This window comes from Mytilus edulis, chromosome 4 (assembly GCF_963676685.1).
Source record: "Mytilus edulis chromosome 4, xbMytEdul2.2, whole genome shotgun sequence".
Lineage (NCBI taxonomy): Eukaryota > Metazoa > Mollusca > Bivalvia > Mytilida > Mytilidae > Mytilus > Mytilus edulis.
The window spans coordinates 40,828,472-40,900,560 of NC_092347.1; the positions used below are offsets into that span (position 1 = coordinate 40,828,472).

A 72,089-nucleotide genomic window follows, 5' to 3' on the forward strand; every position below is an offset into this window, starting at 1 on the left:
CAAATCTATTTGAAATTATATCTGTTATGATAAATTCATTAAGAAATGAGTCATGCACTAAATCTGTAGAACAAATAATGATAATAGATAATGCTGTACTAAGAGCTTGTGAATACAGTTTGATGGATTGTCCATTGACATCAAAATCTCTATCCGGTATACAAACTATGTAATCCTCTTCCTCTAGACAAGACGATATAAGGTTATTGTATTGTCTTTCGTTTTCAGCTGATATCACAAGACAGTCAATATCTTTGACAAATTCAATATCATCAATAAAATCAGAACAATATTCACCTTCAATTATATCTACCTTCCTGAAAAAGTTCCGCAATGCAGAAGCAACAACAAATACATTTTTATACAGTTTGAGCACAAGAAGCCAACTCCCGAGAATGAAAACAATTATAACAGTTCCTTCTAATCCTTGACGTATGGTCCACATCCTTTCTTCGTAAATTATATCCGAAATAGAAGGAAAGTCGTTTTCGGTAAAGTTATTCGATTCTTTCTTGTATAGCACGTTTAACAAGGTCCGACCAGGGTGAACTAAATATTGATGTCTGAATATAACTTCTTCTTCGCCAATATAACGCCTGCTTGTTGGTGTTTCATTAAACAATTTGCGGACAATACTTATATAATGTAATCCATATAACTTTGAAGAAACGCAAGTACCACCATTGATTATTACCATATGTTCAACCAGATTAAAAGGCAAGGTGTAATTGTTTGTTCTGTAATTCCTGTAAATATTTGTCCGGTATGAGCATTCTGAAGATATTGCATTGGTAGTAAAGTTGATTCTTCCTAATGCTACACTTTTAACATTGTAAACGGCAGTCAAATCCGATACGTTGGCAAATGTATGAAAAATATGATTACCAAGTATCAAAAAGCTTCCAACTGGAACTTGAATATATTCCGTCATAACTTTTGACTTTTTCAACTCAAACTTTCACACTAAATGAGAAGGCATTACATCCTCATATATTTGTGAATACCATACATAATATACACCAAAATCTTCTGATTTTATGAGGTTTATTGAACAACTTTCGGTTTGATATTGTTCTAATGACTCTATGTGTTTGGTTTGATTTAAGTTGTATTCAACATGGTTAAGCACAAGTCGTGTCCATTTTATATATCTCCTTGCCACAACCTTCAAGTCGGAAGTTTTACGTTTAGTCGGTTTCCATGAACATTTGAATTTAATATCTTCACCCTGAAAGCGATGATACTGTATTTCAGAAACTGGAGAATTTTCAAAAAACAATTCTCGATAAGTTCCATGATGTATAATATCCCTCTTTTTGTATTCAGTTTTAAGGTCAGCTAGATTTGATGTGTCAACTATCTTTATGCTTTTCTCCATCTCTTTTACTAGTGATGATGGTGTGTTGTATTCACCACTCTTTATAACAAGTCCGCGTGTAACACTACCGATGCAGCACGTCAAGAGAAAGATAAGAATGAAAAACAGTATCCAAAATATCAAAAACCATACCTCATTTGAATGTACCATCTGCGTATACTACCATTCAAACATTTATTTGTTACATCTAAACCCAAATAATAGAAACCGGTGACAAAGTAATCCTCGAAACGTTCACCCTTTACTATTTCTTTTTCGGTATATTTAAGTCGTCGAAGATAATTGTATAAACAAAGGTAAGGCAAAAATACTCAATAAAAAAATACATTCCGTCTGATTGAAAAATAAGGTCCAAAATTGATCGGTAAAAACTGACTTAGCAAGACCACACATACAAATTGAAAGTACAATACAGATATTTGAAATATGTCGAAATTCTCTTCATATATTAACAGTTTACATATCGTGATGAACATTATCGGTAGACCTATGTTGAAAATCTGGCTTTCCATTACTTTACATGTTATCAAACTGCTACTATATTGTTGTAAACTTATCCTTCCAAACATCGCCATTTTTAAATATTGACTATCTAACAGTTTAGGTATCTTTATAAATACCCGGGATTTTAAATTTTGATTTATAAATAAGTTAATTTCAAATGAAAAAAAATCGCAATTCATATTCAATAAGTTTCTATTGATAGTAATATTGAACCCGTCTGACTGTTGAAATAATATATTATCTACTTAGCATTTTATCAATATTAGATAAGGTTTATCAACAGCAGATATGAAAGGTCTGTCGAGTAAAAGTTGTGTTTTAAACTTTACCTCGATGTATAAATAGTACGACTATTACCGAAATAACAAACAATGTTTGTTTTTCTACATTTAAGGAAAATTAGTCGATGTCGTTGTCTGTCGCACGTTTAAGAAAAGAGAAAGATACCGAAGTGATGCGGAAGATATTAAAGGAATAGTTAAAGTCATAAATCTGAAATAAACACCAAGGTAAAAAAAAAAAGAAGAAAAAACCATTAGACAACTGTACAAAAAAAAAAACAACAACATAAGAACTAAAGACTGAGCTTTATGAAAAAACGGGGATCATCCTATGTGCTCCGTAAGCGTAAGCAGATCCTGCTCTACATGTGGCACCTATCGTGATGTTCCTGTAAGTGCAAACCCGGTGATGTCTTATTCGGTAGGTCACATCCGGAAAATATAGAACGGGTTTGTGGTTACGACAACAGATATTTCATAGCGGTCAATCACAATACCAATGGGATACTTCAACTCATAATTTGAAGACAAACCTACAATGTCATTGCAAAAACAAACGAAAAACGATGAAAAGACAAAGAAAAAAATATACACCAAACTAATTATAGACGATGCAAGACTGAGTAACATATAAACTAAATTCCTTTTCCCCGAAAACTTCGAAGCAGAACACAAGCAAGTAAAACAGATCCTTGGATATTTTTCAACACAATGTAGGACTCTGTACTGAAATATTCAAATCTGATAACACAAAATTTTACTAGGTTTATACAAACTATAAACTTTTTTTGGCCTGAAAAAAAGTTCTTCGATGAACCTTTTTGGAAAAAAAATAATGACCGAAACCCTGCTACAGAATATCACAAGGTTCCGAATATGTGCTTTGTAGGAAACCTTGTGATTTGCATTCAGTATATTTTCATGTACTATTTTACAATCACTATTGAACTTAGTGCCAAACATTACAAAGCTAGCTAGTGTACACCGCGTCACTTACTTCTGTAGACTACATGTTTAAAATTTGCTAAAGTCTATAGTATTGTTACACCAGAGTTATTGTTCTTACTGCTAACACGAATGCTGTGGAGCGTCTGCACGTTCGAGTCTAAGAAGTCTCAGACTTTCGTCTGATGGTTAGTTTGTATCTGTTGCTTGTTTGATTTCAATCTCCTCTACGCTAGCGTATTTTGCTATTTATATGCATGATCTTTCAATAAATCTCGGTGTAATTTCAAGTTTTTGTCGTTACAATTTCCTTTTTAGTTATAAAATTGACCAAACACAACCACTTTTTGCGCATGTAAAGAAAGAATTAAGTCATCCTATTTTTTTGGGAATAATATTTATGTTTTTGGAGATTAACTATAATTTCAAGAAATTGATATACTTCTCGCATTGCAGATATATCAATTTACTATTCTGAAACATAGCCTATAGCTAAACTTTATAAAGACCTTATGAAACACCACTTGAAAAATATTTTCAACTGTTTCTGCAGACATTTAGAATTTTAGATGATATATTCCCTGTAAACAATCTAGATTTTACTGAATAAACCAAAAAAAAAATATCAAACTAAATTCCATTCTAAATCCAATGTTAACAGTGACCATTTTTTTTTTTTTGAAAAATAGATAAGCTTATCTTTTGTTTCCCAGCATGTTCCATTAAGATGAAGAACATTAAAAAAAATTATCTTATGCATCAAGATATTAAACGGTGTAATTTTTTCATATATATCCCAAAGTATTTCTAACATGGGATATACCAGTAATATGGAATTCAAGGGTCTAAATTAATTTACAGTTTACTTCAGTCTAAACTATTTGAAAGTGTACTTCGTTTACAAAAATAACAAGTTTGCCTGTTTGTTAGGTGATCAAGAAATTCTTTATGAACTTTTGTACATATAGATATCATGTTCCTGTAGAAGGACAAATGCATGCATCTTTTGCCTATGCTAGTAAATCATTGATGTATCGTTATTGAGTTCAAACAGATAAAAGGATATTACACGCACCATATCAATAAATTCTTATTATCTAACCATTTTGTCATTTGTAATAGATCTTAATTTGGAAACAACATTGTTAGTAAAGAGGCAGTGAAATATGCATCGGATGTGGTGGAATGTGTACAGTAAATGTGAGAATTAACAGCAGAATAAGTAGAACTACTACATTTTTCAAGTATCGTATGTTAATCGCGTAGGATTTTTATTTAGGGCTGATAAGTCAAAGAAAAGGGCAACTGTTATTGTAACTATTTGAAATTACTCGCAAATCTTAATGTTATCGTCTAAAAAAAAAATCATTGATGAATTATAAAATAGTTGATAAATGATCTAAAAAAAGTTTGTTTAATGTATGCAATACAGTATATGCCTATTAAAGCATGCTTTTTTACTGTTTTTTTTTCTTCATTTCTGCGTTTTTATGTTGTGTATTATTTATTGGGCCTCTCGGCTGACCACATTTATTTTATAGTGAACAATTCTCCTGCACAATCTCATTCTCCGCACTTTCTGTCTTGTGTTTTGAATAACAACTTTGCTTAAAAAGAAAAACCACAAAAATATTGAACTCCGAGGAAAATTCAAAACGGAGAGTCCCTAATCAAATGGCAAAATCAAATGATAAAACACATCAAACGAATGGACAACAACTGTCATATTCCTGACTTGGTACAGGCATTTTTAAATGTATAAAATAGTGGATTGAACCTGGTATTATAGCGCTCAACCTCTCACTTGTATGACAGTCGCATCAAATTCCGTTATATTTACAACGATGCGTGAACAAAACAAAAACAGACATAATAGGTAAAATAATCAAAATATGGAAAAAGAAAAAGGACGAGACGTTCTTTGACCTACCCCTGGTTCATCAACCTTCTGCTCAGACACTGGTGACGTTTTTCAAAGTCTGAGTAGGTGCTGCAAGTCTTGAATATCGAATAAGTTTCGGAAATGTTTATCCCATATGCAGGTGAACTAGGTATATTGCTACTAAGGTGGGGGAAATTTATAATTTGAAAATTAAACTTGTATCGTTTTTCTTAGATGCTGGTTCTGAGATTACTGTGTCTGTCAAATTCGAGATATAAGTCTGAAAACGAGGCAGAAGAATCCGTGTCTGTTTTATTTAATTTCTAGTTTTGGGGGATATATTAATGGAACACAATCAGAAAAGTTCGGATTGTTAATGGAAAGAACATCATCAATATATCTGAAAGTGGAATTAAATAATCTTGTTTCTTTGATCTTCTAGTTTTTGACAAGTGTCTGAAGCAACTTTGATTCATATAAAATAAGAAGAGGTCGGCAAGGAGAGGCGCAGAGATCGTTCCAAAAGGAATGCCGACAATTTGTTGGAAAAGTCTACCCCGAAATTAAACAAATATTTTTATTTAACAATTTTAGTCGTTAATTTACATGATGGTCAATAATCCTTTGCGTACGTTCAGATAAGGCTTTTGCAAATTCGCTTCCAACTTAAGTTCAATGCGGTCTTAAAATTTGTGGTCCGGAAACACTCTTCTATATTTACCATGGTATTAGCATATCTCGTTAAAACTTCTGAACTATTTTTTTGAAGCCGAATTCGTCAAACTTGTCGGTTCACCACGATTCAAAGATACGATTTGCAGGAAACTATCCGGAGACTCTTTATAGTGCCCTAGAAAGTTGATTTAATCTATTTTATGCGGTTTTGCAGTGAAAGACAGGAAACATTCTTATTGCATTGTAGCAATGATATGCAAAAACACCAGGTGAGTCATACAGGCTCCTTGTAGTCTATAGTTCTGATTTTAGTGACAATGTTTGAAGACAGTATTGATAACCAAACAATTACAAGTGACTGTTCCAAATGTTGGTCACCAATCGTCCTTTGCACATTTTTAGCTCACCCATCTTTGCCCTTACTCCTAAATCAGTGTACTTTTGTGTTTTCTGAGAGACTTCTGTTGACCCCTTCGTCCACTTTTTTTGTAGCATTTCAGTAATACGCATTCTGTTGATATAATGAAAAGATATGTACAGATAAAAATAATAAAATGTCGACACAGAGATATGTGTGGCTGTTTAAACTCTGAGTGTATAATGCAAAAGTTAAAATCATAGATGTGCAACACTTTAACATGTTAACAACAACAATTTCCATCTCAGTGAACCATGACTGAGGATACAGGGTCAAACAATCTACGTCGAAACGAGATATGTGAATACAATTACAACTGAATACCGAATATCATATCATTGACTGATTGAAAATGTAAAAAAAATTAATTGAACAGGAGCGTTTCTGATGAATGTAAAATCTTGAAAAGCGCTTCGGACGCACGAAATGTTTCAGTTGAATATTTTATTTGGGAGTTATATGACAAAAAAGAAAATGGAAAGAATAGTTAAATGCTGTTAAATCATTTTAACTTGAAGCAGATGAAACCTTAGTTTTTTACTATTTCTTAATTTACCATGTAGTAATTTGAGACAAGTATGTTTTAAATCATAGATGTACCCCCGAAATACTAACTATTGATCTAATTTTACTCATGGGGAATTGACAGTTCACTAGCAGTTGACTCGACCCAGTGCTAGCAAATACAATCTAAACTTTATACATGTCGCGCGTACGAAGCTTGTTTTAATACAACTTCACCAGGTCCGCGCAACACATCAACAATCGAAATCCAGGGATGTATAAAAAAACGTTGGTGTAAGTGGTTGCATCTAAATTAATCAAATCACTCATGGCATTAAAATTATGCAAAAGTTTCCAAGCCAATATATCATGACTTATGTGGTAATTATAACTTACCTTTAGTTATTTCCCTTAAACTTACCTAAACTGTTGACACCTCCAGCGACGCAAACTCATCTTTTCAGTTTGTACTTACTCAGTTTTGTAATATTGCTGCAGAATTTTACCCGTAATAGTACGTTAGCACTGAACTAAACTATCACCAATCTTCTGTATAAATATGCATTAGCACATAATTTACTGATGATAAATATAATCCTGTGCTGTTGTATGTGACAATGACTGAACTAACTTACAAATGTACAAAATTACAAATGCAGTCTTTGTCTGTAAATTAATTACAACGTATTGGTCAAAATCCGGACTGTGAAAGGACAGAAGAATACGACACGCAATATCCTAATATATTCCAATAAATCATTTGGTAATATATTATCACTTTGTGAACTTATATCATACTATATTGTCATTAATTATGTATTGGGCAATATTTGTCAGATAGGTTATGTAGTTTGCACTAATCGGTTTTTGAATTAGATTATAAGAAATCCAGGTCGTTTGAAATCATTGAGATTTAAAGTATTACGTCTTTTACTATTTGTTATGTAAATGTTCAATCGTTTCCTTGCACAAATTAACTTGAATTTGGCATTTACAGTAGAAATTATGTGCATAGTCATCTTCTTCTGATTATGAGATAAAAGGAACACCGTTTCCATGTACAAAAACTTCCATAGATTGGGCGACTTCGTGGTTATTAACCCAAATGCGAAACCAATATTATATTTCAAATTATATTAAATAGGCAAATGACAGAAATAATTATCACATGTTAACTTTAGTAGATCTGCAATGAAAGTCTCTGGTAGATTTTTTAATTGTAAGTTCGTTTCGGCTTGATTTTGATATTCTTTTTGGTATCCTTTCTCTCTCTTTAATAGTATAATATCGCCACCGCTGGAAAAAGTACACCTTGTTTTAGACTCATCGATTTCGTTGAAGTGAGAAAAGAAGATTATTAAAGAGAAAGCTTAAATATATAATTTATTTGGGATATTTGTACGTCACTTTCCCGAAACAAATTGCCGTTTATGTCGGATGTTTCTATTATCGACCTAGCTATAAGGCAATTTTTGTTGGGGATAGAAAACCCTAGCGTCTCAAATTATTTAACACATTAAATTTACATAAAATGACAGCATCAATGATATTCCATCTAACCACAGAAGTCAATGGGGACTATCTATACTCTCGTTGACATAACTTCACCCAGCAGGGTCATCTACCAAGTAAATCCAAAAACTTATCAGTGATACCAGGTTTATATCTTAGTATCCAAGAGGTTCATTTCTTCTACATAAGACTCTTTCAGTGGCGCTCGATTCAACATAATAGGATGTCATATTATCTACATATGTCAATGTATGTACATATTTTCATTTCGTAGAAAAAATATCTTTATGTTAGTGATGAAGAATTTTACTTTTAAAGTACGTTTACACCTAGACTGAACTTTCTCACCAATCGGCTATGAACGTTTGCTTTAAGCCAAATTGATTCATACATACAAGATTGCTGCTATTGTAGGTGAAAATGATTAAATTAATTTTAATCTACAATAGCGGTCTTTGCCCGTCAATCAATTACAACTGGTCACAATCTGGACTGTGAAAAGGGTAAACGAGTTTAGCACGCAACACCTTAATCTATTCGAAAAAGATCACTAAGTGATGTATTAACATCATATTGAATAACGTATAAATATTAAACCACCAGTATTTGTGAACTTATATTATACTATATTGCTAATGTGAACAGTTATCTACCGGATTGGATATATGGTAAGAAATAATGTTTCTTGTCGATTAGATATCCAAAATCTGACACTTTCAGTTCGTTCAGATTAAATGTATGACATCTTTGACTGTATGTTATGTGAATGTCCAAGGATTTCATTTCATACAAGGGTTTTGAGTGGGAACTCACCTTCGAGATGATGTGCGGAATCATAAACTCTTTCCCTGACTTGGAACTAAAGGTAACAAGATATAGATTTTAAAACTTGTGATATCTAAGCAATGGTTGGACGACTTTATGATTTTGCGTCAACAGTATAAAATTTTCAAAATAATTAAGAAGACACACGACGTGAATATTTTTCACGTGTAAAATTTCAATAGACCGGCAATGAATACCTCTGACAGTGTTATTTCAGATCTTGGATCAAACGAAACTACAAAGATTGTGATGATACTAGATGGTATTTTCCAACTTTTCGCGTTAACGGTAAATGGAGTTTCTTTATTTGTGTTCATCAAGACTCCGACCTTGAGACAAAATGTTCATTTATGTTTCATTTCTTTGTTATGTTTAACTCATTTAATACAGGTGATAGACCAATTGTGTATACTTGTAGTTTACATGGTAACATCTCAAAATATATATGGAACGGTTATTTTTTGTTTTACGTTCGGTATATCTGTTCCGCTTGATTTAATCTCAACGACACAAAACGTTTTCATTTGTGTCGACCGATATATGGCAACGTTTCCTAATTCGACATCTGTAATAGTGGAACGTAGTAGACATCTACGCAAAGTCAACATTTTTAGCATAATGATTACTCTAATTATCAGTTTGATTATTATGTTTGGAGCAAGTTCTCATTCTTGTGCCAATCTGCGTCAAGTCGCCTCTGTACACGGAATAGCTGTTCTTGAAATAACTGTTATAATTTTCCCCGTGTGCATCGCAACCATTATCAAGTTACGGAGGCAGGGACGGAAAGTCATAGGAATGAATCTATCTGAAATTAGCAGTCAAGGCCAAACATCAGGTATTAACCATACTAAAATAACCAAGAAGCGTTATTTGCAAAACATACATGCAATGTTGACAATCACAATTTTAGTTTTTGTTCAGTTAATCTCTGTTTTTCCGACTTTTATTGTCACAGTTGTAACATTGAAACAAAGGGGGAACATTCAAATTACTGAAATCAGACAGTTTGGATTTATGCTAATAGCAGCTGTGTTGCAGCGAATAACGTGGATAATTGATCCGATAGTTTACACGATAAGAATTAGAGAATTTAGACAAAATTTGTTCTGTTGCTAAGATATTGTCATTAATTTGTTGTTTGTCTATATAACTAATTTTGTTTATAACCTTTTGATTATCTTAAAGATCTGTTGACAATATATATGTAAGCGGCAATTAGTGAAATTTGGCATTAAGCTTAAATCCTAGGCAATAAGCTATATAACGCCTAGGCATTAAGTCTATGATTTAAGCTTAAATCCTGAAAATGTGTCCAGGCATTAAGCTTAATGCCTAAAATATAAATGTGAGTAAATAAAAGACATTTATTCAATTAAATGAATTATTCTTGACGATTAGACATCCAAAATCTGAGACTTTCAGTTCGTTCAGATTAAATGTATGACGTCTTTGACTGTATGTAATGTGAATATCCAAGGATTTCAATTTTCATAAAAGTGTTTTGAGTTGGAACTCACCTTCGAGATGATGTACGGAATCATAAACTCTTTCCTCGATTTGGAACTAAAGGTAACATGATATTGGTTCTACAACTTGTGATATCCAAGCAATAGTTGAACGACTTTAAATCAGAACATTTTTTCTGTCCATAAAATACTAGAAAATTTACAGTTTAAAGAGTAAAACTTTTTCTCAATTTGTTGTATGATAAGAATCAAAATGTTTCCTTTAAAAGTAAAACTTTACCTGTTTAATTGCTTACTGTACATCAAATATTTCATGTTTTTATGAAAATACGAAACAGAATGACGTGCTCATCAATAAAATAACAGTATCTTTACCACTGTGAATGCATTTTAGTTGATTGTCAATTAAATGATATATATGCATTCGTTCAGTGTATGTTTACTTGTTTTTGTTATTACGTCTTTTGATTGGGTTAAACTCTCGGGGTTCAGCCATTTCAATCGATATTTCATATTGTGTCTTTCTATGTTGTAATGTTACACTACTATTTCAGGTTAGAGTGCAGGTTCGTGCCTTTTTAAACAGTTATGACCGATTCACTTGTTACCCCTGTTCGTAGCAAGGGCGCTGTAATTAATTGGTTTTCGTTTGATGATGTGGTTTATAAGTGTTTCCTATGGTGGCCGGTTAAGCCATTTCGCGTTTTCGCCTTTCATATTCTATAGGGTGAAAACGCGAAATCGCGAAATCGAAAACGCGAAATCGGTTTCGCGTTTTCGACTTCGCGTTTTCGCCTTTTGACTTCGCGATTTCGCGTTTTCGCCCTATAGAATATGAAAGGCGAAAACGCAAAAATGCGAAAATGCGAAAATGCGAAATGGCCTTAAACGACCACCATAGTTTCCCGTTTCTTTTTTTTATATAGATTTAAACCGTTGGTTTTCCTGATTTAATTGTTTTACCCTAGTCATTTTGTGGGCCTTAAGAGCTCGCTGTTCGGTGTGAGCAAAGACTCCGTGTTAAATTCCGTACTGTGACCTTTAAAATAGTTTACCTTTCACACATTGTGACTTGGGTGGAGAGTTTTTAAATTCGCACCCATTCAACAGCTTCTCTTCTATCTATATTATCAAATATTTCATGTTTATCTTTGTAGATAATAATACAATACGTCAATTCAACATACATATACATAAGACGTAAAACATTCACGATGAGTTATATTATAGCATCTTGGTCGATATTTCATTCCTTACTATCTCGTCATGTCTCAGTGACATAAATAAGCAGCGATAGATTAACTGGATTGCTGAAAAGAACATAACGTCCTTCTTGTATGCGTTATAGCTGAAGATATATGCAATATTGTTGTTGAATGAAAATAAACTGTTATTACAAAGATATGTCTCGCTTTTTTGTAATTTCGATAATGCAAATGTTGAAATTAAATTGGCAACACTTTAACATGTAAGTTTCGCAAATAATTCAAAGTTACTCAATGAACCATGACTGAAGGTATATGGCTAAAAGAGCTCCATGGAAATGAGATGTGCCAATACTGATGCAACCGCATACCAACTACCATTGACTTATCAGAAGTATTTCCATTTAAACAAACTTAAACAGAAACTAACACATGTAAACTAAGCAAAATTTCAAAGGCAATAAACCATAACTGAGGGGACAAGGTCAAATAATCTCCATGGAAATAAGAAGTGCCAATGCTAATACAACTGCATACCAAATATCATTGACTTACCACTAGTGGTTCCCCATAAACCAACCTTATCACAAACTAATGCCTGAAAACTAAACAAAGTCAATAGACCATGACTGAGGGGATGGGACCAAACAATCTTCTTGGATGCTTATGTAGCTGCATACCAATTATTATAAACTTGCCACTAGTAGTTCCCCATAAAATGACCTAACCACATACTAATACAAGAAAACTAAGCAAAAGCTTCAGTCAATAGACCATTACTGAGAGGGCGGGGCTAAATAATCTCCAAGAAAATGAGATATGCCAATGCGTATAACACTGCATAACAATTATCATTAGCTTAACACTAGTGGATCCTCATAAATTGACATAATCACGAACTAATACATGAAAAATAGGCAAAATTTCAAGTCAATAGACCATAACTGAGGTGGGGCCAAAAAATCTCCATGGTAATGAGATGTGTCAATATTAATAAAACTGCATACCAAATATTTTTGACTTACCACTAGTGGTTCACCATCAACTAGACCTAATCACAAACTAATAGATTGTTGATGCCGCCGACGCCGGAAATAGCATACCTATGTCTCTTTTTTTGACTCCGTCAAGCGAGACAAAAACCACAAGCTTGCACAAACCTTTTGAACCAATATAAACTATATATCGTTTCTGTACCGGTCATGTATTTCAATATGTTGGACACACTACTAGCGCATCATGTATGTCTTCTTGTGAACATGTACAAAAGGACGAAGACTTTTTTTTATATTCATGATTCTTCTATCCATTAAAAAATTTCAGAAAACGCTGGATCCTTGTAGGCATGGTAGCTAAAAATTGTAAAACATATCTGGTGTTAAATCATTATACTGGTACTTTCTTTTAATTTGCTCGCAGAAAAGATTATCAAAGTGCGATTCCAAAAAGTTGGTCACCATTTTCGTATTTGGCATGATATTAAAAAGTTCTCAATTTCTTTATTTTATATTTTCAAAACGGTAGCACCTATTTGTTTTGACATTTCAAGTCAAAATTGATATTACCTAGTTAGAGTTTGCAGCAAATATAGAAATAAAAAGATGTGAAACCAAGCAAAGGTAGAACGACAAATTTTATAAGTATATAAGGTCGAGAAATGTTGATTTGATCAAAATATAAATCACGGTGGGTATGGTTGTCCTGCGAGAGAACGTTCTGTGTTGGTGATTTGGTCCTGTCAGGTGCTGGTGGGTCCTGATTCTGTGCTGGTGGGTTTGTTTACATCGTATCAGAACGGCAATAAAACGACTGTTTTGTTGCTTAAGTTTTCTCTGATGCGTCATAAGTACCATGCAAAGTATATTACAACAATATTATATTGCAAAAGTCGTGCAAGTTCGTTAAACGGAATTGTCCTGACGCTGTGCTGGTGATAAGAAAAACGGTCCTGGTTCTGTGCTCCTATGTCCTGGTTCTGTGCCTTTATATTTTAGTTAAAAGTGGCATATATTCAAGATCATTGATGCTGTACTGTTATTGACTAATTAACTGTTGTCTGCTTTCTTGAAATTGACATTGTTGTGAATCTGTTTACCGTTATTATGAGAGAAAAAATACCCCAATTTTTTTATTTATTTTTTTTAATTTAACTGTAATCTTATTTATTGGCCTGTTAATGGAACCCTTCTTGCCCCCTTTTAAGATAAGAAAATATGTTTACGATTTTCGGGATTACGATCATTTTGCAAGATCACCAAAATACGTTGTAATTTATACAATACTTACTAGTATATAAACTAAACTAAACTAAAGATGATGTGGTATGTTTGTTGTCAATGGCCAAATTTCCATAAGAAACCAAAGGAAGTATATGTTAACAACCATACGTCATCGTACGACCTTCAACAATAACCAATAAAATAAAAATGTAAAAGGTTTTGCATAAAAATGGAGAGCAAAAATATAGAACAAAGGACTTTCTGAGCGTTTGAATCATATGTCTTTAGCAGCTTAAAACACATTTGTTTGTGAACAATTTAGTACTGACTATAAGAATGACAATAGTATTGCGGGTTTGCTTGTTTGTTTGGTTTTTTTTTTTGGGGGGGGGGGGGGGGGTGGGGTATAAGTTAGAGCGAGGTCACAGTGAAAGTTTTAAGCTTGGAATAGTTTCCCGTAAGATTTAAAAGTTGTATTTTAAAAGAAAAATGCATCTTATAGCTATAAAAAAATCACTTGCTGTATCTGTAAGATTTTTTCAACATAATTTTTTTGTCTGAACGGTTATCAGGTATTTTTTTTCGAAAGTTCGATAAAAAAAATCACTATTTTATGAAAGGGCAGACTAGAATATGTGAATTTTAAAAATTAAAATATCTCGTAGCTTCATACTACCAATTGAGTATAAAACAAGTACATGGATATAAGTTTAAAAAAGAAATTCTTAGATTAAACACCTACATTTAACTTTAAAAGGTCATAACAGTTTAAAACAATACAAATCTACACACACAAAAAACTGGCTTAATTTCAACTGGTTATCAACCCGAATCGCTATAAGATTATAATAAGCTCACCTGTGTCGAGGGGTCGTGTGAGGTTCATGTATTGTCTTGGCGTCCGCAATTACAAAAAGATCTTTTCTGAAATTACTTGACCAAATGTTACCAAATGATTTTTCAAGAGTGAATCTAGGAAAAACAATATTCATCAACAAACATGACCACTGTCTGTTAAAATGTATTCGAGTTTTTAGTTACAGCCGATTCCATTGAGTATGTAGGCAAAGGTAAAATCTTTGGTTAGCTTGCTTGTTAGTTAAACCGTGAAGTCATTGTTAGGTAAGATATACTACCCTCCTTTCGAAGTAGCCTGGTCCTACAGACAGAAAGATGTGTCATTTGTCGGACTAGTTTACTCTTAATGTAGGGTAGTTTACATAACCTAACAATGACTTTTCAGTTCAGCAAGCAAGATAACCAAAGATATTCCATTTGTCTACACACTCATTGAAATCGGCTTTAATATTGCAAAAGTTCAAGCAATTAGGGCAAAACTTACCGAGTAAAAAAAATCAAAAGGCCAATGTCTATCTACCTTGCACATTTCAGAAAATTCAGATCAGATAACGAAACTGGGTCCAGCAACATTTATAAGCAATTTAGGATTTTGACCCTCACAGTTTCCATTCACCACAAATATTCTCGTTACAACGAATCATTTTAAATATAAAAATACCAGTTGCAGCCTTTTGTTTATCTATTAATATATGTATACGGATAAAGTTATGAAAGGCAGCAGGGTCACCAGGGTGAGGAGTCCAGGTCATCTGAAATAAATGCTAAGCATAGATCTAGAAAGCGACAGATATCATGACATTAAAAAAACTCTCTTTTTTTCGACTTTTTTTCGAACAAATTGACACATAAAATGAATTATATAGTATTGTGGAATTTTTAACTTGTGTTTAATTCATTGGTTACACCTTTTACTAGGATAACAATCCTGTCAAGTATGAGGTGGGTAAAATATTTCAGAAAAGAAGATGGAAATGTGAAAGTTTCCGTGCGTCAGGTGCAACAGCATACGAACAGCTAACATGCCTCGTCAGGGTGGAAGCTAAAAAGTCCACGAAAATTTGATTTAAAACCTTTGTTCGTTCCAACAAAGTTATTGAAATTTTGTTGAGGATTTAACCATCTACGACAACAAGCTTTTTTTTTAGAATTTACAGCTCTTCTATAAATATATGCAAAGTAAACCATTGATCAAATTGCTTGCTATGATTGTTTGGATGTTTGTAAACGACAGGTAAGTAGTCTGTTTACTATAAACTAGAATTTGTTTGGACAATAAACATTAACTTCAATTCCTGTAAGTTTGTATTTGTCCAATCAAATCCCAGTATGTATTGAAACTCCGCCTACCTATTGTTTGAAAACATCCAAGCAAACATAGCAAGCAAGTCAATCAAAGTTTTTTTTTGCATGCTTTTATAGAAGAGCTGTACTATATAATGCAAAGAAGCGTTTAAGTCTTTCGCCAAAAAATACTATAATTCAATTTCTTTTTGTCCTATGTAAACTTCCGTACCATTTCCTTCCATTCATGATCATTAAATTGAACTGTAAAATATTTCTTGGTACCTTCTTAATTCCTTTATAAGTTTTATGTAAACATAATTATGACAATAACTGTTGTGAGCACAAGATTCACTGCACACTTTTAAAGTTCTGCTTCATCAAACATTAAAATGTGAACTTAAGTTTTGAGACTTTTTTAATCGACACGATTGGGATTTTTGTATATGAGAACATGGTTTATCTATTAGTTGAAAATGCGGCTTTGAACTAGCTTTCAGTACCTGTTCAATAATGTGTGTCTTTGTGTTATTATTTTATGTGATAAATTGTTGTGTTGGTACACCACTGTAACAATGAAGGAGGAAATGAGGAGGGTTGGTTGGGTGGAAGTGGGGAGGGTATTCGGAGCGCTAACAAACATGTCTATGCGGCATGGGCTTTGATCATTGTTGAAGCATCAATGTAAGGGGCATTTAATATCTTAATAAAACTATTCTTATTTTAGATACTACCTACCTACCTAAGTCTACCTAAGTGTTTCCAAACGCAGGAGATCAGCTTGCTCCTCTATATTTGGCTCTATTTCACTGTCACTATCACTGTTGATCACTGTGCTACCTCCGATCATGAAGTTGTAATCTACTGTGTAGTCATAAATCATAGGATGTTCTTTAATATTTATCTAGTCTTCGTTCGAATGTTTTAACGTTTTTGGCAGTTACAATTGTCTCAGGAAAACTGTTCCAGACTTCCACTACTCTGTTGGTAAAATAATACTTTCTAACATCCAGCCTGCTCCTGTTCTTGACTAACTTCAATGAATGCCCTCTTGTTGTTGAACCACTACTTAATGTGAAAATACCACTTGATGCCCTTTCATCATAGATGTGATTGAGAATCTTGTACGTCTCGATCATGTCGCCTCGTAGTCTACGATATCTAAGTGTTGGTAATTTCAAGAGTTTTAATCTGTCTTCGTATGATAGATCTTTCAAGTTTGGAAGCATTTTTGTAACCCGTCTTTGTACGTTTTCAACTGATTCAATATCCTTTTTCTTATACGGACTCCAAACACTGCTGGCATACTCTAGATGGGGTCTAGCTAGTGCTTTGAATAGTAAACAGAAACTCTTTTAGTCTAAATACTTAAATGACCTTCGGATTAGTCCTACTAGTTGGTTGGCTTTGTTAACCTGTGTTTGTATATGCTTGTCAAATTTAAGCTTAGAGTCTATGTTTACACCTACATCTTTCTCACATTCCACAGTTTCAAGAGTTGTTTCTGCACCATCATATGTTGGCATCTTGTATCTCTCATCTTGGTTCTTCGTTTGTTTCGTGGATATTGGCAGTACTTTGCATTTATCAGGGTGGAACCGTAACAGCCATTTCTCACTTCATCTGAACAACTTGTACTATATATTGTTATCTGATATTGGACGAAAGATGTTGCCCTTTTATGTAATTATGTAATACAAGTTACGATCATTTGAAAACAAATATTAAACAGCCAAATGGATGCACAAGAGCTAAAGTAGGAGTCATAGATCCTATTGACAACAATTATCTGCCAAATTTTATTGATTTTGTAACATTTGTTTCAAATATGACCAACTTCTTATCCAAAATCACCAGCACCGTATCAGGACCCACCAGCACAATGACAGGACCCACCAGCACAGTATCAGGACATGAATAAATTGAGAAAATGCTAAATTTTAATAAATTGCAATGTTTTTTCACAAAATATTTTTGTCGTGTTGATTGCGGTATAGAAAGCGGCCTCTATGAGCATATTTGTTTTATTCTTTCAGTTCTAGATTTTCTGAAAATGAGCATTTTTGTGTTACGCTTACTGAAACAGTTTTATTAGAGGGTCAACTTTTTAATGGTTTACATATGAACCCATAAGAAACAAAATTGAAAAATCTCAACTGTTTTCTTCCTTTTTTTATGAGTGAAAACGTCAAAAATCATCATTTTCGTCTTTGTTACATTTTTTCATTGATCACCAGCACCCGTCAGGACCGAATCACCAGCACAGAACGTTCTCTCGCAGGACAACCATACCCACCGTGTAAATGAATCCTGTTTTGTATTATATATATATACACAGAACCAGATACATAACTTGTAAATTAAAAGGTAGCAATCATCAGGACAGAGTGAGACTCGAGGACATATAATTCTGACTGTCCTATTCCTTAATGCCGTGATTTAACAGAGAAGGAACAAATACAAATTTTCAAGTTTTTCGTTGGTTGTGGATCGAAACCAACTATCCCCTAATCTTGCACTGGCAGCGAGATCACTATCAAAAGTACACCAAGGCAGTCTTATCATTCAATATAAAGCTCTATATGTAACATATTTTTCGGTATTCTTTGACTTTAATTCAATTAACTGGCTGGCCAATTTAAATTGTCACATTAAACGAATATGTTAGCATGATTAAAGGGTTCCTTATAAGTTTCATTATATATATATATATGTTGCACCTGGTCATCAACAGCTTTATTATCATCGCGCCAAAGTGATCGAGTGGATTAGCACATCATGCTCAGTATAAAGCGATTTGGTGCCATGATATCTTAGTAGCGTGAGTTTGAATCCCAGCAAGGGAAGAACAAACAAGAGGCTCTCAAGAGCCTGAATCGCTCACCTTGATTTTTTGGCATTTATCTTTCATTTAAAAAGTAAATATATGTCATTTAAGAGTTTAAGTGTCAAATTTCATCGTAGTTTTGTTTTTGTTTTTGTTTAATGTATATTAATAAGTGTTTAAAAATGCAGTTTTTTTTGTTGTCATACTTTCTTCAAAAGCAAAAGAAAAAGGTGTTTGGTGTGAGATTTTGAAGTTTGTTAGGTTTTTAAAAGGTGATAAATTGCAGTTGACTTGAAGATGCTTACATCAACATTGATTAATCTGTTGCAAATAACTGTCTCATTGATTATCATACAAGCTATCTTTTTTTCTATATTTGGTTCAAATAGTATGGAGAATGGAAATAGTGAGTTTTAGAGACAATTAATTGAAAATACGGTACAAGATAATTGCAGGTAGAAAACGCAGACATTTAATATGTCTTCAAACTGTGTAAAATTGTCCTTAAAGGGCAATAACTCTTTAAGAGGTCAATTGACAATTTTGGTCATAATGAACTTATTTGTAGATCTTACTTTGCTGAACATATTTGTTGTTTACAGTTTATCTTTATCATTAATCCTATTCAAGATAATAATCAAAAAACTGCAAAATTTCCTTAAAATTACCAATTTAGTGGCAGCAACCCAACAATGGGTTGTTAGATTCATCTAAATATTTCAGGGCTGATAGAACGTTACCTTATGAACACTTTTACCCCATGTCAGATTTGCTCTAACTGCTTTGGTTTTTGAGATATAAGCCAAAGACTGCATTTTACCCCTATGTTCTATTTTTAGCCATGGCGGCCATGTTTTTTTGACGAAACGGAAAGTAAAACACAAACTTTATTCTAGATACCCTAAGGATCATTCAGCTTAAGTTTTGGTTCAGTAGTTTCAGAGGAGAAGATGTTTGAAATAGTTTACACCAGACGGACGAAGACGACGGACAACCACGAACGTCAAATGATTGCTAAAAATTCGTTAATACAAATTTACAGATCTAACGATGCACTTGTTTATACGATATATTAACAAGTCTTCCACCAAACACAAAAGACAATTGGTTGAGAATTTTCTAGCTATTGTATGCATCAAAAGTTTTGCTTAGCAAATACCTTAATGCAGATATGAAGAGGATCAGACGAAAATTCAGGTGGTAATCAAATGACACACAGACCTTCAATCATGCTCAAATTTCTAAGGAAAAGAATTTATAACTTAAAACTAAAGACAATAGAAATATTCCTGACTTAAGACAGGCACAGAAACAATGTATCAGACTGTAATATGTTTTGTTTATTCTAGTATAATCAAACAAATTTACAATTATGTTATAGCACAGAAGTTAATATATTGCCTATAAAAAATATAATGAAATAATTACAATGAAATAAATAGAAGTTGAGGATATAAAAGAATAAGGTTAAAAAATAGGTTTAAAATTTAATGAATATAAATGCTGAAACTACAAAAACAATTATGCAGGACTCAGTGACATACTTGATTAAAAATGTATTTATTTTTTGTGTATTTTATGTTGTACAATCAATAATTAAGCTATTTATAAGTAGATCATATTTTTTTAACATTAACTACTAACTTACATAAATGCGCATCTGGTGCAGGAAAATTGGTACCGTTAATGTTATTACATAAAATTTCTAGATTAATTATCTTTCCTTTTTGCATCTTTAAATCATAATTTTGTCTAAGTCAGAAACATTGGCAAAAATATAAGAACTTTTTTCTCTCCATAAAATACTAGAAAATTTACAGTTTAGAGAGTAAAACTTTTTCTCAATTTGTTGTATGACAAGAATCGAAATGTTTCATTTAAGGAGGCTCGAGGGTATAAAAATTTCAGAAAAAAAATAAACATTTGTTTTTCATTACAAATTTTATTTATAACCTTTTGTAGTTTTTACTTTATCATATGGTACAAAAAACATTCAAAACAATAAATTCGTGTTGGCCCCAGATGACTTTTAAAATGTAAACATCATTGAAAAAGTTCCAAATTATCTCCCTTTGGTGAAAAATGCCATTTTTTGGCTTTAACATTGAAATATCTCTTTTAACTCATCGGTGACCTATATTTTTTAATATAATTTTGATATATGCTGTACTTAAACTAAATTATTGTAAAATTTGAGCGATTTCTGTAATAAATTTCTTTTTTTATTTCGATATTACCTTTATTTCTCCTATTAGTTCAACAGAAAAAGAACACTTTTATGCTTTTTTCGAAGGCAGATTGTGAGCGCAAATGAACGGTGACCCCATTCTTTTATTTTATTTTTCTAATAACTATAAGATAAAGTTCATTTATAGAAAAATATAGAGAAATCCTATATAAATGATTTAGACCCGCGAACCGAAACCCCTTAAAAATAAAAATTTACCTTTTTAATTGCTTACTGTACATCAAATATTTCATGTAATGATTTTATGAAAATAAGAAACAGAATGACGTGTTCATCAATACATAATCACAGTATCAGTACCACTGTAAAAGCATTTTATTTGATTGTCAATTGTCATGCTGTAGGAGTCCACTAAAAAAGGGGGGGTCGGAGGGGTTCCGATCCCGAAATCCGAAGCAAAAAACTTGAAATTCTGATGTCCCGATTTTTAAGAAATTTAAATCAAACATCCGGAAATTCAAAAAAAAAAGAATTCAAGGATCCCAAAAGTATCAATCTATCAATCCCGAAGTCCCAAGCTTAAAACACCTGATTCTGACATCCAGAAAAAGGTCCTGCCTATAAAACACAAAATTCCTAAATTTTGTCAAATCTAACTATGGCAATCTTTATCCAGTGCTAAATAGAATTATAAGCATGATCAAGATTAAGATCTGCTTATCATTTAAACCAATGACTATTTCAGTAAAAATAATAATTTAACCAAGAACCAATTGAAAAGGGCATTTATGATCAGATAAATTTAACACAAGATGGCACGTTTCAATTCTCTTGCACCAATAAAATGAGGTTATTTCAGATACACATTTACAGTACAATTCATGATTTGAAGAAAAGAAATGGCATTGACCTGTATTTGAAAGAAATATCTTTTTCCAGTACTTGAAAGTACAAATCATGGTAAAAATAGTGTATGTTGAATTGAGTCTGTGTGACTCACTGTAACTTAAAACACTTACATTCAATAGGATTACATTTACTTTTGATTAATTTTATGTACTGTATATATAACACATATATATGTTTACAACATTGATTGATTGTTGGTTGCTTAATGTCCAGTGGCAAATATTTCATGCATATTCAGGACGAGAACAAGTTCACAATAAATACTATAGGTAGGTCTGGAAATAATAGAGGCCATCTGGGATGATGGTCGGGGAAATTTGGACTGCCACTGGAAAATGAGGGTATATTGGATAGGGACAGAAATTTTGCCTTGCAACAGGCCACCTACGGACCCCTCAAATATGTTTACAACATGTTTATTTCTAAAGAAAAAATAATGAAACATAAACACTTCCCCAAATTCTAATAAAAAATCACTTTTGAGATAAATTTTTGTTTAACAGGAATGAGAAGCCATAAGTTTCAGCATTTCTTTCGGGCTTTTGTCTGGAATATTGCAGTAAAGAAAGTATTAAATAAAATAATAAAACAAATTAGAAAACAAACACAGAAGACCTCAGTTAAAGAAAAAGTTTGTTAACTTATGAACAGTGCCTTCGACAGCAACTATGGGTGATAACAAACACCAGCCAACAACTGGCTGTTAAAGGATGATGTTAATATGCATTAAATATTAAAATTAAAATATTAAAAAGAATATAAAACAAGAGGCTCTCAAGAGCCTGAATCGCTCACCTTAATTCTTTTGGTTAAATCTCTCATCAATGATTATTTTGGCTTTTCAATTTATCTAAATGTTTTTTGGATCGTCCTATTTTCTTCAAAAGCCAAAAAAAATAATCATTTTCTCCTATGTTATATTTTAGCCATAGGAGCTATGTTTCTTGACATACAAGGAAATAAAATATAAAATTTATACTAGATACTCTGAAACTCATTTAGCCTAAGTTTGGCTGAAATTGATACAGCAGTTTCAAAGTAGAAGATTTTTTAAAGTAAGTCAACATGATGAACAAATTGTGAAAAAAGTCTTTAAAGGGCAATTACTCCTTAAGGGGTCAATTGACAATTTTGGTCAAATTGACTTAATTGAAGATCTTACTTTGCTGAACATTATTGCTGTTTACAGTTTATTTCTATCTATAATTATATTCAAGATAATAAACAAAAACAGCAAAATTTCCTTAAAATTATCAATTCAGGGGCAGCAACCCAACAACAGGTTGTCGGATTCATCTGAAAATTTCAGGGCAGATAGATCTTGACCTGATAAACAATATTACCCGACGTCAGATTTGCTCTAAATGCTTTGGTTTTTGAGTTATAAGCCAAAAACTGCATTTGACCCCTATGTTCTATTTTTAGCAATGGCGACCATGTTTGTTGATAGATCATAACTTCGGATACAATTTACAAACTAGATACCCTAAGGAATATTCAGTTAAAGTTTGGAAGTATTTGGCCCAGTAGTTTCAGAGGAGAAGATTTTTGTAAAAGATTACTAAGATTTATGAAAAATGGTTAAAAATTGACTATAAAGGGCAATAACTCCTAAAGGGGTCAACTGACCATTTCCGTCATGTTGACTTATTTGTAAATCTTACTTTGCTGAACATTAGTGCTGTTTACAGTTTATCTCTATCTATAATAATATTCAAGATAATAACCAAAAACAGCAAAATTTCTTTAAAATTACCAATTCAGGGGCAGTAACCCAACAACAGGTTGTCTGATTCATCTGAAAATTTCAGGGCAGATAGATCTTGACCTGATAAACAATATTATCCCTGTCAGATTTGCTCTAAATGCTTTGGTTTTTGAGTTATAAGCCAAAAACTGCATTTGACCCCTATGTTCTATTTTTAGCAATGGCGACCATGTTTGTTAATAGATCACAACTTCGGATACAATTTACAAACTAGATACCCTAAGGAACATTCAGTTAAAGTTTGGAAGTATTTGGCCCAGTAGTTTCAGAGGAGAAGATTTTTGTAAAAGATTACTAAGATTTACGAAAAATGGTTAAAAATGGACTATAAAGGGCAATAACTCCTAAAGGGGTCAACTGACCATTTCCGTCATGTTGACTTATTTGTAAATCTTACTTTGCTGAACATTATTCCTGTTTACAGTTTATCTCTATCTATAATAATATTCAAGATAATAACCAAAAACAGCAAAATTTCCTTAAAATTACCAATTCAGGGGCAGCAACCCAACAACAGGTTGTCTGATTCATCTGAAAATTTCAGGGCAGATCGATCTTGACCTGATAAACAATATTACCCCTGTCAGATTTGCTCTAAATGCTTTGGTTTTTGAGTTATAAGCCAAAAACTGCATTTGACCCCTATGTTCTATTTTTAGCAATGGCGACCATGTTTGTTGATAGATCAAAACTTCGGATACAATTTATAAATTAGATACCCTAAGGAACATTCAGTTAAAGTTTGAAAGTATTTGGCCCAGTAGTTTCAGAGGAGAAGATTCTTGAAATAGTTTACGACGACAGACGACGACAGACGACGACGGACGCCAAGTGATGGCATAAGCTCACTTGTCCCTTCGGGACAGGTGAGCTAAAAACAATGCCATCATGCGAGGAAAAAATAATGCAGCAAAAATTAATATCAAACATATTGATAAACAATTGAGGCCGACTAGTTAAAGAATATATTCGTTATATAAAATAGGCATGCATAGATACATATATATAATATTAACAACAATGATAATGAGAAAATCAATCAGAAAAATAAAAGAACAACTGTAAACAAAGAAGTAAACAAAGAAAAAAGAATTCCTGAGATAGTTGAGACATTTTTCAAAGAAAAAAGTGTATTTATAAAAATGTCTTTTGGTTCCAAAATCTCCTTCTTACAGGAGAATCCATAAAAATCTCTTCACAAAGAGAATTGATTAAAATCTCCTTCTCACAGGAGAATTGATAAAAATCTCAGCAGATAGAAATGATTAAAATCACCTCCTCACAGGAGAATTGAAGAAAATCTTAGCAGAGAGAAATGATAAAAATCACCTTCTTATAGAATTGATAAATAAAAAGCAAAACAAGGTAATATGTTCACAGTAGGGTTTAATTCAAATAGTTCTCCATTTAATGTTTGGATTTCAGTACATGTAACTGCAATGATCGATGAAGACTGAGATCACTTACCCATTTTAGAATGTGACACAAACTGTATCAATTACCAAAACTTTTTGGTATTATTCCTGCACATTTTTTGAAAAAGAATTCTAAAAGAAATTTTGTCCAGTTTGCAGTTCCTTCTTAAAGCAATAAACAATGTAAGAAATTGGTTCAATTTATAACAAAAAGTTCTTACAAATTTGATAGCATTTGCCCCATTTCAAACACATCTTATATGCAAATAATACAAACTAAATTAGATTAAATAATTAAATAAATAATTTTGTTATCCTGGATATAACATTGTTTGGATTACACAAGATTCTTGTAAAAATCTATATTTATCATAAAACATGTTAAAGACCAACTTTTATAAAATTGCCCTCAAGCAATGTCAAATGTTACAAAATGTAAAAAAACTGTATTTATAGAACTAATAAACAAGTGTTTGGTATCATTAAACATATTAGAAACCAACTTTTACAAAGTTGCACTAGAGACAATCTATGGTGTATTACAAGATTTATTTCACTTGACCGGTCGGAATTTAAGAAGTTTGCTTATTAAATCCAGTCCATCTATACACAGGAATTTTGGGATAAACTCATCCATGAAGTGTCCAGTTATTTGCCCCAAATCATTCACTCAGTTCTTTTGTATATGCATTTAGCCACACTGATAGGTGATAAGAATTCAATATTAATTATAATGGCAATCATTCTTATCACACACATCTATAAATAGACTGTCCTTATGCAAATTAAAAAATAACCTCCGCCCAATCAGTTAAAAATAACATTGGTAATAAGAAGAATGAATTAAACTGTATTTATAGAAGATATAAATAAGTACTGGGTATTAAAAAGTGTTTAGATTGTCATTGTAATGTATCACTGTTAACTAACTGGCACACTTAAATCAAATAATGAAGTTGGTCATTTAAAAAATACCAAAAAACAATTTTAACTTTAAATATGTAGAAATATGAGAGTTTTAGAGATTAAACAACATTTTATTTTGATTTGTCCAAAATAGAACTGTGTGTATATAATTGTTATCTAAATAGAACTGTTCAACGCCAAATAAGTTTAAGTTAGATATAGATATAAACTTATTCCAAATTCATTTTAAATCTCCTACTGAAAAACCATGTAATTTTCTAAAAGTCGTTTAAATAATTGGATCTGTAAAATTGTTTCCATTTATATAATCGATATTTATTTCTATGTTTCTGCTGTTCTATTCTGTCAGTTTGTTTGTCATGTCTTTTATTAAAGAATTGAATGCTTCTTTTTATAACTTCATTGGGGTGTGAAAGCGTTGACCGAAGTACATTTTTCTGCGCTTCATTCTAAAAATGTGGGCACGTTCAATGCTTTTACAACCCTATGAAGTTACAAAAAGAAGCATTCAATACTTATAACTACATTTTTTAGCTAGAATCATGAAAACTCAAATTTTACCAATTTTTTATTTAATTCACCTGTGCACTTTATTGTGGGACCTCGTGCTTTCACGAATGATAAGTTTTATTGTGTAATGCAATTGCTTAAGGAATAACACGTGATGTGCAAGTTAGCCAATCAGAATACCGTATTATAATGAACCATACATCTAATGTAATAATAACTTCTTGGAAATAAAATATTTATTCAAATTTCAACTACATTATTCAATTCACAGAAAACACTTCAATTTAAAAATAAATAAATCTATAATTTTAACCTTGAATTAGAAAATCATTTATACAAAATAATAACGAAGTTAAAGCACAATTAAGCAATTGGAAAATTAGAAGGTAATTAATCAATGCTAACAAAATGTCATCAACAACAACTTTAACTAACAACAACTATCTTATTGTTTATCTTCAAATAACCAAACAACTACATATCAAATTATTTAAACAACTATAAATTTTACATCTACAGAAACATTGCACATTCACCTAGCACATATTTTATGTGTATAAATAGTAAATATCATTTAACTTGTAGCATTTGTGAGTAAAATTTTACATGTAGCATTCATTTTTCAGTAAAATTTTACATGTAACATTTATTAATAGCACTTTACATGTAACATTTGTAAGTAACATTTACCATGTAATATTTGTAAGTTATATTTTACATGTAACTTTTACCATGTAATATTTGTAAGTTATATTTTACATGTAACTTTACATGTTACATTTGTTAGTAACATTTAACATGTAACATTTGTAAGAAACATTTTAGTATCATTTTCATACCTGCCAACTTTTGAAAATGCCCATGGGGGTTTTAGCGCGCGACAACAATTTCAAAGGTTAAAATTCTTTGCGACAACTATTTTGCGCGTGCTGTTTAGTAGTCTAGAAAAAGTGTCATATTTGCATGATTTGTAAGATGAGCTTACATCCCTTTTTCTTAAGTTTTTTTGCATGATTCTAGTTATTATATCAGCAGAAAATATGAACATGTAGCTGTAAGACCTGCAGGAATTATTTTCATGTGTAAGGATACTGAATAGTTGTTGACTTTTCCGATTTAAAATTATACACAAAGAAGGACCTTTATCAGGTTGGGAACAACACATAGGGATCCCCCCTCAATGTTAGGACATTAAAAACCACTGTTAAAGTACAAATGAGCACACATTCATATTATTTGAAGAAACTTTTCCCAAAGAACTATACATTTTATGATCTATCTTGTATTATATGGTCAACACATGTCCAAGAACTTTGATATGTTCTTGGCCTTATATCTTCTTTATTATTCAAAATAATAGGACTCTTCATTTAGAAAAGCTGTTCCAAATATAATGTCAGAATTTCCCATTTTTAAGTTAATAAATCTACATTTTTCTATTTTATTTTTTACAAGAGTGACCCCTTGACTAAGGGTAGTCCCTCATTTAAGGGATTCCTCATGTTGATGTGGGTGGGGGGGGTCCATGTGAAAAATCATGAATAGTACATTATACTTTAAATGATTGAATACATAAATAAAATTATGTTACAGCAAGTGTATATGTAATGTCAATAAATTAGTGTACAAACTACTATTTATTATATTCATGGTAGTACTGCATCATTGAAGTTTGTCAATCAGCCATGCTTTTATTCTTATTCTGTGTAAGAACCTCCTTGCAGTTGAAAAATCATTTGCCATGTTCACGTTTTTACAATTCTGACCAACAAACAGAGGAATACAACACAAGTTCAATATCTAGCATGTTAAAACAATCTTGAGAGAAAACGTTTTTGATTGGCTGATTAATTTGATCATGAGAAACACACAATTTGATTGGCTTAACACGATTTTCCTCCATTGGACACAGTTCAAAATCGGGAACAACAATATTTTTCGTGTAGATTTTCACCAAATCGTGTTTTAGAGGGTTTTTCAGGAACACGATCGTGCAATCGTGACAAAGGGCCAAAATCGTGTAGTACACGCCTAAATCGTGAAAGTTGGCAGGTATGCATTTTACATGTAACATTTGTGTGTATCATTTCATATGTAACATTTCTATGTAACATTGTATATAAAGTTACATGTTTGTATGTTTCATTGTAACTTTTATAAGTAAAATTTGTATGTAAAATATATACCTTAAGGATATATTTCTGTTCAAGTTTATGCAAATTAAATATCAGCAAAACTTTTTTTTTCAATCAATTTTTTGAACTTTTCATGACTGCATATTATTCTAAAATGTAGGTAACTGGCTTTCAAACTCTATAACTTATTATTAATAATTTAATACCCATCAAAATATATTTCAAGAAGATTAGTTTTAAGTTGCTAATTTTATACATTATCCTCCTTTGTTGGTAAAACGAAATAATTTTCATCTGATAGACTTTTCTTTGGACTTTTTTTTGAAATTCTCTTCTTCAAGACCCCAACTGTAAGGGTTGATTAATTTTGCGATTTCAAAGTTGGCAATAATTTTGAAAGAGATAAGTATGTATTTGTTATCTCTGTTCACAAAAGATAACTGCCATGTAACATGTCAAAAAGTTTCCATTCATTTTGATTTTTGAAATATATTGAGTTTTCTTTCTTGTTCTATTTTTACAGTGCATTCTATTGAATTAATATTTGATTGTCAACACAAAATATCAAAAATATAGTGTTTAATTACTTCTTTGTACCAAAAACATCAAAGTGAAAACTGTAAAACATACATAATATTATTATTTGTTAAAAAATATTTATTTCACACGGTTTTGTTTTATTTGTCTTAACCAAATAATATATATTTCTATAAAAAATACACAACTCTTCAAATTAAAGGAGTTAAATAAATCACAATCTTTAAAAAGTTCAGCAGATAGCAAGTTTCATTGTTTGGTATTTGATCTTATAACAAGTTGTTTCTGAATATTAATGATATTCAATTTTGAATACAATTTAAGTGACCCTGTTTCACAGGAGTAAGTTTTGAAAAGGGTTGTCTCCCATTTGTTATCATGTTTCTATACATTTGTTTTCTTTGAAAATATCTAAGTTTGTAATATTTTAAATTCAAGTGTAATTTTCTATTACCTTTTAATAAGGTTTGAAAATAACTATTATTCTAAAATATATATATCTAAAATGTCATGGATAATATATAACAAAGAACAATAACTCTTTCATAAGTGGGAGACAATTCACATTTAGTCAAAAATAGAATTTCATATTTTTCTTTAAACAATTACAACAATGACATTTGTAAAAAGTTCACAGTAAAATATACATTTGCAAATATTACTTTATTTTATCGCTAAATTGTTGTAAGCATATACAATAAATTTTTTGTTCAGAACTTAGATTTTTACGAGAAGTTGTAGTATGGGTATGCAGGAGCGTATGACATTTGACCTTTTGTATGTTCATTGTCCTCTTCATCATGCATGTCTGTTTTTCCAAAAACGCATTCTGCATACGATGGTGGAGCTAAAAAATATAGAAAACAAAAGTTTAGCAATAAAGAAAGATTCTACTGCTTTATCATGAATGATAACATTTTATCAAATGAAGATGATAACATTTAAAATGCTAAAACAAGTTAAAAAGTTAAGCTCTTAAGTTGTTTTGATATAAATACTTAATACTATGCATTGTTGATGAAGACAATAATCAGACTACTAGCAGTTAACTGACATGCCAGCTCCAGACTTCAATTAAACTGATTGAAAGCTTATGTCTTCATCATATGAATATCAGACACAATCCTTCCCGTGAGGGGTTTTAATAGTATCATACCATCATAACCTATATATGAGAAGAACATAACCTGCGTCATGCCAACAAAAGTTCATATGATGAAGACATAATCTTTCAATCAGGGGGGTGGTGGTAAGAATGAAAAAAACAACAGGTTGACAATATTGAAATCAATTGTTGTTTGATGTAATTTCCTTTCCTTAGTTTAGGATTCAATTTGGACCAATGGACGAGATCTGCATCTTCTAAATCTAGACATTCGATTAAAGTTGATAGTTTTAAATTATCTAAAATTCAACTGAATTCTGTCATTTAACAACAACTACAATTTTTTGAAATCTAAATTGTGTACCACTGAACTGCAGGCTAGGGCGATTTGTCCACTTTTTTATGACAGTACTCTAAGATTTTTAATTTTTCTCTCAAGAAAGTGAGGACTAAAAAATTTATTCAGTTTTAAATTTCCAATGATTTAAAAGTTCCTAGTTACAATTCTAATCACAGGAATACAGGTACTAATAAACAAAAATGTGTCCAAAGTACACGGATGCCCCACTCGCACTATCTTTTTCCATGTTCCATGGACCGTAAAAAAGGGTAATAATCTAATTTGGCATTAAAATTAGAAAGATTATACTTTAGAGAACATATGTACTAAGTTTCAAGTTGATTGGACTTCAGCTTCATCAAAAACTACCTTGACCAAAAACTTTAACCTGAACGGACGCACAGATGGACAGACGAACGGAGCACAGACCAGAAAACATAATGCTCCTCTACTATCGTAGGTTGGGCATAAAAACGATATGATTGATACTGTGAGAAGCTTGTTTCCAGATCCTACATTTTGAAATATTTGTTAATTTCATGAATAAATGTTAATGTTTGAATCATCTACAGCAAACAAAATTATGTTTAAATTTAACAAATACCAATTTTTAATTAGTGCACGATCTCTGAGAATGATTCAAATAACCAGTGAAGGATATCCTTGCTTCTACGTAGTGTGGCATTCCAACAATATTTTTCCAGATTGTAAAAGAAACGTAAATAGTGTAAAGGAGAGCTCAAGATACGATCAATTCATGAGAAACAGAAAAGAAATTTGTAAAAAAAGTGTTTAAAGTCAATCTATTCATTTGTGTGTCTCCTTCTCATCAATCTCAGTAAGATTTGTTGGGGGGTTTTCCACACTATAAAAACAAAATGAATGATGTGAGGGGATGTCACTCTGGTCAACCCCATAGGGGATTGACGGCTTGAAGCCGTTTTTCCCCAAAAATAAAATCCTACTTACGTAATTCTGGTGCTGATGGAAATGCTCCTGGGCCTTGACCAACTACATTAATATTTACGTCATGGGGTGCAATAGCTGGCTGAGGCTGCATGATACTATGAAATGAACTTCTTAATGGTATTGATCCTATGATGATATCCACGGGAACTATTAAACGTTTTGACACACTAGACGGATTGACGTGTAACTGAAATAATAAGTAAGATGATGATATCTAGGAGAACTATTAAACGTTTTGACACACTAAACAAGTTGACGAGAAACTGAAATAACAAGAGCTGTAAACCAACTTATTTTTCACGGATACTTTATTTCTTGTTTGATCTTTTCTACTTCACCTTGCGACTATATAATTTTCGTGATTTTCTACTTAATGTGGTTTAATAATGAAAGATCTAAGTTTCACATATTCGCAACAAATTATATTTGCGTTATTTTCTTAGTCGCGAAAATAAATCACTCTTGAAGATAAGTTTGTAATATGATGATATCGTCTGGAAATATTAAACGTGTTGACACACTAGACAGGTTGATGTGTAACTGAAATAACAAGCAATTTGATGATATCAAAGGGAACTAATAAACATTTTGACACTTTAGACAGGTTGATGTGTAACTGAAATTACAATTAATATCGTAAAAATAATCTGTACAAAAAACTAGAGGCTCTACTGAGCCTGTGTCGCTCACCTTGGTCTATGAGCATATTAAGCAATGACACAGATGGATTCATGACAAATTGTGTGTTGGTGTTGGTGATGTGTTTGTAGATTTTACTTTATTGAACAATCTTGCTGCTTACAATTATCTCTATCTATAATGAAAATGGCCCAGTAGTGACTGGAAAATATTTTGTAAAAAATTATGAAAATTGTTAAAAATTGACTATAAAGGACAATAACTCCTTAAGGTGTCAATTGACCACTTTGGGCAAGTTTGACTTATTTGTAGCTCTTACTTTGCTGTACATTATTGCTTTTTACAGTTTATCTCTATCTATAATTATATTCAAAATAATAACCAAAAGCTGCCAAATTTTCTTAAAATTACCAATTCAGTGGCAGCAGCCCAACAACAAGTTGCTTGATTCATCTGAAAATTTCAGAGCAGATAGATCTTGACCTGATAAACAATTTTTCCCTATGTCAGATTTGCTCTAAATGCCTTGCTTTCAGAGATATAAGCCAAAATCTTCATTTTACTCCAATGTTCTATTTTTAGCCATGGCAACCATCTTGGTCATGTTGGTTAGTTGGGCAGGTCACCGGACAAATTTTTAAAACTAGATACTCCAATGATGATTATGGCTAATTATGGGTTAATTTGGCCTGGTAGTTTCAGAGGAGAAGATTTTTGTAAAAGTTAACGACGAAGGACGCAAAGTGATGAGAAAAGCTCACTTAGCCCTTCGGACCAGGTGAGCTCAAAATTAAAAGAGCTCTCATAAAAACAAATATTGATGTTACAAGACCACCACAAACTGTATGTATGTGTCTGTCCCAAGTCAGGATCCTGTAAGTCAGTGGTTGTCCTTTGTTGCTGTATTATTTATTTGTTTTCGATAATTTTTTTGTACATTTATATGCCGTTAGTTTTTTGAGTTCTAATTATGTCTGTCCTATGAGTGTATTTATTATACACAAAAGCAGAGAAATTAATAACTTATCATACAGAAGACATCTTAGCATAGTTAAATCCTGTCCTATTTCAGGAACCTCAAGCCTTTGTTCGTCTTGTGTTTCTTAATTTTTTTGATTCATTTATATGTTTCAGAGTTAAGTATGGTGTCCATTTTTCTGGACTAGTATATATAATTGTTTATGGGCAAACTGGGTGTGGTATTTTCTAGCTGCATCAAACACCCATTCGGCTGTTTTCTGTTTTTTGTAGATTTTGTGCATTTTCAATGATACTTGATTTCTATTTTACCAATGTCTGCATGCAAGCCTTATAGACCATTAGTAATTATTTGAACATTCAAATTTGTGGTTCACCTGTACCCACAAAATCCAAGAAAATTTGTATTCAATCAATAATAATGAATCACAGTATTAATAATTTTAATAATAGTAATAATGAATACTGTAAATTTGGAAACTATTGCGTGCATTTATTATTGCAATTTTGTCATTGTAGACTTTTTAAAAATAAATGAAATTTAAATTTTATGATTTTGAGAATCCATAATAAATCATATAAAACATTTCAAATTTTTAAAAATAATTGAGTTTGCAACGCTGTCGCATTTTTAGCAATAATAACCAGATTATGCATGGCACAGTTTTATACGACCACAGAGGTTGAACCCTGAACAGTTGGGGCAAGTATGGACACAACATTTAAGCTTGATACAGCTCTGAATTTGGATTGTGTTTAAATAGTTGAAACCACATAGGTCTCTGACACAGAATGAATGTGGTCTAAGAACTTAAACTTAAAAACTTAAAAATTTCAAATTGGACATTTACCTATTATGGTCCAATATCCAAAATCTAAATACATGGTTAGATTCAGCATATCATAGAACCCCAAGAATTCACTTTTTGATGAAATCAAATAATGTTCAATTTTAGACCCTATAAACCTCAATGAGGACCAATTTGATAACCGGGCCCAAATATTAACCAGATGCTCCACAGGGTGCAGCTTTATACGACCGCAGAGGTCGAACCCTGAACAGTTTGGGCTAGTATGGACACAATATTCAAACTGGATACAGCTCTGAATTTTGGTTGTGATTAAATAGTTGACACAGCATAGGTTTCTGACACAGAATGAATGTGGTCTAATGAACTTAAAATGTTTTTTTTTTGCTTTTGAGCAATTCACTTTGCTGTTGAATATTAATCCTTTGATATTTGAAGAAATTTTCTTTTTCATTTCTGAAATCTGAAATAAGAAAAATTGAACCCCACCAATTTTTTTTCACCTCCCCCTTTCCTTTATTTCAAAAATGATCTCAATTCAAATTTCTAATTAAATACATCATAAAATATAAAATGTCAGTCATGATTTAAGTTTATTTGACTACTATTCTGGACAAAGAAAGATAACTCCAATGCAACATTTTATATTGGCAAATTTCCAATGAAGTTCATTAATAACAAATTTTTGGCAAATTTCCAAAATACATAATTTAAGAGCAGTTTAGATGAGCTATTAAAATGAGTTTCAATTAACAAATTTACACTGCTTTTAAATTATGTTTTGTACTTAAGTAATTGTCCATTGACATGGAAACCATTTTCCCACCTTTTTTGCACCTTATTCCTTAACGGTTTGAGCCATAACTCTTAAAGTCAATTCTTATCATCCCTTCGTGGTATTCCAATATCCAAAATCTGAATACATGGTTAGATTCATCATATCAAAGAAATAAAATAAAGTTCAATTTTGGACCCTTTAGACCTGAATGTGGACAAACTTGATAACCAGTCCTAAATATTAAAAAATCTAAATACATGGTATAGATTCAGCATATTGAAGAACCCCATATATTGAATTTTTGCTGAAATCAAACAAAGTTTTATTTTGGACCCCAATTTGGACCAACTTGAAAACTGGGCCAATAATAAAAAAACTAAGTACATGTTTAGATTCAGCATATCAAAGTACCTCAAAAATTTAATTTTTGTTAAAATCAAACTAAGTTTAATTTTGGACCCTTTGGACCTTAATGTAGACAAATTAGAAAACGGGACCAAAAATTAAGAATCTAAATACATGGTTAGATACGGTATATAAAAGAACCCCAATAGTTTTTGACAAAGTTTAATTTTGGACCCTTTTGGCCCCTAATATGTTGGGACCAAAACTCCGGAAATCAATCCAAACCTTCCTTTTGTGGTCATAAACATTGTGTAAAAATTTCATAGATTTCTACGGAATTAACTTATTCTAAAGTTATTGTGCAAAAACCAAGAAAAATGCTTATTTGGGACCTGTTTTTGGCCCCTAATTCCTATACTGTTGGGACTAAAACTCCCAAAATCAATCCCTACCTTCCTTTTATGATCATAGACCTTATGTCAAAATTTCATAGATTTCTGTTTACTTATACTAAACTTGTTGTGCGAAAACCAAGAAAAATGCTTATTTGGGCCCTTTTTGGACCCTTATTCCTAAACTGTTGGGACCAAAACACCTAAAATCAATCCCAATCTTTCTTTTATGGTCATAAACCTTGTATTAAATTTCATAGATCTCTATTAACATTTACTAAAGTTAGAGTGCGAAAACCAATGTCTTAGGCCGATGAAGCCAACGTGATACCAATATACGGTACGACCAAAAATTTTTCAATTTTTGGGGTCGTATACAAACCAAGAAAAATGCTTATTTGGGACCTTTTTTTTTTACCCTAATTCCTTTACTGTTGGGACCAAAACTCCCAAAATCAATCCCAATCTTCCTTTGTGGTCATAAACCTGATATTAAAATTTCATAGATTTCTGTTTACTTATACTAAAATTATTGTGAGAAAACCAAGAAAAATGCTTACATGTATTTGGGCCCTTTTTTGCTCCTAATTCCTAACCTGTTGGGACCAAAACACCCAAAATCAATCCCAACCTTTCTTTTATGGTCATAAACCTTGTGTATAAATTTCATAGATCTCTATTTACATTTACTAAAGCTAGAGTGCAAAAAACCAAATGTCTTAGGCCGACGACGCCAACTTGATACCAATATACGACAATAATTTGCAATAATTTATGAATTTACAGTAATGTATAGAGCATGAGCCAACTATACCTCTAAATGATATCTGATGTCTATGATGGAACATCCAGCCAGAAAGGATGGTGCAACAGGAGGGATAACTATCCTTTTGCCTGATAAGCTTTGTGTTTCACCAGGATTGGATCGGTCTAAAACTAGTTTTGTCACCTCCTGGGGAACTGATCTTGTTTTTGATGTTGCATGGAACAGCATGTTCTAAAAAGATATGAAATAGTCAAAGTAACATAAAAATTGTCTTCAGACATCAAAAGCCACCATTCTTTACTAATTTGTCTTGATTAAAACAACTATAGTCAGTTAGCGATAAAAACAGCATATAAATTTATTTATTACATAGCTTTTATATAGCGCCTATCTAATAAACATAATACTCTAAGCGCTTAACATATAAAATTGAAGGAAAATATATATCACAATGCATACAATAATAGCAATTATATATATATGAACATAAGAATAAAACAGAAATAAATGTACTTAGTAGGTTTAATTTTCTTTCATGGGTCGAAAGTGTCACAAATCATATATACATTCTCCCCATATGGTGTCTATTAATGTATGCTAGTCTGTTGAGGGAGCTGAGCTAAAAAAAATAATAATTTTAAAACTACTTACCAGATTAAGCTTGACCTCCACTGAACATTCTGTATCTGACAAATTCTGTATTTCCCCCTGAAGATAGATAGCTTCCCCTGGAACATATCCAGTTTTGTCTACTCTTAAAACACCAGTTATTGGCCCTGATTCACAACATAAACAACAAAGAGTCTTTGCTACCTGATTCTGCATTGGTCGCTACAATAATAATATTTATATATTATAAACAAGAATGTGTGCATAGTACATGGATGTCCCATCCCATCTTTGATTTTCTATGTTCAGTGGACAGTGAAATTGGAATCAAAACTTTAATTTGGCATCAAAATTAGAAAGATCATATCATAGTGAACATTTGCACTGTTTAAAGTTGATTGGACTTACTTTATGAAAAACTACGTAGAACAAAAACTTTAACCTGAAGTGAGACAGACAGACAAACCAACATACTAACGAAGAGACACACAGACCAAAAAACATAATGCTCCCAAGTGGGGCATAATACAGATGCAATTCAAATTTTTTATGATTTGCTGAATAAAATTTCTGTATGATTTTTTTTTTGATTTTTTATTTACATGAAGGGTTTTTGATCAAATTTGTTAATTTGTTAGCTACTAGATAATGTTATTTTATCTACAGCGTACCTTTTAGGGACGACATCAAAAGATCAATGTAAGATAAACAAGAATGTGTCCAAAGTGCACGGATGCCCCACTCGCACTATCCTTTTCCATGTTCCATGGACCGTGAAATTGGGCAATTATCTAATTTGGGCTTAAAGTAAGAAAGATCATATCATAAGCAATAAGTGTACTAAGTTTCAAGTTGATTGGACTTCAGCTTCATCAAAAACTACCTTGACCAAAAACTTTAACCTGAAACTCCCACTTTCATTTTCTATGTTCAGTGGACCGTGAAATTGGGGTCAAAAGTCTAATTTGGCTTAAAAATTAGAAAGATCATCTCACAAGCAACAAGTGTACTAAGTTTCAAGTTGATTGGACTTCAGCTTCATCAAAAACTTTAACCTGGACGGACGAACGGAACCACAGACGGATGGACGGACGAACGGAGCCACAGACCAGAAAACATAATGTCCCTCTACTATCTTAGGTGGGGCATAAAAACTTAATTCAAATAGTTTGGGGGTGGGGGGTTGAATGGCTGCAAGATTTGGTTATCCGACATTGATTTTTACATATATCCATATGGGTTAATCCATTTTTCCCAAATTAAGTTAAGAGGGGGAGGGGTCAGTGAAAAAACTATATGAATTAAGTTTTTTATCCTACATTGAACTTTTGATGTAGTCCCTTATGGCAATAGGTCTAGTTATCATCTTTTGATTTCCGTTGTCTAAAAATAGAATACTCATTCCTAGTGTGGACAGTGTATTGCTTTAAAATTCTAACATTATTCATTCTAGTATTAAAAGATATATAAAAGTGTTACCGGAGCTTCTGGAATAGCATTCAAATCTAGTAGAGAGACAACCGTAAATGGTAGTTTAGTAGTATGATCAAATTTCCATGGCTTGTCAATGGTGGCCTTCAACATGTATCTGACCTGTCCATACTGGTGTTCAAATGAAGATGGTAAGGTGGGTGGCAGTATAAACTGGAAGGGAAAGTTATGTTGTCCACTAGGCAGCTTCTCACCATGTCCTAGAGCTAACATACAAATATAAACTATGAATAACATTCTGGGCAAAAATTTAAAAAAATCACAAATTTCTTTATAAACGACTATAAATATCTTTAAAATCATTTTTGTTTTATGTTAATTATTTTTAGATACATTGGGTTTATAAATGCAAAGATAGAACTGTTAGTGTTTGTAGCAGGACTGAAAATGCTTAAAAAATTTAATGAAATACTGTTCCATGCATGATACTCTAACATATTCCTAAACTTAAACAAAGCATCTAATCATAAATTTATATTTGAATTAACACTTTTAACATTTCTCAAGCAAATGTAAATGTTTTAATCGCATGACAAATTTCATTAAATTTAGCTTTTTTAAAAACATTGATGTTGGACAAGGTCATGATTCAAGCCTTACTTTTGCCATACAAGGCAGCAGTAATATCAAAGTATTTTTCACGAGCACTGTATGTAACTGTTTCTGTTCTCCGATCATCCCCTGTCCCTGTCTCGTGTTGCTCAGTCCAATGAACATTAGCATTGCCTTGAAATCTGAGACGAATTTCTGAAATAATGCAAGTATTTTAAAATTTTCAGAAACTAAGGTCGAAACATAAAACTTGGCATCACAGAATCTATCTAAACATAAAAATACCCACCCCCCTGGCCCTCTCAACTCATTCATCTAAACCTATTTTAAAACCCATCAATAACTTACTGCAAAATTTGAGTTTGATCATAACCAGAATCAATAAAATCATATAAAATTAATACAGTGCTCGAGAAACTACCTTGTTCAAATCAATAATTGTAATAAAAATAAAATATCAAATTTAACACCAAAGTCATTCATTATTCAATCCCATTGTGTACATGATCATGTTTTTTCTTTTTTAAATTTACTACAATTTATTTCAAATATCAAATTACAATTACTTTTGTATCCCAGGAGAGCACACTTTGGGTCCTTAATACAAATCATATGTTAATTTCCTCAATAAATGAATATTAGAACTTGCTGAAAGTTTTGCTTAATTTTGTTGAAATTTATTTGTTCATATTCATATAAAATGTACATTTCAACAAGGTTTACATGTACAATGTATAGTCTTTTTTTCATGCTTGTTTTTTGGGGTGTCCTTCATCTTTGTTCTTAATTATTTTTTTCTACCATTTTTCTCTATATATACATTTTTCTCTATTCTTAATTTACAATGATCTTTATCCAATATTTATATTTAATTATTTATCTCTATTTTTTTTAGATATTTTTGGACTATTTTTCTCTATATTCTTTATCTACCAAAATTAGTACCCATGAAAATAAATGAATCCCTAGTATATTCTGGAATGTACATTTTGTAATTGTCAAAAAATAAACAAGGCTGCTATAGATATTGCATGTATAAGCACATATTTTTCTTACACTGTCCATATAAAGCGACAGTAATATCAAAGTAGTTTTCCCGAGCCCTGTAATGTACAGTTCTTGTATGACGATTCTTTCCAGACCCTGATGAGTGTCGTTCTGACCAATGAACATTGCCATATCCTTCAAATTTGAGTCGAACTTCTGTAAGAAAATATGAACAAAAAAGTAAAATAAATATTAAAAAACACATTGATAAATGAAGGAGAAAAAAAAACATGACAAGAAAATACTAATGAGTTTCATATTTACATACATATATTTTAAACCAACTTTATTTGCGGATACTTTATTACGGTAGAATAAAAAAGATACTTTAATTTGCTAGAAACCCTTAAGCTTTCTAGCCCAATTCGTGGCAATTTTATTTCAGGATTCTAAAACAACTTGATTGAGATAAATAGGAAACTAGAGGCTCTAAAGAGCCTGTGTCGCTCACCTTGGTCTATGTGAATAATAAAGGAAGCAGATGGATTTATGACAAAATTGTGTTTTGGTGATGGTGATGTGTTTGTACATCTTACTTTACTGAACATTCTTGCTGCTTAAAATTATCTCTATCTATAATGAACTTGGCCCATTAGTTTCAGTGGAAAATGTTAGTAAAAATTTACAAATTTTATGAAAATTGTTAAAAATTGACTATAAAGAACAATAACTCCTAAGGGGGTCAATTGACCATTTCGGTCATGTTGACTTATTTGTAAATCTTACTTTGCTGAACATTATTGTTGCTTACAGTTTATCTCTATCAATAATAATATTCAAGATAATGACCAAAAACAGCAAAATTTCCGTAAAACTAACAATTCAGGGTCAGCAACCCAACAACGGGTTGTCTGATTCATCTAAAATTTCAGAGCAGATAAATGTTGACCTGATAAACAATTTTACCTCACGTCAGATTTGCTCCAAATGCTTTGGGTTTTGAGTTATAAGCCAAAAACTGCATTTTACCCCATGTTCTATTTTTAGCCATGGCGGCCATCTTGGTTGGATGGCCGGGTCACCGGACACATTTATCAAACTACTAACCCAAAAGATGATTGTGGCCAAGTTTGGATTAATTTGGCCCAGTAGTTTCAGAGGAGAAGATTTTTGCAAAAGATTACTAAGATTTACGAAAAATGGTTAAAAATTGACTATAAAGGGCAATAACTCCTAAAGGGGTCAACTGACCATTTCAGTCATGTAGACTTATTTGTAAATCTTACTTTGCTGAACATTATTGCTGTTTACTGTTCATCTCTATCTATAATAATATTCAAGATAATAACCAAAAACAGCCAAATTTCCTTAAAATTACTAATTCAGGGGCAGCAACCCAACAACGGGTTATCTGATTCATCTGAAATTTTCAGGGCAGATAAATCTTCACCTGGTTAACAATTCTACCCATGTCAGATTTCCTCTAAATGCTTTGGTTTTTGAGTTATAGGCCAAAAACTGCATTTTACCCCTATGTTCTATTTTTAGCCATGGCGGCCATCTTGGATGGTTGGCCGGGTCACCGGACACATTTTTTAAACTAGATACCCCAATGATGATTGTGGCCAAGTTTGGTTTAATTTGGCCCAGTAGTTTCAGAGGAGAAGATTTTTGTAAAAGTTAACGACGACGACGGACGACGACGGACGCCAAGTGATGAGAAAAGCTCACTTGGCCTTTTAGGCCAGGTTAGCTAAAAACAAGTTTAAAATACCAATTATCTTCGTGAAATGTTTCTAATCAGAAAATTTCTAAAATAATTCACTAGCAAATTTGTAGGTTTACATAAATTACTGAAATGTCTTGTCTTCTTAAATTCTCATGAGTGAACTTATGTCGAAAGTATGTATCATGAAGGTTTAACTACAAGTAAACATAAAATTAACATTGTTCATGATTAATGTAAATCATGTCAAGGTCAGATGAACTCTGCAAGACAGACATGCACCCCTTACTATCATAACTTAACATAACATCTGAAAAACAGACATATTACATGTTCATGTTCATATGTAAGCTCTTTGACAAATGAATTTTTGGTTTCCCCTAACATGTGAAAATTATTAGGGTGGACAGGCAGGAAAAACATTTTATTTTATTCTATTTTTTAGGGAAAAATAATTTATCCCCAACAGAGAATTCTAGTTTTACATTTTACATTGTGTTATATGCTATGTGAAACTAGAGATATGATAATTTAGCAATGTTAATAAAAACACTTTAAAGAGATCATCTTTCTTTTTTCATCTGCAAAAAAATAGCAAACAAAAAGAATTGACCCAGAGGGTTAATGCTGAGGATAGATACAGAATTGGCTTTGTAAGGGGAAATGATTAATCGTTTTTTACATGGCATAAACATTAATTTAAATATGTAGATTATAATGTGTGTAATGTTGATTTTATATTTGTGTTTCATTTAAAAGCACTACGAACAAAATTACTATGGTTCATCACTTATAAATTTAATCATGTTAAAGTACTCTGTTAAATGATAAAATATTTCCTGTTTTTTCAACTGTGAGAAAAAAAATACTTCTTGCAGTAAAACGAAAGTTTGATGAATCTTTATTCTTATATCGTTCAAGGTCTATGAATATGGGGTATTATTTCCTGTATTTTTTGTACTACTGTTTGCCTTGAAGTTTTAACATTTTCAATGATTTTACCTACTAATCTAGTGATACTTTACGTTACATGTACATATTGTTAACATGGTTGATAAAACAAGTAAAACATGTCATGTATGACAAAAAAATTGATTTTAGAACGAAAAAAGAATGTGTCCCAAGTACACGGATGCCCCATCTGCACTATCTTTTTCTATGTTTCAGTGGACAGTGAAAATAGGGTAAAATCTCTACTTTGGTATTAAAATTTTTGGTATTAGAATTAGGGTCCATATGTACTAAGTTTCAGGTTGATTGGACTTCAATTTCATCAAAAAACTACCTCAACCAAAAACTTTTACCTGAAGCGGGACGAACAGATGGAAGCACAGACCAGAAAACATACTGCCCATAAATGGGACACAAAAAAGAAGTGTTTTGACCAAATTGAAAGTAGGAAAGAGATTAGATTTCAGCATTTTTTAAAACTCAATTTCTACCCTTTGGATGGTTAAATCTGAAGACACAAAGCAGTCATAGATTTTGCTAGGACATGCATATCTTATAAGAAGAAAAAGCTACAGTCTTGTGTACAGAAGAATAATGGTCTAAAAGCTTTTGAATTTTATCTAATTTTTGAACATTTGCTTATAGCTACCAGGTCTGTTACCTCCCATCTCATGCTGGCACCCTACACATTCCATCCCACAATTTGCTCTCTATTAGGATTATATTTAAACGTCTAAGAATATAACTTAAGGAGGCTCGACGGTACAAAACTTTCAGAAAAATTTAAACATTTTTTTTTCATTATAATTTTTTTTTATTACACTATCAATTGTTAGTTTATGATATGGTACAAAAATCGACAACAAAAAAATCAATTAATTTTGGCCCCAGAACACTTTTAAAATGTTTATATCATTGAAAAAGCTCCAAATAATTTTAATTACATGTATCTCCGTTCAAAAATACCAAATTGAAACAACTTTTTTAACCCATCCGTAACCGATTTTTTATTATTATTATTTTCAAATAAGCTGTACTTAAACTAAACAATTGTAAAATTTGGGCGACCTCTGTAATTTAGTTCTCTTTTCATCTTATATAACCAATATTTCTCCTATAAGTTCAACAGAAAATAAAATGCTCCGCAGAGTACAGCTTGATACGACTGCAGAGGTCAAACTCAGAACAATTGGGGCCAGTATGGACACAACATTCAAGCTTGATACATCTAAGAATTTGGATTGTGATTAAATATTTGACACAGCATAGGTTTCTGACACAGAATGAATGTGGTCTAATGAACTTAAAAAAATTAAATTTACCTATAATCAATGATTATGGTCCTATATTCAGAATCTAAATACATTTTTGTACATGGATTGATTCAGCATATCAAAAAATCCCAAGAATTCAATTTTTGATGAAACAAAGTTTAATTTTGAACCCTTTTGACCTCAATGTAGACCAATTTGATAACAGGCCAAAAAATCAAAAATCTAAATACATGGTAAGATTTAGCATATCAAACATGTCAAAGAACCCCATATTTTCATTTTTGTTGAAATCAAACAAAGTTTAATTTTTTACATCAATTTGGACCAACTTGAAAACTGGCCCATAATAAAAAATCTAAATACATGTTTAGATTCAGCATATCAAGCCCAAGAATTCAATTTTTGTTGAAATCAAACTAAGTTTTATTTTGGACCCTTTGGACCTTAATGTAGACCAATTTGAAAACAGGACCCAAAATAAAAAAATCTAAATACACGGTTAGACTTGGCATATCAAAGAACCTCAATAATTCAATTTTTGATGAAATCAAACAAAGTTTAATTTTGGCCCCTTTTGGCCACTTATTCCTCAGCTGTTGGGGCCAAAACCCCCAAATCAATCCCAACCTTCCTTTAGTAGTTATAAACCTTGTGATAAAATTTTATTGATTTCTATTTAGTTATACATTGTACTAAAGTTATTATCAAGAAATCATACATCTTCGGACAACGCTGACAATGACGACGCAGATGACAACGACATGATATCAATATACGACCAAGATATTTTAAATTTTTGCGGTAGTATAAAAAGTACCTTAACGAAAATGATTGCTTCTTTCAAAAGCAGATTGTGAGCCTAAATGAACGGTGACCCCATTTTTTTATTTCAATTTTCTATTACGTTTAAGTATATGACAAAGATCATTTATAGAAAAAACAAGCGAAATCCTATACATTTGTACCTAAAAAAATCAATTTATACCTGCGAGCCCCCTTAACCCTCTTAGTGCGTAGCTAAATTTCAAAACATTGTCCAGAAACGGGTCAATTTCAGTAAAACCAAAACATTAAATTGTTAAACGTTATTTATATGACATGACGTCATAATGATGATCATGTCACGTCCTAAGGAAGTTTCGCGCTTTTCAATTAGTCAGGCACTTTGCAGTGTTTTGAAGAAAACGTTCAGTTTTTGCAAAACAGCACTATACTTTAAGTCAGATTTACTTATTTTCGGTTGGTGATCTTAGATGAAATATAATATTTCATTGAATAAAGCAAACATATATAATATATATATAAAGATGGTATTGTGTATGCCAAGTGTACCTCAACAAACATGACATATATATACAACATGACAAATAATGTAAATAAAACATAATGCAAAATAAGAGAAAATTTATTACATGCTGTATCTATAACTACAAAATGTACAAGTCTATCTTTTGTATAGTTATTCCATTATTTATGGTAAACTTACTGACACTAAGCATTGTTTTGAACTTTAAATTGTGGTTTTCTCATTGTTAATGACCGTAAATACACAGTTGCGTGTAATTACAATGTACTTACATCCACTTCATTTGAAAGTTGGTGGATAGTTGTCTTATTGCCAATCACACCACATCTGACATATCTCCTTTTTTATATTCAAATGCTTGTCTCATATATTTACAAATTTGGTTGGCATCAGCCATTTTATTTTGATCATTTAAATATGATACTGATTTGATAACATCAACTTTAATCACTTTTTGAAAACTTAAACATAAATTCTCCCGAAGGTTTTTATATTGGGGACATTATAAAAGGACAAACGCACAATATTCTACCTGTTATCTCCACAAAATTTACAGAAACTTTCAGTTGCTTTAGTGCTTTATGTTAACTGTGTATCACCCCATTTCAATAGCAAGTGATTGTGCACTTATTTTTGATTCGTAAGAAGTAAGCTCTCATATTTTTGTATATATCAAAGCATAGGTAAGCTTTAAAGGCCAAACGATGAACAAGTTATACAAAACAATCTGAGTTAAATAGTACTGTGTTATTAGATTTACTATGCCCAAGTTGATATAATGTTATAAAGGATGTACATGTATGTGCCCAACATAAATATCGCCACACCTAAAAAGAAAAAACATTTTATTGGCTAACTATGACGCAATTAGTTTTCAGCCTTAATTTTTTAAGCAAGACACATTTAAGATAAATGGTGTTTACTCATGCACACTTTATATATCCTTTTTTTAATAGAAATGTTTAAAGATGCCAAAAATATGTCAATACTGTGAAATGTTTTGCTCTGTATACTGTAAAATGTATCAGTCTCCATAAATATCCTCCATCAATGATACACTGTAATCGTCTTTTTCCCTTTTCTAGTGTCATCACTTGTAATATTTCTTGTGTTTACTACTCTTATTATTTTCTATGATTTATTGATGTTCAGTAGTTGTCGTTTGTTGGTGTGGTTCATAAGTGTTTCTCGATTTTTATATAGAACAGACCGTTATTTTTTCCGTTGTTTTTTTTCAAACTAGAATCGTGTGGGCCCTTTATAGCTTGCTGCTCGGTGTCACCCGAGGCTCCGTGTTGAAGCTATTGTACTTTGACCTATCATGGTTTACTTTAATAAATTGTGACTCAGATTGAGAGTTGTCTCATTGGCACTCATACCACATCTTCTTTTATCTATTCATATCATATTTCATTTGTCATATTCATTATCATAATATCACATTGATGCTTGACGAATGACAAATCCAAATCAAACACACATTAGTACCTGCATGCTTACTAATTACCACCATAAAATCCCTTCTTAACTATATCTTTGCATACCTCTATTTTTCATTAAGGTGTTGGGATCTGTGGGTGGTGTGCGCAATTAGCTGTATTTTTTGTGGGTTTTTTTTTAGGTTCTGTTCTAACATTTTCGTTAATAACTGCTTAATTTCTTTGATAACTAATGTTCAATGGTATATTTATACTATTTGTAAACATCAATATGTATATATTTTTAGGATAAATAATTAGATGGCCTTTCCAAATTTATATATGCTTACTTATCCCCCACAAAAAAATTAAATAGCATGTGAATTGTACTAAGGAAAACATAGATTTTTGTTTAAAGCACCGTATTCAGTATCAGCATGATAGATCACTATATGAGTTTTAAAAATGCTGATTGGTCTCAAATGTAAACATTGTATGGTGTTACTTCATTGAATAAATGTAAAGGAATTTCAAAATTTGCCGTTAAAAATGTAAAACTCTGATCTTCTATTGGTGTAAATACTGTTCTAATGTGGTGTAACTTTGAATCATTACAATCCACGCGTTATAAAATTATATATATAATAATCTTGAACACTTGTTTTAAAAGGTTGAAAGGCAGGATACAACAGTAAAACAGAAAATAGATTAAATTAGACATAAGCTTTCAGCAGCAAATATTTCAAAAGGTAACAACACTCGTCAAGCAAAAAATGACCGGAAAAATAAAGATAGCACACTCTTTTGTTTAGGTCCCAAGTCATGAGTCTGTAATTCAGTGGTTGTCGTTGGATCATGTCTGTCACATATGTTTTTATCATAAACTAATTTGTTATAAATTATGCCGTTAAGCTGGGGTCACACATTCCCGATTTTTACTGCCGTCCTTGACAGGACCATTCCCGATTAAAATTTATCAAAAGTCTGATCAAGATCCTATGAATCGTGGATGGAAATTCAAACTTTAATTTAAATTTGTGAAAAAAAAAAAAATTGAATCACGACAAAAATCAGATATTGTTCAGGAATTGTCGATATTCAACCGTTTCCAAGCGAAATTTATCCAGATAATCCCGTTCTAAATCCGCTTCAAATCCAATTTGTATCTTTCGCCAGGTAAAATTCGACCGAGTCTGTCACTACTGCGTCCCAATTTAACAAATGTAATCCGACAGAGATCAGATAGTGACAAGACAGTGAACCGACGCTGACAGAAGTTATCCGTTCGAAAACTGACGGCACACTTGGGATGATCAGGTACTGTCGGAACGTAATCCTATTACGGTCTGCTATATCACATTGCAAACAGCTTTGTCTGGTCTCAGTCGTATTGTATTCTGTAATTGTCTGGACTCTGACGTGGGTATCATTGACGAATTTAGAATTAATAACGGGACTGCTTCGGCAAAAACGGTTCGCAATCAACAAGATCTGGATGCAATCTGGACTCAATTGGCAGAAAAACAGCAATGAAAAATTTCTCCAGATCATTCCCATTCCACAGGACACCGTCCCGAATACACAGAACATAGTTAAGAATTCGATCAGATACAACAGAATCTGTCACGACATAGGCACGATTGTAATCCGACTAGACAAAATCGGCTGAGTTTCCCCGAATGTTACGGGACGCACCTTACTGTCGGGGTGCTTTGCCGAACTATTCGGACCCTTCCCGACTAGTAGGAATCTGTTGCGGATACTAATCCAATTTTTCACTTTTCGTGTCATATCGCTGTCTGATCTCAAACGGGAGCAATAATCTGCAATGTGTGAACCCCGCATTAGTTTTCATGCTAATTTTACATTTTTTTCATGTCGGGGCTTTCTCTAGCTGTCTTTATGGTAAAGGCTTTTCTCAATATTTGGCTGATTCCTGCACCTAATGGGTTTTCAATAACTCCATAGTATCTATCTATTTTTGCACATAAACTAAAGTTTATAATAACTAATAATGCATAAAAAAAACCATTTAAATGCAGAATGCTATTTTATGCCAATTTTACAATTCGGGTCGGTAAATTAATTGTACACTTATTTACCAACGTAGACTTTTTCCTTGTTTAATTAATTTGTAAGAAAACCAAGGCAAGCGTCAAGTTAAATACTTAGTATATATGCATGATATGTGTCCCTCCAAATCTAAAAGAGTTAAGGACATTTGTTTTAAATATTTATTTATTGTTGGGCACAAGAACTAAACCAAACAACAAAAATAATAACCACATGATGAATAAAATATATAAAATGTATTCAATAATTGAAGGAAAGTGTTTTTTCAGAAATATTACGAAAGGGAAAAAATAATCATGTCCTTCCCGCAGTAAGCCAGGGGAGGACACATATGTCCTTCCCGCAGTAAGAGGGTTAAACACCTTAAACATGCTAGTTGATACATTAAAAAATTCTATTAGATTTTAAATAGAAAATGGCATACATGTATATATATATATATTGCAGGATGTGACATGGGATTGTTACAAAATGTTAAGATAGGTACATAAAAATTCAAAATAAATGTAATGTAATAAAATATTTTTTACTAAAAAAACTTAATAAGACTAATGTTACTGTACACAGGTCTAGAGGTACTAAATGTACTTTATTAAATAGCAAATATGATCAACTGTTGTTATTAATCATGTTGTTATTAAATTTGACTTCTTTAGAATGTGACAACAATGTCACTTTCATTTTGACTTTATTTTATAACAATGTTAAAAAGAACTGTAGAATGTGTCCAAAGTACACGGATGCCCCACTCCCACTATCCTTTTCCATGTTCCATGGACCGTGAAATTGGGTAATAATCTAATTTGGCATTAAATTTAGAAAGACCATATCATAAGCAACAAGTGTATTAAGTTTCAAGTTGATTGGACTTCAGCTTCATCAAAAACTACCTTGACCAAAAACTTTAACCTGAAACTCCTATTTTCATTTTCTATGTTCAGTGAACTGTGAAATTGAATTGGGGTCAAAAGTCTAATTTGGCTTTAAACTTAGAAAGATCATATGATAAGCAACAAGTGTACTAAGTTTCAAGTTGATTGGACTTCAGCTTCTTCAAAAACTACTTTGACCAAAAACATTAACCTGACGCACAGACGGACGGACTTAAGAACAAACAAACGGAGCCACAGACCAGAAAACATAATGCCCCTTTACAATTGTAGGTGAGGCATAAAAATTATCATCTTTATCTTATACAGTAACACTAACATAATATACATGTATAAAAAAGAAGATGTGGTATGATTGCCAATGAGACAACTATCCAATCCACAAAAGACCAAAATGACACAGACATTAACAACTACAATTATCATGACAATAGGTCACCATATGGCCTTCAACAATGAGCAAAGCCCATACTGCATAGTCAGCTATAAATAAACCCATTCACAAAATATCCAAAAACAGAACCTTTAAAAAGGGTGGACTAAGAATCAAGGTGCAAATGCATTTATATGAATAAAGGGTCAACTTCAATGAATAATTGATTCAAACAACAATATGGAAAGTCTGCATGGTTATTATCAGATTATATACATGTATCTAACCTTTATTTATTTCACTCATATAAAGGATGTACATGTACGTACAGTACAAATGGAAAATCTTCAGACAGATACATGTACATAAAAATTAAATATATATTATAGTGCCTAACAAGATTGTGTGAGGTAGACGAAATTGACTTTAAAACGATCGTATTGACTTTTGATGTGCAGAAATAGGCAGATCGGATATATTTTGACTGTAGTTACTTACTTCTTAAGTTTGGGATTAATTGTAATGAACATGTTCCAATGAGACTGAAAAATGCTTTTTTTTTATTGTGATGAATAATAATTTTACCTGCCGTAGTCGTGCGTAATATATATTTCGGCATTTCTCTTACGAAAATGACTTGTTTAATGGAACAAAACGTATCATTTGTAAACTTTCTCTTTAATCTCCACAATAGGCTTTTAAAAAATAACCTTTCAACTGTATATTCCGAAAATTTTGTGAAAATAGAATAATTGGCAATTCTTACCTTTCATACCTTAACTTTCATTGATAAAACATAATATTGACTCGTCCAGTGTCCAGTCTGAAGGTCATTTTAGTTACCGTACACATTCATGCACGTTTTAATTAATCAATAGTCATGTATGAAAAGCATAAACAAGTTTGAAGGTAAACTAATAACAATTTAATCCAATCAAATTGCCTACGATTCAATAACAATGACCAGTCCACATCATAAAAATGTATAGGGGTAAATTGGGTAGGGAGAAAATGTCAGATATTTTAAGTTCACTATTTTGCAATAACGAATAAAAATTTGTTAACCAATAGATTTGTTATAATTTCATAGACATGTCATTATGTATTGATATAGTTTTTGGATCTTTCATTAGCGTATTTAAGGCTGTAGAAAGTTTGGCCTTCAAAAGTCAACATAATCATTGACTTTGTACAGAAAATTCGCCTTTTTAAAACATTGAATGTTTCTCAACTAATACGCGACAACAAAGCAAAATCATTTCTTAAAACACTGCAAAAAAAATAATTCTGATTGATGCAGTGGTATTGTCATAAATTGCACTGGAGGGAAACGTCGAATTCCCTCACACAATGTTATCACACACTATAATGATGTCATAAAATAAATTCTACTGAAAATTTATTACAAGACTACTATTTCTGTATGCAGTGCTACTAATTACAAATTAAAATTAAAAAAACAGCTAATCAACTGTAATCATGGTAATTAATATCATGAATATCTACTTTATTAGCCATGTATACATGTATATCATGTATATCACTTAACTTTATAACAATAGAAACACTCATTATCTTTATTTTGTACTATAACATGATTTAAAGGAGTGCACATAAAGGGGAGCGAATGTGATTTTGGGCAAACTGACCAAGATAATTATGTTTGCTTGGTTATTTATCATTGTTTATAGCACTAAAAATTCTCAACACGGTTTTTGATAATCTTGAAAATCTATGAGTGCTATCGTATAGGTTTCGAAATAAAAATAAATTATTTGATAGTTTGTAAAACTATCAGATTTTGTGAAAAAAAAAATGAAAAATACCTCTCATTTTCATATCTGCGTTCAAATCAACATACACCTGTCCGTGAACGGGTTGTCCTGGGTAAAATATTGCATTCTGATTTTGAAGCTGAATAATAAATGTATTGAGCTTGCCCATTTTCAACTGTTGTTTATTTTTGACGTCCAAACCCGAAGCAGGGGAGGTCACCGTTTAACAAATGTTAAACTCCAGATAACAACCGGTAAGATCACGAAGACATTCCGGCAAATAAGCATACAAGCACTTATTCGTAGTACTTAACTTACAGCAACCTCTTAACTTAACTGCTGACATGACGTCCTACAATCTATATTGGCTGCTTTATACTGGAAGTATCTAGTTGTATTTATTTCCTAAATATAGCATCTATAGTGATATTGAAAATGAACGCCACTTCCTGATGGACTGTGTCTTTTACCGAGATTTAAGAAATCAGCTTATATTGGATATAGAACACTCTTTTGAAGACCTTTCTAAAGATGAACAATTTAAACTTCTTATCTGCAAATATCCTAGAAAAACTGCTAAATTTTTGAACAATGCATTTAATAAAAGAAAAAACGTTTTTGTATAGGAACAATCAAACTTAAATTCTAACTTTGTCCGCTGTTAAATGATTATTATTTTTTATATGTATAAATGTTTAAAGTGACTTATAGGTCCAAAGGGCCGGGTGTTGATACATGTAATTACAACTGCTTATTGAAATATTGTATATTGTTATAAAACACATGTCACTATAATAAATAAATAATTTGGTATATAGTAACACAGCTTTATTATTACATTGTCAATTTCATCATGAAACGGTGACTTTTTCCACAAACAGGGGATGAATATTTTATTTTAGATTTATTTAGAGTTTTGCCATTTTGTCGGTCTTAATTCAGATTTAATACACAAAAGAAATTATGAATTTTATTAAAAAATAATGATAAAAATATCACTTTTGAAATTTAACGGAAAATTCAAAGACCTCAAAATGCTATCAATACAAGTGTTAGAAAAACAGTGCCAGTTTGCAAACTGAAAAAAAAGAGATATAAATTAAAGTAATCTTTGAGAGAATAAATATTGTCAATAGATATTGCCATGCAGGTTTCTATGGAGTTCCTCTTTTACCCCAGACCGACATCAAATTTCTTTTCCCTCAAACCATTTTAAGATGAACTAAGACAATCGGATGTCAGCCTCTATAGACAATTTTTGACCATAATGAATGCACTTTGTCTTTTGTCCGCGCTTTTTCATGTAGTTCTATTACAATGCCCTTTAATTGTTTGCCCCGCATTTTTCGGTAACTTGAACTATAATCGAGATCGATTGGTAGAGTTCTTTATTAAATGATACGATTAAAACAGCCATGTGTCATACTGGTGACGTCGTCCTGGTCATATAAATCACGTGATCTATATTGCTTTTCGGCCCGGTCCAATATTTCCTATACGGACTGGCAATGATGATCCTGGATTACATGTAAACATATATATTGTGCATGTAATTCAGGATTCATAGCCAATCCGTATTGGAAATATTGGCCCTATATTCACATCATTACCAGTCGATCGTATTGCAAATATTGCCGGCTCTATATTCACATTTAGTGTATGTAATACAGCATTCAGAACAAGTCTGTATTGAAAAAGTTGGATTATTTAATAAAAGTGTAATGCACTGGCTGTTTCTGTTTCTGTATTGGAACTGGTATAGATTCTCGGTCAGCTGTATCGACCCTCGAACCTATGGGTCTCGAGGCCAATATTACATGATACAGCAAACTTGATTCAATACTAGTGCCAATACAGAAACAGCCAGTTTATAACACTATAGTATATTATTTGCACAAGACACATACGCTATATATATATATATGTAATTGAGAAATGTAAATGCAATGGCTTGGTCTGTTTCTACATTTTGCAGCGGATGACCGTGAGGGCATTCAAGTGTATTGTTGCCACAGATATTTCTACCCAATTTCGTATAGTTATGAAGATATTATCGAGTGAATAATATTGTTGATATTAGCTCTCACAATACCTATTGCACAATTAATTTAAATGGATAAACTGTATTGACAATTTTTTAAACTGGTCAGGCAATAGGTATTATAATAGCACAAAGGTTACCGGATACAGTGATTACTATGATTTAAAAAAAAAAAAAAAAAAAAAAAAAAAAGAGTCGTTCAGTGACATTACCCTGTTGATAATGTGACTTTTTATGTAGTCTGCGTTACATCTGCAAGCTCTTGGATACCGAATGACGTGGGAAAGGTATATACTATATAGAGGTGAAGTTGGTTTATTGCTGCTAAGGTAGGGGGGAATTATAATTTTAAATTTTAAAATTTTCTCGTTTGTCAAATATTCTGATACTCACTGGGGTAAAGCTGATGACCGTAACTGCATTCACGGTCATCCCAAGATGTCGGATGGAAAATTAGGTCAGTTTCTGTATTGTCTGTTAAAGTGTTTCTATATCATTTTCTTTACAAATCATACATTGAAACGATGTAAATTTATAAAAGAATCACTCGAAAATCACTAATTACTTCCGAGAAATGTGCATGAAACGGGAAATTCGATTTGAAAAAATCGTTAAGATGACCGTAAATCATAATCAAAATATTTTCAAGATGACCGTAACATAAAACAAGGATGACCGTGATTGGTAAAAAGATGACCGTAACTTGTAAATGATGACCGTAATTTGTAAAGACTGACTGTAATTTATATAGGACGACCGTAACTTTTATAGGATGACCATCAATTCTAAGAAATATCCGTATTGTATTCAAAGCTTTTTTGTTGAGTTTGTCGATCTCAATAGGGGCTCGGTTAGCGGATATAAATATGTTTCATAAATTTCTTTTTTTAAACTATAATATAATTGGCCATATTTAGGATTTATAACAATGATAGTAAATTGCATATTTCTCGTAAACAATGAAATATTTATTGATATCGACGTTAAAATTTTAACACAAATTGACAGCGATACGACGAAAGTTTTAAGAAACATGAATGTGTCCCTAGTATACACGGATGCCTCATCTACACTATCATTTTCACTGTTTAGTGGACTATGAAAATGGGACAAAACTGTAATTTGGCATTAGAATTAAAAAGATCATACCATAGGGAAAATGTGTACTAAGTTTCAATTCTATTTAACTTGAAGCTGGACAAACGGACAAACAAACAGATGAACGGACGAACGTACGCACAGACCAGAAAAACATAATGCCAATAAATGGAGCATTAAAAACATTAATAATACATACGAATATTTGGTAATCGAGCCCATGTGTATGGTTCCAGAGGAAGCAGATTAAAATCTTAATTTGTCTTGATATATGCAGGCGGAAACACTTTTGAAATAGAACAAAAGAATAGAAGCTCTGTGTTTATCGAGAAAGCGATAAATGTTAACTGTAATGTTTGATATAGTAACAAAATTTTAAAAAGTTAATAGAAACAAATAAAACGACAATTTTCTTTTTTTAAAAACACCTTTTGCATAAGTTTTCAATGTATCTATTACATAGTAATGCAAAACAATAAGATATCAAGTCGACGACATGGTTCTTATCGGGGCCTTTTATAGCTGACTATGCGGTATGGGCTTTGCTCATTGTTGCAGGCCTTACGGTTACCTATAGTTGTTAATGTTTGTGTCATTTTGGTCTTTTCTGGACAGTTGTCTCATTGGCAATAATACCACATCTTCTTTTTTATATATAGTATCTATAAGTTGGATGTAGAAAATGCATAAACTCCGATTTTTTTTTGTCACGGACGGAGAACATATCAATCTTTTAGTTCAGAAATTTTCGTGTCTGCCCTTCCATTATGTGAATAAAATTTTTTTTCCCAAAAACAGGTAACGATTGTATCGAAAAAAGAAAAATCGAGTGCACCTTTTTATGTTGGGGCATGTTTGGGGGGTGTATATTTGTCTTTAAAACGAACAAAGCAAGAGTATTTTATATAGCATCTCGCTTCAGATTCTATCATTATTATATATCAAAGCTACAGGTTGACTTTATAACGTAAAAAAATTACAGTACGAAAAGATGAAATATATGGGTCAAGTGCAGGCGCGGATCCAGAGGGGGGTTCCGGGGGTTGGAACCCCTCTTTTTTTGGACGATCAATGCATTTGAATGGGGACATGTAATTGGAACCCCCCCTTTGTCCTGGGTTAGGACCCCCCCTTTTAAAATGGCTGGATCCGCCCCTGAAGTGAGATACCTATCTAATGAATCACAAAAACAGAGTAGGTGTGTTCGAATAGCTATTTTTTCTAAAAGTACTTGACGACAGTCTTTTAATTTGGATGATGAAAATGGATATCTTCGAAAAAATATGATTTTCTTGTGTGTGATAACTAGGGTTTATAATCTTCAACCACTGAAAATGTTTAGTCTGCCCTTCCACGAATAATTTAATTAGAATTTTTTTAAATGCTTAAGAATTTTCAAAAATTCCATCTGACATCCGAACAGACAATATTTTTAAGTTGAATCAATGTAGACACTATCATTAAGGCAGCAACCATTTGATTTTCTGGGGGGGAAGGGGGGGGCTATGTTTTTTTTTCTGTGCAAACTTTTTTTTTCGCCATCGGCGAAGAACAATCTATTTTTTTTAGCGACAAACCGAAAACAATTTTTTTCTTTCAATTTTAGCATTACATATAGTGGCAGCTGAGGGTGAAACAAACAATTTTTTTTCTCAGGGTCCAAAACAAATTCTTTTTTTCACAAAAACCTGGAAACAAACTTTTTTTTCCAAATAAAACCATAGCCCCCCCCCCCCCCCCCCCCCCTGAAAATCAAATGGTTGCTGCCTAACTAATGCTCATTAGCTAGTAGATACATTTGTCTTTTAAAATATAACTGACATATAACGATCGATCGTAATGGTGCTATGTGAATAAATTTATCAGTTTTCAAGAGCAAAATTGGCAGAGCGTCATCCCTACAATGGCTTCCATTTCTACGATTGTGAGCATGAACTGGCGTAATGGGGAGATAATTTTGAAGAAGTAGAATCCTGACTGTATGAATAACATTTCTGTATAATACAAATTGACAACGTTCCGCCTTGTGATACGCTTTTCGTACAATACTATTTTAAGGATCTACTTTGCTTCACTAGTTTATTCGAATGATATTTTTCAAATTATTTCTGTTATTTTATTTGCACGACAAAATGAAAGACGATATAATATCAATGGGTGTACATGCAATTTTTTGGCATTATTAAAAATGTGTATTTATTATATGTCATTAAAAGGAATCCCAGAAACAAAAACAAAATCTTTTGTCGAGCAGTTGAAGGCTGTGCACCGCATTTTTTTCATTATACTTGTAAGGTGTCATTTTATCGCGCTTTTGTAGCATGTTTTCCCTTCCTGTTCATTTGCATGTCTTTTGGCAAATTCATTTTAAATTAAACCCGCTACTGTAAAAAAAAGATACATAGAATCATATTCAAAACAGTGTAGCTGTGGCCATTGATTGACGACCTTAAATTATCCCATTGACTGGGACAGATTAGGTGAACGTGTGTCTGTAACGACAACTGCTCACTACTTACTTATTATAGAATTTAAACTGTAGGGTCACCAAAGGTTCGTAACGCCTTTAATTTTAAAATAATTCGAAAAATTAATCAGGAATAACTTTATGTTTTGATTTATATTATTGATAAATCAAAACATCGTGTTATTCCTGATTAGTTTTTCTAATTTCTTTATTTAGGTGTTGAGAACCTTTTGTGACCCCACAGTTTAAGTGTCTTTAACAAGTACATAGTGAGCAGCGGTCGTTACAGACAAACTTTCACATAATCTGCCCCAGTCAATGGGATAATTTAAGGTCGTCAATCAATGGCCACAGCTACACTGTTTTGAAAATGATTCTATGGTAATCTTTGCATTTGAAGCACGTCTTATTTTCTTCTACCTATAGGATAAAACTCTCATATTAATATGTGTATACCAACACGATTAATCATTTGATACAAAAAGATAGTTATATAAATACGGATATTTCTTAGAATTGAGGGTCATCCTTTAAAAGTTACGGTCATCATTTACAAATTACGGTCATCTTAAAAGCAGTTACGGTCAGCCTTGTTATGAATCGCTGATTCTGTTACGGTCATCTCGATTGTGATTTACGGTCATCTTGGCGATTTTTTCAAATCGAATTTCCCGTTTCATGCACATTTCTCAGAAGTAATTAGTGATTTCCGAGTGATTCTTTTATAAATTTACATCGTTTCGGTGTATGATTTGCAAAGAAAATGATATAGAAACACTTTAACAGACAATACAGAAACTGACCTAATTTTTCATCCGACATCTTGGGATGACCGTGAATGCAGTTACGGTCATCAGCTTTACCCCAGTGATACTAAGACAATCGTCTATATCAAATGCAATGCACCAGTCTATAAATGAGACAGAGAAGCATAGTCTTTAAGGTTATTTGATTTCTTATTTCTAGAGGATATATTAATGGAACCCAAATATGAAAAGTTTGTATTGTAAATGAAAAGAAAATCCTCTGTCAATATATCTGCATATGAAATTAAATGATCTGACGTCTTTGATCTTCTTTTTTATGACATGTGTCTGAAGGAACTCAAGACATATTACATATAATACATATAATATTGTAAAATATGGATTTACAAGGACCAATGGCTTAAAATATTTATCTAAATTTCTATACTTTTAGCAATATATAACTCGTGGTTTTATCATGATAAATTGAGGTATTGTGTGCAGCATTCTATGACATGTTTCATAGCTCGATGGCGATCAATGCTATAGTATTAATATTCTTACATAGACATGTAAATTTGTATGTTTAAGGCAGTTCAATCAGTTTTGTATTTATAAGCAGTAACTTAAAGATTATATTTACAATTTTGTCTACATGCATATTAATTAAGACAGCAGATCATCTGGTGAAAAATTAAGTGTATATATATTTGATTGTGCGCTTCATCATGTTTTTCTACGAACTGGAAAAATATTATAGATATCAAATATTTCATTTTCTATCGTCTAATGATGTAAACATTTTTCAATAAGTTTTGTCAGAAAACTGCAAACATTACCTTTTTTATTTCATATAACATAATGTCTTGTCATGTTTAACGTTTCTCACACGCTACTGTTTTGATGACTCGGCACCTGTATAATTATTTCTATTGTCTAAACTGTTTTTGATGGTATTTATATGTCTTATTCCATTTTTGTGCAAACTAAATTTAAGAAAAAATTATACATGGGGTTGTTAATAGAACAATGGTGTGCAGAGTTATGCAATTTCATGCGACTATCATATATACAAGTGCGAGGTTTAGCTAGCTATAAAATCAGGTTTATTCTTACATTTTTCTTCAAAAGATGCGTGATGATTGTGGCCAAGTTTGGTCCAGAGCACAAAAGTTTCAGTGAAGAAGATTTTTGTAAAAGTTAACAGACGATGACAGACGACAGACGCAAAAGCTCAGTTGACCCTTTGTCACAGTTAATCAAAAATTGTATCAAATAAATATAACAGTGGTCAATTAATAAAACTTGAAAACAACACGATTTTTTGCGTTCGAAGCGCTTTTCTGGATTTACCGTCATCAGAAACGCTCAAAGCCAAGACGGCGTGCACAAAGTTGACGGCAACTGTAAAATGCGCTTTTTAAATAGTTTTATACAACCGTGTTTTAAATATTTTTGAATAAGAATAAGAATAAGATTTTTTTTTATGATAAAATGATGAATGCATGCCATTAAAATCCACATTACTAGTAAAGTAAATCCAAATTTAATCTATAACGCATGAAACGGACATAGAGAAAACGGCAAAAATACGGTGTAATTTGCAACATTACATTATAAGCATTAATTAGAGTTTTTGACCTAAAACTTATACAAATTTAACATATTTTCCTGAATTTTCGTTTTATAGAATTGTTCGGATTCGGAACCGGACATCACACGTAATTCATCGCAAAAAAAATCAAAAACGATCATGGTAGATAAGTTTGGAATTATCTTCGTTATGTGTAAGAAGTAGTAATTTGGAAGGACTAATTATCGAAATGGAAGAATCGGCAAGAAAAAAATATGTAATTGTAATCTTTTAATGTTCAAAATAACTTGGTATTCCAAATGTGCATAACCAGAGGTTTAAAATAATCTGCAGACTATGAATGATTCGATAGTCCAGACTGAACACCTGAATTTTTTTAATGTCCAGCTATTATGTTACAATCTAAAGAAATGACGTTTTAACGCTATTTTCTGAAAAGGGTCCACGGCATAGTCGCTAATCATTTCCATTTCACTGCTCTTAGCATTTATTTATTAATATTTCTAGAATGTGCATTTGCGGCGCTTTTTTGTTCGAAAGAAAAAAATAAATACGTTGAACGTTAATGTTTAAAGTTATGTGATATTATTGTTACGCGCTTGTTTTCTGGGGAAAAATGCCGACGTCGTAAATGGTTTTAGTTACATATAAATTATTTGAAGGCGTTACGTTTGTGGACTCAGCTTTGTGCACGCCGTCCAAACATTTGAAATCCGAAGATGTATATTAAAGTACCGAAACCGTTGAAGAGCTATATGTCAAAAATATCTAAAATAAATAGCCAAATTCATCTAAAGCCAACTTTGCCTGAGGGAGTTGAAACCTCAGTTTCTTAATAATCTCAAAATTCATAAACGGACAATTTTAGTAAAGTTTAAATTGAGAATGGAAATGGGGACTATGTAATAGAGATAATAACATGACAGAGAAAACAGCAGAAGGCCACCATTGGGTTTTCAACGCAGCGAAATAATCCCGCACCCTAAATAAAACTGTACTAGTTTGGTGAAAATGGATGTCACACTTAACCTAAGAGTGTAATTGCTAAACTAGAGTGCACCTGGGACTTTTATACTAGTATAAAAGTCCAGAGTGCACACTTTGAAATGTCTGGCCTTCTTTACTAAACATTAATATTAGACAGTGTCTATTTTGCCTTAATGTTATGTTGATAGTCCTAAATATAAAGCTTTATTACAACTATCACATACACTTAACATGATTCATGGAAATGAGGTCAAAGTCAATAAAACCAAACGAGAAACACATGTACACATTACCTTGTACCTTAAACGAGAAATACATGTACACATTACCTTGTACCTTAAACGAGAAATACATGTACACATTACTTTGTACCTTACAAGTTAGCATTCAATACACTAAAAAAAGTTGACATATTGTTTAGTTTCTAAGAAACAAACTTTACCAAGAAAACAAAACATTGACCTATAAACCATGAAAATGAGGTCAAGGTCAGTTGAACTACGCCAAGCAGACATATTCAGCTTAATATCCTTCTGTGCAATAGATATAGGTCAACCTTGTGCTTAAATTTTCAGAAAAAAACAGACAAAACACTAAGCTGTGAATATGAGGTCAATTCTGAGAGACTGACATGTTACTCACATAAAACATTTTTATACACCAAATAAAGTTGACCGATGCATATAGATTTAGAAAAAAAAACCCCCCAAAACTTAACTTTGACCACTCAACCATGAAAATTGTGATCAAGGTCAGATGACACCTGCCAGTTGGACATGTACACCTTACAATCATTCCATACACCAAATACTTGTATATACATAGTAAAACTATTGCATAAGAATAAAGACAAGCATTCTGTGAGTATTGCATGGCAATACACGGTTCACCGGTCAAAAATGTCTTCAAGCATAAAGAAAAAAGTGTGGAAAACTGATTGACATAATTATACACCAAATATACTAGACCTATTGCTTATAACAGTATTATAGATACTAGATGGACTTGACCTCAAAGCTAAACCTTGTGCAATGATCCATGAAATGATGTTAAGGTTTATAAGTGAAATGTGTCTGACAGGCATGAGGACCTTGCAAGGTACGCACATATACCAAATACAGTTATTCAATTACTCACAAGAAAAGAGAAATTATTACAAAAAATCTCAACCTTGTTTTTCAAGTAGTCACTGAACCATGAAAATGAGGTCAAGGACAATGGACATGTGACAGACGGAAACTTCCTAGTATAAGTCATTTATATACAAAGTATGAAGCATCCAGGTCTTCCCCCTTCTAAAATATAAAGTTTTTAAGAAGTTAGTTAACACCGCCACTGCTGGATCACTGTCAACCTTTCTGTGCCAATAGTCGCAGGCTTGACAAAAATGTTTGCAGCTGTCATTCATACTGGTATTGCACTACTAGCTTTACAAGATAAAAACAAAACAAAAGTATGATTTTTACCCAAACATTGATGAAAGTTGAATAGTGAAATAATTCGCTTCTAGCCCAAGTATGGTTCAATTTTGTTAGAAGTAAGCAAAGGTACTTATTTTCTGATTCTCAAAAGTTTCTATGAAAATAGGATTGAGCGGAACTTGTTCATTGATTTTTTTAAAATATGTATATGTTTGTTTAAAAATAATATCACAGGAATTTATTTAACTTTTTTTTAAAAACTCTTAATATTAATCGGAACAAAATTCACGGACCAATGATTTTTGTTTCGGAACTTATTTCTCATTTAATCATAAAATTAGGTCCGGAACAAATTTTAGTGCTGGAACATATTTTCTGTGATATAATTTCCGGTGGAACATATTTCCTATTCGCTCCAGCGGAACAAATGTCACACCGGAACACATTTTTTGTTACATAAACACATACGATTACGGTCCAAATACTCATATGGTCAGGAAAATATATGAAAAAACATGTAGGTTGATTTTTAGACAAACATTTATCTTCTATTAATTATTATTTCATTTAAAGATGAACAAAGTGAATGAAGTGAATAAAGTGAATGAAGAGAATAAAGTGAATAAAGTGAATAAAGTGAATGAAGAGAATAAAGTGAATAAAGTCACGGAATATTTATTCAATTGTTCATCTCATTCTGAATCCTTTTTGAGCACTCTATCCCGCAAGGAACAGCAGTTTTTTTTACATTTATATGTTTCTTCATGCATATTCATTTCCATTTGCGTTTTTGAGTAAGATTTAAAATTTTCTATTTAAACAAATCTTTCAACATTATATAACATACTAAATTACTTGATCTGTAATAATTGGTCAGGATAAACTATGTACCAAATATCAAATATATACATTCAAAAATATCGGGGGGAAATCGTGAAACTGATTAACAGGACTGATAACGGACGGAGAGACGGACAGACACATGACGGAGTGCAAACCTACAGCCCCTTTCAGCTTTGTAGGTTGTGGACTAGCTAAAACTAGGGTCCATTTCAAAGAAAAGTGTCCGTTCTCAATATTACAGGGGACATTACAGAACAACGCCGTATCTGTACTAGATGTAAAAAATGTCGGAAAATTCAGTACTGCTTAGAGTAGACATATTGTTTGCTTTCAATAAGATATGTTCCGTCTATTTATTATTTATTTACATTTTCAAATTTAACAAAGGTCTGAAAAGCTAAAGCACAGATTTTGATTGACTGCAATCAAACTATATAAACTACGGCGGCAAAATGCAGCTATGAAAGAACAATTATGTTGTTCCCCCAAGATGTTTTGTCGTTTCCGCAAGATAGTTATCCCGTTCCCATGTTGTTCCCTCAACATAGCTATGTAACTGTATTGATATAAGATTGTATTGTCTTCTACATTTGTATTTAAAAAGAAAACGTCTGATCTTAAAACTTGGTGTACTATTCACTGTCATATAATTCAAAACTAACTAAGTCAAAATGGATTAGCTTGTCGGATGAGGCATGTATAGCAGAAGACGCTCACTCTGTTTACCTGAGGTTTGGCAAATACCTAAATAGAATTTTAATATTCTAAACAAGTGTGGACACAGATGAGTGTGGATAGTATGTTTGGATGTTTGACAGTGTCTTATGACAAAAGGGAGTTCTATGTTTTCCTATATATATATCGTGTTATTAACTGCGTTGCACGATGACAACCAACCTGAGCATTAGGAATATTGTTTATTTACAAGTGTGGACACAGATGAGTGTGGATAGTATGTATGGATGTTTGACAGTGTCTTATGACAAAATGAGTTCTATGTTTTTTCTATATGGTGTTATTAACTATGTTGCACGATGACAACCAATCTGAGCATTATGAGTGTTATTTATTAAATTTTTTATGCCCCCACCTACAATAGTAGAAAGGCATTATGTTTTCTGGTCTGTGGGTCCGTTCGTTCGTTTGTCCCGCTTTAGATTAAAGTTTTTGGTCAAGGTAGTTTTTGATGAAGCTGAAGTCCAATCAACTCGAAACTTAGTACACATGTTCATTATGATATGATCTTTCTAATTTTAAAGCCAAATTAGACTTTTGACCCCAATTTCACGGTCCATTGAACATAGAAATGGAAGTGGGAGTTTCAGGTTAAAGTTTTTGGTCAAAGTAGTTTTGATGAAGCTGAATTCCAATCAACTTGAAACTTACTACACTTGTTGCATATGATATGATCTTTCTAATTTCAAAACTCATAACTGCTCCAAAAGTAATCTGATAGAATTTCAAGCATTTTAAGCCAATATTATCAACATCTACTAATGAGTCTTAATATGTCTACATATCTAAAAAGTCATAGTATTCAAAAGGTAATGCAAAATTATTCCTTTTCATTTTTTTTGTTATATGGATACACATTTGAGTGATACATGTACCAATACAATATTTGTTGTGGTATGAAAGTGCAGTAATTAGCATTTACTGTAACTATGTTAATTCACACAAATTGAAAAATAAACAAATGAATAAACCAGATGCTCCGCAGAGCCCAGCTTTATACGACTGCAGAGGTCGAAGCCTGAACAGTTGGGGCTAGTATTGACACAACATTCAAGCTGGAAACAGCTCTGAGTTTGAATTGTGATTAAATAGATGACACAGCTTAGGTTTCTGACACAGAATGAATGTGGTCTAATGAACTTAAATATTTGTTTTGCTTTTGTGTTAGGAGCAATTCACTATGCTGCTGAATATTAATCCTTTCAAACAAAAATATCTAAAGAAGTTTTCTTTTTAATTTCTGAAATGAGAAACATTTAGAGGAGACAAACTTCAGTTAAGAGATCAGAAACTAAAAAAATGTATAATTTTTCCATTTGTAAAAGGGCATACCCTAGAAAGTGCTTGCAATCACTGAATGGTTATTAATGACTGCTTTAATTTATCAGTTGGTAATAAAGTGAATATTGCATTGTATATTGTATAATTGATTTAAGTTGACTGAACAAAGAAAGATAACTCCAATTTTCAAAGAAGATTTCATAAAGCATTGGTATTAGGTAATTCAAGAACCATTCTGGACAAACTCCAATTAAGGGTCTTGAATTTACAAAAATGTTTGTTTTTGGTCCGTAATTATTAGACTGTTTGTCCCATAACCCACACAATATATCCGAACCTTCTACTTATGGTATTAAACATTGTGGTACAATTTCAGAACAATTGAAATACTTATACACAACTTTTTAAACCGACACTAGATTAAAGCTTGTTTTGGGCACCTTTGTACCCCTTATTCCTAAACCTTAGGGACCATAACCCCCAAAATCAATCCCAAGCTTCCTTTTGTGGTTATAAACGTTGTGTTATAATTTTGTTGATTTCTGTTGACTTATAATAAAGTTATTATCCAGAAACCATCTTTCGGACAGGATACCAATTTACGACCCCAAATTTTTTGTGGTTGTATAAAAATGTTGAACATGTGCAATGAAGTATAGTTTTAGAAATCGATTAGGGAGCTACCATTTGATTCTTATGGGGGGGGGGGGGGGGGGGGGGCTAGGATGAAAAATTTTGTCCTGCCTTTTTTTTTAGTTGTAATCTCTGTCCTGCCTTTTTATTTTTCAGTCTATTCGGTCCTGCCTCTTTTTTTCTTAGCTTATCCTGACTTTTTTACAACAATTGTCATCCTGCCTTTTTTTTTTTGCCAAGTTACTCATCCTGCCTTTTTTTTTTACTCAAAATCCTGTCCTGCCTTTTTTTTCAAATTTCATCCTAGCTCCCCCCCATAAAAATCAAATGGTAGCTCCCTTAGACTGGATAGGCCTTATAATTTTTTTCCCTCCTAATTGAAGGACCGTTTACACTCAGGGCCGAGTCATCAGCAGGCAATACAGATGTATTAAAACAACCTAGCATCATATTGCTAGTAGTGGGAGTAGCATTGTCCGGTAAATTTGTTCCCACTTTTTTTTATAAAATGTATGGTTCAAATCAAAATAGAATGCTTTTATCTCCTGAATACTTACATTGTACATAGAGATGATACTACTTTGACAAATCCTTGTCCATTAGAGTTGTCTGTCAAATCTTAATTTCACAAAGAATGAATTGCATAACAATGAACTGAGCTCAAAGCAAAGTACTTTAATAATACACTTAGACAAAGAGCTAAATCCAGTGATATACTTTGTACTACAGGTCCTTCATGACCATCCATCCACCCAAACCATATCTCAATAACATTCCATACTACATGATTGGATTCAGAAGTCCTGAAAAAGACATGACTTTTTTTTATCTTGTTTTAAGTATATATGCACAGGTTAAACCTTTATTGTGGATATAATCATTCAGTATCTAGCAACTATCAATTTGCTTCATGCACATATTGATATAGGTTGATTGCTCCTCTGTTGGAAATTAGAACACACCTCCATCTAATTTTAGTCAACTGACGAAGAAAAATTCAAAACTATATAAAATGTTATCTAAGACTTGTCAGTGTCTATTTCCTTTGCCACTGAATAAGATTCCATATTTACAACCAATGAAAATCAAATATCCCTCTAATAGACTTAGCATTGAAATCGTTTTCTAAAATGGTAGTTATGTGGAACCTAGAACTAAAAAAATTGAAACAATATATCTTAAATATTTCAAATGCATGTACATTTAATAATTCTCCAAAATTCACTTTATTTTTCCTTTTTTGGTTTTCTGTTGGAGACTGTATATTGACCTCTATGTAGCCTTTTCAACTTATAAAAGGGGGGATACATTTCCATAGAATTAAACTTTTCTGAAAGAATTGATTCCATTTATTTTCAATAAACAATAAATATTGAAGTCTATAACAGGCATCTAGGAACAGGCTCAACATTATTTCTAAACATGTATTAATATATACCAAAATGTGGACAAACCTACATTAAATATTCTACTTCAACGACTTTAATTAGTGGAGTAGATCAAATTAAAAAGTCACAATGGTTAAAAACTCCAATGGCAGTCTTTCCTGCTAAAATCTTGATGTGTAGAATGTGATATACCATTTTTGGGTCTATATACTGTCCTTTAAATTTAGGTCATTTTGACACGGCAAAATATGAAAAAAAATGTAAACTATGGTCTGGAAAGCACACAGTTTGTGATATTTTAAGGTATCTTTACTAAGAAAACCTGCAAATCTCAGTGGCAGATCCAGAACTTTTCAAAAAGGTGTGGGGGCTCTGATGGACCAGAGGGTTGCCCACTCCCATCAAGCTTCAATGATTTCTTACATATATGTCATAAGCTAAATTTCCCCCACCCCTTTGGTCTGTCTATGCATCTGTTTATCGTTCTGCGAAATAGTACTAATACTAATTTTTCCCCTCCCTTACCTGGCCCTAGACAGTTGCTTACCTTTGTAAACATTTTATAATTATAGTCAGGTATATATTGATTGAGAGTAACTTACATAGTAGTTAATGGGACTCTTTTTCACACGGTTCTGTGAAATATAATACGGCAAATATATACCCGTACATACTATCCGCATAACACAGAAATCTGATAGATTTTCACTCCTCTGGGAAAAATCAACCTGTGAAATGAAATACCATGCCTGGAAAAAAATTACCGGGACAAATTATCCTCAGGATAAAATATCACAGAGGACGAAATAAACCGTTACATTACATGAGAAGCCGGTTTGGTTACAAATAATTATGTCACGTGAAGGCGCACTGACGTCACAATTTGCATTAATTTTGCAATACACTACAGTTCACTCATACAGAACCCATTATCATGCAAACATGCAACGTGAATGTGATTGGTTATCAAATAATACAGAATTTATGCACGTACAGTTAATATAGAAGAAATTAGTTCATCAAATGTGAGTTCGTGATCTTGTGGTTAAGACCGATGGCTACAGTGCTGAAAGTCCTGAGTAAGATTCACACTTGGGGTGCTAAAAATATCAGTACATCAGAAGGGTAATTTTCACCCTCTCACACACATCTTTGTTAATGTTCCGGGATTGTTGAAAACTTGCATATTCATCAATATTTGATTTTGTGGTCTTAACAATCCAGACAGACAAATAGCAATAAGGTGTTTAGGAAAACATGACCTAAAACCTCCTTCATATATGACAAAAATACATGGGAACTCATATTGAATGGTCAAATGTGTTCAATATGAAAATTGAAATTAAGATGGTAAAATCAAATATTAGCCGTTACTGTAAATGGACTTAAAGTATGACTTTTCAGCAAATTTAAAGGGAAATGACACGGAAGGGGCCAAATAGTGTTCAAGGGGAGCAAATGCTATTTAAATTAGTATGCAGGTTTTAAATATAGAGGGAAGTTGAGTCATCTTTTTGGGTGAAGTTAAATACTGACTAGTGTGTGGTTCTCATTGGGTCTAAGCGTGACCAATATTGACAATTTTTGGCAAGCGTGAAACGTGAAAGTCAAATTATTGTGTCATGAAAACGGGAAATGAGGTCCTGTCGTGGAAAACGGGAAATGGGGTTCTGCAGGACCCCGGAAATGACAAAAAAATGAAAATTGCTCATGTACATAGTGTAAGCGGGATATGGGAATCTGACAAAACAGTAAGTGGGATCTGGGATCAGAACACACCACCACCACCCCCCCCCCCCCCCCCCCCGCCCCCCAATGAGACCCCCTTATGTAGATTTACCTTCTAATTCTATATAAAAAAAACACAACTAAGAACTACGTTTAATTCACTTTGACTACTGATATGCAAACCTAGAAATATTTCATAAAATAGTGATTGAAAGATTCATAACACTTTGAAAGGATAATTCAGACACGTGTTACGCGGGGAGCATGTTTTAAATTTGTTTACAAATAATAATGTCACGTGATCGCGCACTGACCTCAAGTTGCATCGCCCTTACAATTCACTAATACATGACCATTTTCATGCAAACATGCAACGTGAATGTGATTGGTTATCATATAATACAGAAATAATGCATGCACAGTTTAAGAAGAAATTAGTTCAATAAATCGATGCGATTTTCACTTTTGACACGAATAGGTCGGGTTGACATTACTGTCATCGGAGATGATATTGAGATAAATGGGATAAAACGGACCGTCAAAAAGGTCTAGAGGAGCACATCAGTAGAACCTTAACATTAATAAGTAATACTTACCAAAATTTCTCTAATTAAAGAACTATATAACTGAAATTTCACAAAGATAACGGTAAACATTTTGTTGATGGTGATGATGCTATTATCGATCCGTTGAATTCAGGGTCAACGGAATTTTTTGCGTTGCGTTTAAATCATTGAGGCCATCTATTTTTATTGCGGGTTCCACATATATAAATCGGAATTAAAGAAAAAATGGAATGTTGTTAGCAGAATCAAAACAGAAATGATGAACATTGCAACATTTTCAGCAAAATATAAATAGGATGGAGGATCTGTGTATTCACATTGTTTGTAAAACTCTCCTTATTCATGTGAAGCGTGTGCTTTACATCGAGGCTTGCTATGCTTATCATTGACGCCACAGTACTTCAACCAATCAGACAATGTTTATTTTGGGCATTTGACTTTTTTTAACTCAGATTTTGGAATATTTTAATCGAAATTATAGAAAAATGGAATGTTGTTAGTACATATAAAATAGAAAATGATGAATACTTTTAGCTAAAGATAATTTGGATGGGGGTTCTGTGTATTCACATTATTTGCACAACTCTCCTTACTGATGCCATATTTTGGAATTTCCGTGACCTAAATGGTTCGCGAAAATTAATATTTTTATATATAGTATAGTAAATATTTAGTTTTTATGTTCAAGACGGGCATGGAAGAGACGGTTATTACATTAGTTACCAAATGATTATGATAGAATATGTTCCACATCTTTGATTTTGGATTCATTTTGTAGCTAGGAGAGCAACACATAATAGGTTCATTTTTCATGTGGTTTTTTTTTCTAAATGGGAGATGATAAATAGATTTGATAACATGATATAAGGAGCCTGTAATTCAGTGGTTGTCGTTTATTTGTGTTACATATTCGCTTTTTTTTTTTTTTTTTTTTTGTACATAAATAAGGCCGTTAGTTTTCTCGTTTAAATTGTTTAACATTGTCATTTCGGGGCCTTTTATAGCTGATAATGGGGTATTGTCTTTGTTCATTGCTAATGGCCATATGGTGACCTGTAGTTGTTAATTTCTGTGTCATTTTGGTCTCTTGTGGAGAATTGTCTCATTGGCAATCATACCACATCTTTTTTTATATGTTTTTACTTACTATTTGTATGGTTCTATTTATATTATTTTGTGGTGGATCATCAGTATCATTAGTTATTTTTTTTTAAAATTTGGTCAACGAACAATCGAAATAGAATGCTTTTATCTCCCTATTACTTACATTGTACATAGGTGATACTTCTTTGACAAATCCTTGTACATGAGAGTTGTCAATCAAATCTTTGTTTCACAAAGAATAAACTGCATAACAATGAACTGAGCTCAAAGCAAAGTACTTTAATAATACACTTAGACAAAGAGCTAAATCCAGTGATATACTTTGTACTACAGGTCCCTCACGAACATCCATCGACCAAAACCATATCTCAATATCATGCCATACTACATGGTTGGATCAGAAGTCCTGAAAAAGACATGATTTTTTTTTATCGTATTTTAAGTATATATGCACAGGTTAAAACTTTCTTGTGGTATAATCATTCAGTATCTAGCAACTATCAATTTGCTTCATGCACAAATTGATATAGGTGGAGTGCCCCTCTCAGTGTTGGAAATAAGAACACACTTCCACCTAATTTTAGTCAACTGATGAACAAACATTCAGAACTATAAAATTTTATCTAAGACTTGTCTGTCTATTTACCATTGCCACTGAATCAGTGATATAAGTACTCTCAGATCTGTTCATTGTGTTTTTTTGTGTCGGGATGTATAAGTACCGGACCACGTCCACTTGTATTTTTGCCCATCTGATGAGTTAAGCCTTTTTCAACTGATTTTTATAGTTCGTTCTTATGCTGTACTGTTAAACCACTGTCTCAGGTTAGGGGGAGGGTTGGGATAACGCTAACATGTTTAACCCCGCCACATTATTTATGTATGTGCCTGTCCTAAGTCAGGAGCCTGTAATTCAGTGGTTGTCGTTTGTTTATGTGTTACATATTTGTTTTTCGTTCATTTTTTTTTACATAAATAAGGCCGTTAGTTTTCTCGTTTGAATTGTTTTACATCGTCTTATCGGGGCCTTTTATAGCTGACTATGCGGTATGGGCTTTTCTCATTGTTGAAAGCCGTACGGTGACCTATAGTTGTTAATGTCTGTGTCATTTTGGTCTTTTGTGGATAGTTGTCTCATTGGCAATCATACCACATCTTCTTTTTTTATATACATAATTATATACATGTAAGACTAAAATTTTAAAGTACATATATAAGACAAACACTGACATTCGGTCTTTACTGACAACTTCATTCCTCAAGTCATTTTCAAATCTGACTTCATGATAAAATTAGATTCCATATCTACATGTACAACCAATGAAAATCAAATATCCCTCTAATAGACTAGCATTAAAATCCCTGTTTTCTAAAATGGTAACTAGGTGGAACCTAAAACTAAAAAATATAACTTAAATATTTCAAATGCATGTACATGTAAGAATACATTTTTTTTTTGTCTTCTGTTAGAGACTGTATATTGACCTCTAGATGTCTTTCAATTACATTCAGTTTGGTGTGGGTTGATATTTGATTGTTGTACATATTACAACCAGATTTTCCGCGCAGGGTACAGCTTTATACGACCCCAAAATCAATCCCAACCTTCCTTAAGTGGTATTGAACCTTCTGTTTAAAATTTATAAAAATCCATTCCCTAAACCTAAAGTTATTAATTGGAAACTAAATGTGTCTTCGGACGAAGAGACGACGACTGTCACGGAATAGAAGTTCCT

General features: G+C 32.2%; 2 protein-coding genes across 5 annotated transcripts; both read right to left on the reverse strand.

The window, feature by feature from the left end:
* Positions 1-16,852: 16,852 nt before the first annotated feature.
* On the reverse strand, positions 16,853-17,485 carry LOC139521378 (uncharacterized). Its single transcript, XM_071314857.1, has 2 exons — positions 17,440-17,485; positions 16,853-17,289 (listed from the first exon to the last, which is right to left on the reverse strand). Exons 1-2 carry the CDS (start codon positions 17,483-17,485, stop codon positions 16,853-16,855), a joined length of 483 nt encoding a protein of 160 aa, XP_071170958.1.
* A 9,244-nt stretch (positions 17,486-26,729) lies between these two features.
* LOC139521870 (arrestin domain-containing protein 3-like) lies at positions 26,730-52,101 on the reverse strand. 4 transcript variants are annotated; one of them, XM_071315538.1, is made up of 8 exons: positions 51,773-52,101; positions 38,997-39,143; positions 38,385-38,602; positions 36,948-37,127; positions 36,345-36,527; positions 31,590-31,776; positions 28,569-30,022; positions 26,730-27,342 (listed from the first exon to the last, which is right to left on the reverse strand). In XM_071315538.1, exons 1-7 carry the CDS (start codon positions 51,888-51,890, stop codon positions 29,901-29,903), a joined length of 1,155 nt encoding a protein of 384 aa, XP_071171639.1. In that variant the 5' UTR covers positions 51,891-52,101; the 3' UTR covers positions 26,730-27,342; positions 28,569-29,900. The 4 variants fall into 4 exon arrangements, with proteins under 4 accessions (XP_071171639.1, XP_071171637.1, XP_071171638.1 ...); XM_071315536.1 differs by lacking the exon at positions 38,997-39,143 and adding an exon at positions 40,005-40,151; XM_071315537.1 differs by lacking the exons at positions 26,730-27,342; positions 38,997-39,143 and adding an exon at positions 40,005-40,151 and having other exon boundaries at positions 29,118-29,227; positions 29,307-30,022; positions 51,773-52,058.
* Between the last annotated feature and the right edge of the window lie 19,988 nt (positions 52,102-72,089).

What these genes read in the sequence shown, in the direction of transcription:
- LOC139521378 (XM_071314857.1), bottom strand. Translation starts at nt 17,485, where the DNA reads ATGCCAACATATGATGGTGCAGAAACAACTCTTGAAACTGTGGAAT. An exon ending in AACTCTTGAAACTGTGGAAT is followed by an intron (nt 17,290 to 17,439) that starts GTGAGAAAGATG and finishes TACTATTCAAAG; the next exon opens with CACTAGCTAGACCCCATCTA.
- LOC139521870 (XM_071315538.1), bottom strand. Translation starts at nt 51,890, where the DNA reads ATGGGCAAGCTCAATACATTTATTATTCAGCTTCAAAATCAGAATGCA. An exon ending in TGCTGCCTTGTATGGCAAAA is followed by an intron (nt 38,603 to 38,996) that starts GTAAGGCTTGAA and finishes TTTGTATGTTAG; the next exon opens with CTCTAGGACATGGTGAGAAG. An exon ending in ACATCAGATATCATTTAGAG is followed by an intron (nt 31,777 to 36,344) that starts GTATAGTTGGCT and finishes TTATTATTTCAG; the next exon opens with TTACACGTCAATCCGTCTAG.